Below are 53,344 nucleotides of genomic sequence, written 5' to 3'. Positions count from 1 at the left end.
ATAAAGGAGGTGAGACTGTTGTGGAAGGGGATGCTGTTGTAGATCATAAATAGATTAGAAGGAGAACATTCTGCTCTTTGCTTTCCTGAACACTGTGGTGTGATACAAGATAACTTTAGAGACATAAAACAACGGCGCCTGGATGACAGGCCGAGAGCTGGGAGTTATTGTATACAGTATTTTTAGAGAGCGATAAAACCCATCAACTTTTTTTATCACCGCTGCTCTAATTAAGTGCCTTGAAAACATCAACAGTGCAATAGCTGTTTTCATTGTCCTGTCATCCAGGTACATAATGAAGTTCTCACTTAACTACGCTGTCGGAGAGTATTTGCTGAGCTGATACAATTCAATCTTGTTTCACGTTTACGTTATGTAACACCTGTGAGTCGCTGTTCGCCAATCTGAATCAGAGAAAATGGGATTCTTGAATAAAAGGTACCCGGTGGAGTTTTTCATTACATTGTGTTGTTTTGTTTCCACACCGTTCTCATCAAAATTCATTTTGTGCCTCATTGAGACCTAACAATGAATCCTCCATCGCCACACTGGCCTTCACTTGTTCTGTAAACAGCAACTGCAGCTCTGATGAAGTCTACAGAAACAATAAGATATTAAACATTTAAACACAATCATGTTTTAGACTTCTAACCACCAGAGCCAATGTGAAACCTTGATTTAGTTTAGGTTTTAAAGTCAGAGGAAATAGGTTGTTGTTTTTAAAGCATATTATTCTTCCTGATGTTTTAGCTGCAGCTTAAACAGAATTTGTATTATGGGTTGGGTTTGCATGGGTTCTGACGCCACACTTAGAGAAAGATTTAAAGCCGTGCACAAGCCCTGAACCTGTCGTTACATACCAAACTGTGCAATGTACTATACAAAAATATACAAAACAATACTAAATAATATGTTACTATACTGTACCAAACGATTGATAAGTTCTGGCCTTAGACCCCGTTTACACGAGAACAAAACGGGTTGGATCCGCATAGTTTCTCTTGCGTATAGCCCTTTCGTTTACACAAGGCCGTAACAAAACGAGAGAAACGGACCCCACAAACGATAACGGGTCTCAAGGTGGATAGAGCTGCAAACGAAACGCTCTGGGGGGTCCAACGGCTCCGTGTAATCGCCTCTATACGATCATTTCCTGAAAAAATAACGATAGCCCCGCCAGCCCCCACCTCTCCCCACCTCTTATACTCGCTGCTTTTGGTGCAGGGCCGTGGGAAGTAGGGGTGCTGAGGGTGCTGCAGCACCCCCTGGTGGAGGACAGGGGATCTGCACTTCCACAAGATATAATACCAAAAAAAACGAATTTTCAGCCTTGATGTAACAACATTCATAATTAAGTAAAGATAACACCCTTTTTTCAACCCGGTTACATTTTCCATTTGCCCTGTACGATGGGCGCTGTAGTGATGAAAGTGAGGGATGTTGGCTTAGCAGGCGCCCGCAACTCACAGCCAAAGTGAGAGAGAAAGAGAGAGGGGATACTGCGGGGATACGTTATCTCAGTGAGTCTATCTCAGTGAGTCTCAAACGTTTTGATCACAATTTATGTAAACAAATATTTCCAAGGCACACCTTTATAATTATTAGGATAAATCAAAACAGGTTTGAAATCATTTCAATGTATAATATAGGACAGTAAACCAAAAATATCGTTTAAAACTGGAGAGATTTAAAAATATGCCTAAATAAATAAATGTTAACTGGTAAAATAAGATATGAATGAACAATACAAATAAAATAAGTTACATTTATTTGTTATTGGCTATGGTAGGTTATTGGAAATGTTCACATAATTGGATTAATAAAATGCAAACCGATCTGTTGTACCCTCTAGATCAGTCTAGTAATTGGGCGCTCAAAGTGCACCAGATTGAAGCATTTGACTTTAAAATGTTAAAAAAATCTTCCCGGGGGGGCACCACCGGACCCCCCTAGAGGATGTGAAGTCCACCCCTCCAATTAAAACATGTTATAACACTAAATAAATGTGAAGCCTTGTTATATAAGCTGTCCACCATGTCAATATGTTTCTCTTTTTGTAGTGTATTGGTATTTTGTAGAGGTTTTTCATTGCCAGCTAAAATCTTGCCTATATGGCAGCACATTGGTCAGAACCAGCCCTGGTGTCATCCCCACAGCACCCCCCATTTGAAACATGTTCCCACGGCTATGTTTTGGTGTATTTTGTGGCGGAAGTTACAGCGCCACTTACAGTCCCGGCATATGTACTACAGCGTTTCCAGCATTCTCGTGTGAACAGACACGTCAAAAGAAACGAATACGTGTGAACGGAAGACTTTTTTGAAAACGCATACTGTGCATAAACGCAAACGTTCCCGTGTGAGCAGCACCTTAAAGACAATCAAATGAACGTGTGTGTCCTTGGAGTTTTAGCTGCCTAATACTTAATAGTGAGATAATGAAGACAGAAAGTGAGCTTGGAAGAGAATACATTTGACTTTTGTTGACAAGATTGCCAGAGAACTTGTTAAAAATGTACGATATTGCAATCTCTTCTGGATGTCTTTTTAGTCTCATGATATACATTTGGATTCAAGGTGCACCTGTATTTCGAAACCTGTATTTGTGAAGTTGTTCTTTCCATACCCTACATCAAAATGCAGTGTTATTTTGTTGAGGTATGACAAGGACTAGCGATAAAAAGAGCTGTGCAAAATCCAAGGTAATTACTTCAAATCAGACCAGAGAGAAATATAATTGATTGTTCCATGTTTTTGCTGAATCACAGTTCCTTTTAAAATTAAATGAGCTGAAGTTCGGATACAGAACACAGCATACATCACTACAGTCAAGGTGACCCCTTAATCAGATGAAACCATTCAAATAAATAAAGTTTGGGTGGTTTTACAGCTTACCTGTTACTGAAATAAATCAAACTGAGTACTGAAGCAATGGAGTTAAATGGATTATGCAACACCTAAAGATCTGCTAATGTGGGGAACCAAACTGAAAATGGAGGCAACAACCTTTACACATTGATTTTGAGAAATACAGTGACCCCTCCGATGACCTTTTGACCTGAATTAGAGCAAAAATAAACATACAACCTCGACTCTAAGCAGGAAGCGCATGCTCTCCCTCTTTATTAAAATACTACTGCCTATCAGAAACAATTGACCTATCGCCTTATTATATTTAGTAACTATATATATCCCCCGTGGTTAATACCGCTGTTCTATATTTGTTTGATTTTGATCCCTTTATCAGCACGGAGGTTGTTCCACGGCATCCATTAGTCCCGTGAATGTCATCATCGTATCATCTATTCTGAGCGGGAGCGGCAGCTTAAAAAGAAATGAGAGGAATGGGGAATCTAAATCTGATGGTATCCACACAGCTGCGGATAAAATATTAAACAGAGACCTCCTGGGCACCGAGGCTATCTGATTGGCAATAAAACCCACTTGAAGAATTTGAAACGGCGCTAATTGGGATGTGAAAGACAACGAGGCATGGCAGGGACACGGCGATGAAGTCAAGAAAGGGGCCGATACAACGTGATCATGTCTCAGTGTTCATTACATTGCTTTCATTACCTCTGGTTTCATTTTGATCAGAACAACTATATTTCACGTCGTCCCTCTTTCTCCGGACCCCTCGCCATCTGTTGTTTTTCTGACTGAATTCCTCTCCTGTTGCTTTCACAAGATTGTCCATCACTGTTCAATCAATTTCTGCAGAGATGAACCAATTAAATGAATAAAAGGTCCATTTCTACACTCACTACATGTTCTCTCTTGGCCTGGAATGGAATATATGTGGCCATCACATGGACAAAATGCAATCACACTTCAAAAAAAAAGAAAAAGAACGAAGCCAACTTTTGCTCCGGGTGATGTTGAACTCGGGATGAAGGCAGAAAGATAGAACTGCCTAAAAAAAAATATAAGCGCTGTCAGTCCTCGGCATCAACACAGTGCTTCCTCTCAGGCCTTTTATATGCTTTAATACATGTTAATAGAATACAGTGTGCCCAGGGTAGAGTTTAGGAATTACAAATTGCAGCGCTCTATTCGCGAGGGACTTCTTGGACGGCGACACCTTGACACATTCCCTCGAGGCTCTCAAAACGGGAAGGATTGAGAATATTTCAAGAATGAAAGTCGACTGCAGGGAGAAGGGGCTGCCAAGTGAATGCACAGATGGTTGTGTCGAGCTGGCAGAGGACGATGGGGAGGTCACGTGACTTTCTTTGGCAAGCATCTGGCATCTGGGGGAAAGACACGTGCATCCCCAAAACACCATCTCCCTCTTCATTGGGATTATCTCACCGCCCAGCATCCGGGAAGACAATAGGGCTGTGGAAATCAAGTGCTGTGTGTGTGTGTGTGTGTGTGTGTGTGTGTGTGTGTGTGTGTGTGTGTGTGTGTGTGTGTGTGTGTGTGTGTGTGTGTGTGTGTGTGTGTGTGTGTGTGTCCTCGCTGCTAGTCTGAATGTCTCAAGGTTTATGGAAATCTCCTGGGATGCAGGACTGGGTGGTCACAGGCGAGCGAAGCATAAAGGAGACTTGCAGCTGCAGTAAATGAGAGGTTTTGTTGAGGATGGAGCGTTGGCTTTTCTTCAATGAACTGATGAGGTTGTACACATGAGCTCCCCAGTGGATGCCTCTCACAAACTTAATGGCTCATTCTGGTCGTGCACGCCTAGCTGGGTGTAAAGGGTGTAATCAAAGAGCTGGTTTCTTAATGGTGACCTTTAAAAGATGGCTGTAATCTATTTATTGCCCCGTCTCCATTACACAAAAGGCAGGACAGAAATTAGCAGTTTTCACACCGTGTGGAAAAGCCCTGAACCTGTGATTATATAGCAATGCCACACAAAACGATATGATACCAAATGGTACGATACAAAATCATACAAAAAGATATATGAAGACGAAACTAAACAATATGGTACCAACGATTTGATACATTTAAATTAAACCAAATGATACATTTCCAAATATTACGATACAAAACGATCCGATACCAAACAATACTGTAGGATATGATACCAAAATATATGATTAAAGAGTAAATATGATGCTATACCAAAACTATAAAATACCAAACACGAAATAACGATTTAACATAGCATTGAAATCACTGAAGACGATATGTTCAAGACCACATCATTTGATTTGGGATTCAGAAAATAGTGCTTCGGTCTAACCCTATTCAATCTTAGGACCCTACATTTCCATTTCTCCAACAAATCATATTCTCTGTTCAGGACATCTCTATAAGAGTTTTTACAAAGTGTTGACGTACAATCTTTGAGCAGATTTGTAATTTGTGGAACCGTTTTGACTCTTAAGCTGTGGCCAACACTTACCATGTATTACAATACTGTAGAACGCACAGGGTTGAGAGGGTTACTTTGTAAATTCAATCAGTTACTGATTACTGAATACATGACTCTGAAAGTAATCCGAATACAGTTACAGTTACAGAACGTAATCAGATTACTTTTGGATTACTTTCTTTTTCCATCACAGATGGTATGTTTTGGTGAACAGGAGACACAAAACGCAAAAGGAAACTGAACGTGTTTTTACTGATTTAAAGGCTTATCAAGAGCACAACTGAAAACATAACATCTGAAACGATGCAACAACATAATAAACTTGTTGGGGATGCAGCTTGGGATGTGCGGAGTGAGGGACACGGCTTAGAACGGCCAGTGTTGGCAGGACATGAATTAAAATGTCAAACTCGGACTTCATTTTAAGGACATGTCGGCCAGGGGGGTAGTGATTCGGCTGTACCTTTAGTAATGAATATTAAATGTTGTGAGGAAATCTTTCCACCAATAATTCCAATAAGTAATCCAAAATGTATTCACTTCAGGTTTACGAAAGTAACTGTAATCAGATTACTCGTTTTTCAAATGTAACGCGAGCTGAATAAAGTTACTTGATTTTTGTATTCTGATTACGTAACGCCGTTACATGTATTCCGTTACAACCCAACCCTGAGAACGCATATAATCACAGCTGTGAAAAACAAAAGAAGAACAAAACATGTAAATATATTAAACTAAATCTCCATAATATCTTGTACCTTCAGTATGTTAATATATCATTTATCATCACCTCCTTTTAAATAGAGCCTGTAACTACAGACAAGCATCTTTGCACTTTGGCAGTCGTCTCATTGATGAGTTTAACACATGAGAGCAACAATCTGGTATCCATTTACCCCCTGCTGTGAGACGCCTGCTAAGACTCGATCACTTGGCAGCGACCTGACTCTCAGCATCCAAAAACAGCCGCTCAGCGATACATCCAACACAAGGGCAAAACACAAGGAAAACAGTCCACATATTACAAGGGCGAAATGTGTCTCAACAATGTAGGACAAGATTTCAAAAGTACACAAAAAAACGGGACACTGCGTTGGAAAAATCTCAATCGTCACCGGCTTGAGCTTCAATCTCAAGATCCATGTATCTGTGATGCTCTCCAGAATGGAAGTAGTCATCACATCCAGAGCATCAACTAGTTCCTGAACAGTGTCCTTCACATGCTGATATCCAAGAGAGGGAGTTCCACAGTCACAAGATGGAGGAATAGAAAGCAGTATTCAATGTTTACTTCAGATTAGCTCCACGTCAGAAATGATCATGCTTGTCACATGTCTCTCTCCATAGAGGCTGAAGCATCATGTTAATCACATAGCTATCATATGCCTCAAACAGTCCTGATGCTCTTCTAGGTAATCACACATCCTGCCATGTTCACAGCTACAGTTGGGATACCTCTGTTATCACGTGTACTCTCATGTTGGAAGAGGACATTCAGTATTTTCCAAACACACTGTATCCGTCTTTTCATAACTCAACTTGTGGAATCACAGTTTACAACTTGTAAAAATGAGCATATATGCAAAAAGTAAATGAATAATAATGGAGCCCTGCACAGACACACAGCATGGTTTGATGTCTCACCAATACCTCACACAGCTTTCCCCCAAAAAGTTCAAGGCAATTTAAATTCTGATGGATTGCAAGAAACCGTCGTTCACAGAAAATGTAATTTGTACAAACTGCTTCAAAAGCGTACAGCTCTACTTTGCAGAACTTTGATGTCAAAGTGCCATGTCAATAATTCAGTCCGGCTTTTATCCCGTAAAAACATGATGGAGGTAGTTTTAATCTCAGTTTCTGAAGCAGAGGAACATTTACTTTCCTGCAAAGATCTCAAGTGAAAGGAAACTGGAACTATTTCTTCAGCCCGATTCAAAGTTATTCACACAATAAACTTAAAATACATTACTTATGTTTAAACTAATGGCAGTGATCTAGAAATAAATCAAGTGGGCGGCAGTGGCATCAAAAGCAATACTGCTCTCCATAAAATGCATGTTGTTCAGACCTAATGCTATGGAGGTAGGTGTTTCAATTTGATTTGTGTGAACAGATTAATAATCTATGTGCAAAAGTGTAATCGGTCATTTAAAACACCTTCTACAAATACAGACACATATTTGTAAACTCACATTGTATTTGCAGATACAAAAAAAGATCTTCAAGCACACACAACATTCCACAAATAAAAATAAAATCGGTCAATAATATAATGAATTTACATAAATGAAAAGCAGTTGTGTGTATCTTTCTAAAATGTACAACTTTGTATCGTGTGAGTCTAGTACTAGGGGCAGTGGGCAGCTATTGCACAGCGCCCAGGGAGCAATGGGAGTGAGGGGGGAAGGGAGGTGTCCGGTGCCTTGCTCAAGGGCACCACGGCAGGGCAGGAGGTGAACTGGGACCTCTCCAAGTAGCAGTCCACAGTCCATATCTTAGGTCTGGTTGGGGACTTGAACCGGCGACCCTACAGCTCCCAGTCCAAGCCCCTACTGACTGAGCCACTGCCGGATGACGTGTCTTTCTTTGTTCAATGTATTTGTACTGTATACAATACAGAACCCCCTTATGGGAGTCATAAAGTATTCTTCTTCAAAGGTGTGTTTGTACCTTCCATTTTGATCCACTTTAGCACTGAAACATCAACCTCCTGAAACATCAGTGACGTTACTGCAGAGATGTGTTAGCAGCAGACGCTGATGCACACTGTCACGGATGATGAAAGGAAGTCCTGCTGCAGAGGGACACTTTCTGTATCATCTGCTCTCCAGAAGAGTCTTTAGAGAGACGCAGGATTATAGATCCGGTCCACACTCACACATCCCAGTCTCACAAAAAACATGGACGCCGGTCAATAGAAATGAATTGTGGAAAAGACGTATCAATCTCACAATTTCATGGGGTGCGCGCAGAGCAACCTCTTTCACTGGCGAGACCTCAAATCATCTTCGTATCTATCCACTGGACGTAGATCATAAAAGTACAATATGAACTTCTCGCTAGAAATCTAATCAAAAAGCATTTTAACGGCCAAACTATTCTACAATTTAGGATTTTCCACTAAAAATAAATCAGGTATCCGCCATGTTTTTTTTTTCTCAAGCTGAGATAGTTTGTGATCACGTGACATGGACACTGGTCATTAGAAATGAATAGGAAAAAATGGTGTCAATAGCCGCGTTCACACCGGAGTACTTTTCCCACTTTAGTTCCGATATAGTTCCGAAATGTCGCGTTCACACCAAAAAGAGCCGGAACTCAAATTAGTTCATGAGAACCTTTTTACCCCCTTTTCCGTCCCTGCTAGAGAGCGGGAACTCTCTTGTGAGAAAAGAGCTATATTTCTGATTGGCTGGGCGGATTGCAAACCACGCCCCGTAAAACAAAAAAAAAGTGTTGTGAAGCCACCATTTTATTAGCATTATTAGCATTAGCATTAGCCCAGCGCAGAAACGCCTCATGTCACGTTTTGAGAGGGGTTACTTGTGAATAAACTACGTCTTGCCCTGTCGACCAACGTAGCTATTTCAAGTTTTTTTGTGAGACTGGGTTGGTCTGCAGGGAGACTCGGACCATTTGAAGAGCTCTTAAACAGAAACAGTGCGCTGTGGATCCAGCAGGGGGCGTTTAACCAGCTCATGGCTGAACAGTGTCACAGGGTCATGCTGTTTTAAGGCATGTATTATGGGTCTCAGATATATATAATATTTTAAAAAACATGTCTATGATGTGTCCTTTACCAAACAGATCATGCATTTTAGACATCCCTCATTTCCCTCTATTCCAGCACTGTTAGAGAACTGCCGGTTTGGGGTCCTTATAAGCTTGAAAAAAAGAAAGGGGGAGGAGGAGGAGCTAATGCCTGCTCAGAATTCTACGAGATACTCAGCTAAATGCTGCCGTGATTAAATGCCATCATGTTCGAAACTACATCAAGGATTATTTCTGAAACAGTAGCTCAAATGCTTTTTCTCTTTTTTTTCTTTACCACAAGGTGAGTTCCTTTTTTAATTTCCTGCTTCTTTACACATACTCTCTCCGGTGCAGGTTAGCTCTGCTTAGCTATAGAGAGGCAAAGTCCCTCCCTTTCCGGGGGAGCTCCATGGGACCTTATTTCGGAAAAATCATGAATTGAAGTCAATGGAGAGAGAAAGGTTATCTTTTGATCCCGTTTGAATTGTGCCACAAATTACACATATGATGTTTGTCAATTTAAAAGATAATTTTGCAAGTTGAAAAAACACAAATGTGTCGTAAAACTGTGAAGTAACACATTTTTTTGTGTGAAGCGCTCAATGAACTACATCTCTGGTCTTGCACACGTCACCAACACCAAGATGGCCGTCACACTTCACCTCTTTCTTTCAGAACGAAGTGAAAAGTATTAAAAGAGGTGAAAATCACTCCAAGTCTGGCATGTTGAGAGCTGTACATACACACAAGGGGAGTTAGTCGGTTCCGTAAGAGCCAGCATGCAGGACCGGCTTTACAAGGTTTCGGTGAGTAACACGAGTGTAGTGTGTAACGTTAATGTACAGAACTCTGGGATTTGTAGTCTTTCTAGTTGCGTATTTTTCATAGTCTTATCTTTCAACAGTTTTAAGACAAATTGTGACTTTTTTGACATGGAAATGATTTGAAGATTGACAAACATCATATGTGTAATTCATGGCACAATTCAAACGGGATCGAAAGATAATCTTTCTCTCTCCAGTGACTTCAATACATACTTTTTCAAAGTAGATGGGCGGGACTTTGCCACTCTATGCTTGCTAATGTAAACAATTTAACACAGACCATATTACGTCCAAAACATGTCGCGCATTGTTTCTGATAGCGACGTTTCTGATAGCGCCGTGGGTTCCACAGAATGTTGTTGGTTTTTTAAGGTACTTTTAGCCACATATGTTATATTTTGTCGTAAAACATTCCACATTTAGTCAGTCTGCTTTATTTAAACTGGATAAACAGCTTTGCTTTAGCCAGAGAGGCTGCTGTCGATCTATCAAGGACAAGTATGCGATCTTCCCATCAGTAAAAACCTATACCATCTGTATAATTGTATGGACAGACAACAGTTAGGAGCATTATTTGTAACAAGAAATAACTGCTTAGGACTTCGTGAAGGTTTGTTTATCAATGGAGAAATATAACTGAGTTTTGAAGGATTCAGAGAAGTGCAACAAAAAACTAACAATCAAAGCACGCATGCTAAATTTTAAATACTTTGCTGATGGTATCTCGCAAATGATACAAATAATAACAGAGCAGCTCAAGGCCGAGCAGAGCCCCGTATTACCCACAATGCAGTTCATAACCTCATCGCCCTGGTTGTTGTATTTCTCAGGTTTCAGCCTCGGGTAAATGACAGTTTGTGACGAATGTGGATAAAACTGAAAGTGAAGTTCGCCCATTATTTCAGTGTAAAAATACAGCAATGATCTCCCAGGCTGGGACATTTAAAGGGTGTAAAGATTACTGTTACTGCCTCCATTGTGGATTACTAGCAGGATAACAGTTATTAAAAACCTAAAAAGAGCATATAGTGTTTGTTGAAAAGGATCAGATGTTCTCTCTTCTCTGTGAGCTGTTCTGTTCTGTATGATAATACTTTAAGTTTGAATATATACGTATACTGCCTGAATCCACTTCATGGTTTTCACTGTCTTTGCTTCATTTGTTCTGTTTTTAATTCAGCAGGTGAACCATATGTTCATAAAATAGTGTGTGTGAGATTAACTGTGTGTATTAAACTAAAACGGAGCATTTTCTGTCAACTCAGATTTTAATTCTGCTTTTGTAACTGCAGTCTGTGCTCATGTGTTTTCATCGTTAGGCGTTAAGCTTTTCCTATAAATAAAATCGATTTTGATCCGGAATATCTTGGTTTCTTCTTTCCTAAAGTCACTTTGTTCAGTTGTCTTACATAATACACTTAAGTGTACAGAAATAAATCTGCATTACTTTGATATTGTGATACTCAAATTAGGATACTGACTACATTTGCGCAGGTAACTAATGGTAAAGGAATACAGGTATAAAGCATACCCTCCCAGCCCTGGAAAAACCACACACACACACACACACACACACACACACACACACACACACACACACACACACACACACACACACACACACACACACACACACACACACACACACACACACACACACACACACACACACACACACACACACACACACACACACACACACACACACACACACACACACACTATGTTGGGCCTACTGCAGCGTAGCCACGACCCTGTTTTAAATTACCACTTTCTGATGCAATTACCTCCCTTGCTGCGGGTGATGTTGGCTCTTTGTTTCACCGCCGTGTGTTTTCTCTCATCTCTCTGCGGAGCATCCCGACAGAGACTCTGTGACCTTGGCGTCCATTCAGACATCGCCAACAGTCCGTGCAAAAGAACTGAAAACGCACTACTCTAAGAGAAAAGAGTACAAAAAATCACAATTGAAAAACAATTCCCAGCAGGCACTCTGGGAATAAGAGGAGGAAATGGGATGCTCACTCATGTGCTGAAGAGTGTGTGTGTGTGTGTGTGTGTGTGTGTGTGTGTGTGTGTGTGTGTGTGTGTGTGTGTGTGTGTGTGTGTGAGCATGCGTGTGTGTGCGTGCGCGTGCGTGTGTAAGAGTCGTGGGAGAACAATCCGATCAGCGTCTTTTTGTTCTCGTCTTTTCCGCTTCCTGAGTTGTGTGGACACTGTAGAGCCACGCGTTGGGAGGAGAACTGCTTCCTTCAGCACTTGCTCAGGTTACGAAAATAAAATGTAAAAGTTTGCTTCACTTCACAGAGACTCTCAGTACATACACACACTCTTTGCCACATCACAGGAGCAGAAACTCAACTAGTTCTGCTGAGCCTACACGACGTGAATAGATATGAATCACCCCATATGCCAAATGGGTGTCATTTATGAAATGACAGGTGTAGTTGCGTTCGGATTTACAGCATAAAATCAAAACAGAGTTGTTGCCAGCGTCGCTAACAATGGGTCTCAATTATCTGCTATTTGGTTTCATCAGTCCAGAGCGAGCTGTTTGGCCCGAATAAATCAGCGTGGGCAGATGGCAGATCAGTAAATTGCACATAAAAGCCGAAACACGCAGACAGAAAGAAGATAAAAGGAATAAAGTACTGATAGTCATTATTACAATTCATTTATCACATATGCAACCGCCTTCGGAGTCCTCACTTCACCTGGAGATGTGATGTCCGCTGCGTGATTATAACACAACGGAGGTGTGAAATCTACACCGAGCCGCAGCATCTGTTTGAGCCTCCAGTCACTCTGCTCATAAAAGCAACTCATTAATGCCCTGGTTGTGAGGAAACACTTTGAAATTCTTCACTTTATAAATGCAATGCCATGAAACTCATAATTCATTGTCTAATTTCCACTAAAAACCCTGTTAAAGGCTCAATATATCATTTTACGATCATATTATCCATGAAACGGAGGCGTGTGGCGCAGTGGGTTGTGCGATGGTGTTCGGATCAGGTGGTCACAGGTTCAAACCCCACTGCATTCAGCATGTCGTTGTGTCCCTGAAACACTTCACCCCAAATTGCTCCTGTGGAGATTATCCACAGTAGCCTATTAAGTCGCTTTGGATAAAAACGTCTAACAGGTAATGAAAAGAACAGGTATATGTACAATTACAAAGAAATGTGTCATTTGTCACCACAAGTATGTTGGTAATTGCAGAAGTGAAAAAGGCATTTCCAAACAGTATTATATTAAAAAGGAAAGTATCATTCTGTTTTTATCTCTAACAATTACATTTAGGAGCATTTTCATCTTCAATCTTCAATTTGAAAGGCTATTAAAAGTACTTTGACTAGGACTGCATCGTGTCATATAATAAGCATATCATGTGTTTTATTTGTAAAAAGTAGATTGTAAATATGAGTATGTAAAATAAGCAATACGTTGAATGTTTCCCTCTGAAATGTACATGTAGTGGAGTAGAAGTGAACAGTAGCCAAAGTATGTCAAAATAGCAATCACAAGTATATCATTTCCTTCGAGTAAATGTAATTGCTGCCAATGTAACATGACTCAAATGTTAAGAATGGTTTGATCTGCTTCCACCAAGTTATAGTTATGTGTTGGTTAGGTTCAGCGACACAAAATAAACAAACATTATGGCGCAGGTTAACAAAGAACAACGATGGCTGTTGGTAGGAAACAGGAAATGATCAGCAGTCTCAACAAGTCTCTCGCTTCATTGACTAATCCATCCACTCAGACTTCCCCCCCGACAAGGCTTAGCTGCTTTAACAACGTCCCGCTACTTACGCCTTTGTCACTGACTAACAGGAGTTAGAAATGGTCCCAGTACGTCCCGTTGAACACAGGTCAGGGTCTGAAAACACGACATATTGCATGTTAGTGACTAAAGATTTCACTGTACATGAAAAGTAAGCCTTTCTGTGTTTGGCGGTGGATTGGGGGAAAGATTTCAACTCACGTTGAATCTGATTTGGTCTTTGTACTTCTAAAGAACAATATCTAGTGTTATCCTCAATTTATGGACTTCTTGTTGTTGTTTGTTTTGTATTTTCCCTCGATTACAGCCACCGTAATATCAATTTCCAAGACTTCAATGGCAAATGTCCGACTTTGGTGTCCGTCACTCAGAATCAAAGAACCACCGGTTTACTTTTTAATCTCACAAATCTGCAATAATCAAACTGAGAGGAATCCATCACAGAGACTTATTCTTCCACAGACAGCGGCCCCATGAGACTGAGCAATACATCCACATGTTGTTGGGAGTGAAAGGACACACTCATACTGTAAGTGGTCTTATTACCACTTATACAGTTCTCTTCACCATTGCATACAACAGAAAAGGCTTAATGACCGCTTAAAAATAATCTGTAGATTCCCTCGTGGAGTCTGATCATCTGATTAAAGGTTAACATAATACTTCCAACTCATCGTATTTTGACGTTTGGTCAGGATCCCTTGGCGTAACTTTCAAACGCACTGGGAAGCCCTTAAGCGTTGATTTGCAACTTGCAGGGTATTCCCATAGACTGTTATCAACCAATACCATGCCTTAGAAAGACAACAACATTAAGGATCTCTAACTTAAGTATTCTCAAAGGTTTCATCTGTATGTAAACTTCATTGTAGGCTTGTTTTACCCAAAGAATGCCTGCTTTTCCTTTTTACCCAAGAAATAAGGTTCCAGTTTTATTTACCAAGGTCACAAGACAGAAAGTTTCAGCATGAAGTTTTTGGATTTAATTTAGGAAGTGAGTCACTGTTTTCACCGCACAGTCTGAGTGGTGGAGATATCTGAACATGAGCCAAGAAAATCCAAAAGTGTACGCTTATGGAGTGGAGCAAGAAGTACTCAAATATAGACTAAATTAACAGTAGCAATACTTCCTATTAACAATACATAGTGAGTATAGCAATATTACGGTAGAAGCGAAAGTCCTGCATTGAAAGTGCAAAAGTATTAGCATCAAAATATACTTAAAGTACCAAAAGTAAAAGTCCTGATTATGCAAAACGGCCCATTTCAGAATCCTATACATTATCTAATTGGATTATAATTAACAGTTTATTAATGTATATCTCTTTACGGTGTTACTCCTGGTATGAGTGGAGTTTATTTATATGACTTGTATTCATATTCTGCTCTATCTAGTCTTGACAACTCTTCAAAGTCTTTAAAATACAAGTTATTCACCCACATATACACATACAGATTCAGGGGCTGCTATGCAAGGGGCCACCTGCCCAAGGATGCTAATATTGATACTCGCACACCGTTGACCATCTGGAGTGACTTGTGGTCAACTATCTTGCCCAAATATACATGTTGGGCAGCGATTTAAACCCCAACGTCCAGATTGTTAACATCAAAATGCATTATTTGATTACTATTAATAATCTAATTCGGCAAAAATAACTGGCAGCTTAAGCCCTCAAATGAATGTAGTGGAGTAAAATGTGCAATGGTTGACCCAGAAATGGAGTTATATAAAACAGCATACATTGAAAATACTCATCATTACTCACTACATTTCACCACTCGGCTCGGACAGATATTTTTACGACGTGTGATTTTGCAGCTTATTTCGTGGCTCAACTGACCTTTCAGATGCTGCACTCCCTCCTAGACTAATAGGTCTGTGTATTTTTGCAACCATGAATGGATAGGTCTCATACAAGTGTGTGTACTGTATGATACATTCTGCATCGGCTGGATACTGTAGGTGACCTTTTAGAGTATGCATGTTTGTGTGTGTGAGTGCACATAGGGGGTGGAATCGGTACACAAAACCGCGTTAGAGCTGTCACGAGCAGAGCTGAAATTGGATTAGTGTCACCCGTGATAAGGCGAAAGGGGCGAAAGAAGGAAAAGGAGAAAATTGGAAGAAAGGAAACGGCTATTTCACCGCCGCCGCTACATCCCTCCACACCTCCCACAATAATTTCATTTCAAATTCCAGGTGCTGAATGCAGAGCCGCGCTGCTGCCGTTATGGAGCCGGCTGAAGTTAATGGAATATTTATATGCAGACTGTGGAACCCTGAGTTTCCTTTCTTTTCTGAACAACGCGTAACTCTCCCCCCACACCCCCTCCCACCCTCTCCCTTTCTGCTTTCTCTCGTTCTAGATTCGCCTTTGTTAGGATTTGACACTATTTTTACACCTGCAGGAGCGCTGTGTTTCCATCGGGTGCAGTTTTGTAAGGGGAGAGAGAGAGAGAGTGAATGCGAGCAGATTTCAGTCAGGTGCTATTAGCTTCACCACAGAGAAATCAATGCAAAGGGAGTAACAAGCCACGACTTAACATCACGTAGTTTTTTAAACACTAGTGGAAGATTCAATTAAGCTAATGCGAAGACAACGAGAGGGGGGGATACAGATGTACGAGCATGTGACAAACAATAACAAAATAAGACCTCAAAGGGGGCAACTGCCCTTTGAGAATGTACTTTTTCAATTTAGAAATTCATGAAATTGTCTGACATAAAGTAAAGTAAAACAGCCCTAAACCTCTGTCTATTACACAAAAACCTTATGTGTTGCTTTTGTAATTTTCTGCTTAATTATGAGAAGATAATGTGAATTACGTTTACAAAATGTGTAGGCACATAGTATCTTAACCGTATAAAATCAGCATCTTCTTACTGCCCGTTTTTGTATCCGAAAGCCTTGATTGATAAGGTGGTACATTACATTTCTTCATTAATTATCATTATAGCCTACGTATGTTGACACTATGTTCAAAAATGGCTTGGCCTATTTTGGAGTGATTTGAGTGATTTGGGGGGGTATTGAGAATGCTGAGTCCATTGCTGACATCTGTAGGATCAAGAATGGCAGTTTTAACCCGGAAATGCCAATATGTGTACTCTTTGTGGGCTGATTTTGATAAATGTTGGGTCCATTTGGAAGATTTAGGGGACTCTGGATCATTTGGATTAACCAGATTGAATATTTATTTGAAAAATAATTGTCTACAGCAGAGGTAATAATGTTCATCTTGTGCCCTCTATATCCAATGCTCGTAACATACTCATGGTATTCATAATGAGTACAAATATGGCCACTCTCTGGTTAAAACTGCAATTGTTTTATTCTGAAACTGTCAGATATGGATTCAGTATCCTCTATAACCTCCATTGCCCAACATATGCAAGTTAGCAACCGGCAGTTTATATGTGCTGGGGTCCCGTACTTTACATTTAAAACGTTGGGGTCCTCAACATTTCCGGGTTCACTATGCTAGCAACTAGAATAATATCCCTTAAAACTGTCACAAAGGTAGCTATTCAGGGGTTATGTCAAAGTAACAACAATCTTGTGCTCTCCATATCATTACATTATTAATAACAAGTAAAAATCAGTCCACTGAGAGTACAAATATGGCCACTCTGGTTAAAACTGCCATTTTTTTATTCTGAAAATGTCGGATATGGATTCAAAAATCCTCAATAACCTCCAAAAACACTCAAAAAGGGTTCAAATTGGTGAAGCCATTTTGTAACTATTGTTTACATAGGCTAAAATGCCATTCATTTGAATGTATGCAAGTTATGCTAATTTTGTAAATTGCCCAACATATGCAGGTTATCGTCCGGCAGTTTCTATCTGCTGGGGAACCGTACATTACATTTCTAACATAACAATTTGGGGAACTCTGGGTAATAATATCCCTTAAAACTGCCACAAAAGTAGATTTTCAGAGATTTATGAAAAAAGCCACAAAAATGTACAGGGTTCCCTTTTTTGAATGTGGGCCCCTGCCCCTCTAACATCCTGTGCACGTGCCTGCTGTGGAGTGATATCCTCAAAACGCTGCAATAAATAAAGATGGACTGCTGCAGAGAGCAGGCGTTACAGGAGAGTGAGAGCGTGGGGGAAGTGAAAGGAGAAAAGTAGCAGGTGGAGTAAAGGATATAGGGAGAGATGGAGATGCTGACAGGTGAAACTGAAAAGAAACAGACCAGGGAGGAGAGAGGGAAGAACTAGCAGAGGAGCTATAAATACAGGAGAGAGGGTGATGCACAAAGACACAATAACATGCCTCAACATTGTTGGCATTCAGCTAGCGTAGCAGTATAGTCGAGCTCTTGCTGCGTTTATAACGAAAAACCAATAAGAGGGAGGTATCATGGGATTGAGCTGGAGAAATATGTGGTGCATTATTTGGCTGTCAAAGGGGGGTAAGCTTAGGGGATTGAGAGCTAGGAATGGGATACGGGTAGACTCCCATTAAGTATCCAACCACGGGGTCACAACTGTTTCAGCTCCTCAGCAGAGGAACACATTTCCATTTTGCCACACGCTAGGAATCATCCCTGCAGCTTTTGTGCAGTCACAGCCCCCGCTGCACCGAGGGGATTTACAATTTTATCTGGAGGGCCTTCTGCTTGTAAACAATAAGCAGGAGTTTATGCCGGGAGTTTGTCACCCAATAACTTTGCGGGGTATGACTCAGCCGCAATGCTCCAATAACTTGTTTGTGCTGATGCTTTAATCAATGTCCAATGTTTGAATGGTGAGCTCTTTCCCTGCACTGTAAAAACGATATCAGCTACTCTTCTTTTTTTTCTTTGCCAGAGCTGAATATATCCGACTCGGCATGGTTTCCTTCAGTGACCCAAATACTCCCCAGAGATTTGATCATCCTTCCCTTAGTGTGGCCGAGCCTGATAACTCCTTCGACAGATAACGAGCAGCGACACACGGGGAATATAATATAACCAGAGGTGGGAAGTAGTAAATGTAAGTAAATGTTTCTGGTATCAGTAGGCTACTTTACTCCACTTCTTATTTTTCTGGCGAATTTGACTTCTTACATTTTGAACACAAATACCTGTACTTTCTACTTCTTACATGTTGAACACAAATACCTGTACTTTCTACTTCTTACATTTTGAACTCAAATACCTGTACTTTCTACTTCTTACATGTTGAACACAAATACCTGAACTTTCTACTTCTTACATTTTGAACTCAAATACCTGTACTTTCTACTTCTTACATGTTGAACACAAATACCTGAACTTTCTACTTCTTACATGTTGAACCCAAATACCTGTACTTTCTACTTCTTACATGTTGAACACAAATACCTGTACTTTCTACTTCTTACATGTTGAACACAAATACCTGTACTTTCTACTTCTTACATTTTCCAAACAGGCTGGTTCCTTTAGTCTGAATGTGTGTTTGGTGGCGTGATCATTATTATTTAGAGTCATTGCGTGCTTATTGATTTGAACACGATCCGTGTATCCATCATTTCCTGGTCTTCTCTAAAGAAGAGGGACCAATGGAAACGTTGTCATGTTGCCGTTGGTCACCATGGAAACATTCATTAGCTAACAATGACATTATTGTTCTATTCATATAAAGGGAGGTCAGGTACTCTTTAAAACAGCTGCTAGTTATGGGTACTTTTTACTGAAGTACATTTCAAAGCCTCTTTACTTTGACTTGAGTAAAGAAGTTTAGTCAGTACTTCTACTTTTACCAGAGTATTATAAACACGAGTATCTGTACTTCTACTTGATTAAAGGATGTGTGTTGTTTTGCCGTCTCTGTATATGAGTGAAACAGACACCACCTGTACTGTGTTTCCATTTAAGTTTGTATCTGTGCTGTTCACGTCAAACAATGGGAGGGAGAAGTTCCTTGGCTCCCTGTTAGGAGTTGAAAAATGACACGACCGGACACCTTTTTGAGAAAGCGACACCTCTCTCTTGTCGGGGAGGAAAGGAAGTTCAGGGTGTGATATTGGCGGAGAGGAAAAATATGAGTCATGTCGTCTTGAAATGAAAAGTATCTGCGGTGTCTTCTGTGGAGTTGTGGTTGGCACCATCAGCACATCGTTATCTCCCTCTGTTCCCCGGCTAAGAGGCAGAGAAGACCACCCAGAATGCAATGGGGCAGAGTCGCACTACAGGCCATTAAAGACAGACAGCAGCACCTGGCGAACAGGGGACGAGGGGGGAGGAAGTGAAGGGGGAAGGTAGCAGGAACGCCAAGAAATGGATCTGAGAGGCGCTCATTATCACGCACAACAGGTACTACTGGCCACACATCTTCCCTGTTAGAATCAGAGGGATGAAGTACAATTATAGATGAATAAAAACAACAAATATTTATAATGAACTGCTATGAACATGCAAAGTTAAAGTGAAAACGTGCAATACATCCGTAAATGTATTGATGGAGGTTTTAAGTGTCCCTCCTGTGATCTTCGGGTCAAATCTGACCGGTTTACTATTTTCATCAATCATAACTTTTTTGTTTTACATTCGATTGCATTAAGGCTTTATGATATCCTTCACAGTAGACATTTGAACATATACAATGGCAGATCACATACAGTATACTCTAGAATGTGTTCCCCCCCCCCTTATGTGCCCAATCCCCCCATGTGAATCATACCTGGCACACAGACACACACACACACACACACACACACACACACACACACACACACACACACACACACACACACACACACACACACACACACACACACACACACACACACACACACACACACACACACACACACACACACACACACACACACACACACACACACACACACACACACACACACACAGAACAATTTGACACATTTCCCGCTCTTTATGTGCCCAATCCCCCCATGTGAATCACACCTGGCACACGGACACACACACACACACACACACACACACACACACACACACACACACACACACACACACACACACACACACACACACACACACACACACACACACACACACACACACACACACACACACACACACACACACACACACACACACACACACACACACACACACACACACACACACACACACACACACACACACACACACACACACACACACACACACACATACACAGAACAATTTGACACATTTCCCGCTCTTTATGTGCCCATCCCCCCACATGGATCACACCTGGCACACGCAACACATGTTCAGTGTCTGTTCTTTGTATATTTACTGCAGTGTTTCATGTATACCAGTAGTCTGTTACAATATGTACAGTTTGAAAGGGTGTTAAATGACATTTGTTGATGATTAATGGTTTTTGTGTTAATGTAATAGCAGTTAAAACAGGACCGATCAAATTTGACCGCGAACACCAAAGTAAGGGGGGGAACGAAGACAATAGGAGGGTTAAATAGCAAAAAACAATGGATTTTTGGGCCAAAAATGCATGAGAAAGTGTTAAAAAACTGTCTTATATAATAAAAACGTGCCATAAAAAAGATCTAAAGGTGGCTAATGTATTTATTATAATTGTATTCTTGATTATTCATTTTAATTATTGCATTTTTTTTTTTAATTCACTGCTGTGTTTATTGATTTTTCTATTGGTTTTATCAATCAAGTATGAAGTTATGTGTGGTATTTTTATAATGTGGATAGTATTGTTTTTATGTATGTTTTTGTGTAGCATTTTGTCTTACCTTGTGTGTCTGATAAATGCTATATAAATAATTATGGATTGAGTAATTGATAGTAATGTGCACATTGTACTTCAATTATATAACTATTAAGATTGAAAGGCCAAGAGTTTTGATGCTGATGGTGAACAAAAAGTGTGAAGAAGAAAATGTCTGACATTGTTTTTGGTCTTAGACCTCTACATGGTGTTAGAAATCTAAAAATGAAAAAGAGTCATTTCTGCGGATTAAAATGACGTTTTGAATCAGCTCTGTATATTTTGCAACATGACAGATATAAAAGGCCACCAGTGTCGTAAAATAACAGTCTGATCTTCCCTGTCTGGACTCCCTAAAAGGCCACATTTATAATCATTTTTCAGCTCATGTTCCCCCTAGCAGTAGAATTGAATAAACCAGTATTGAATTAAGGTGTTGTAACAGTGCCCCCTAGTGGATGAGGTTGTGTGCTTTAACCTTGAGTCTGCAGTTACTCACAGGCAGACACACTTGTTGACAGTTTAGTTTAACACTTCCTCTCTTGTTTTAGCAAATATACCTGCTTTTATGATGGCAATATTCGTTTCCAAGCTGTAAATTAGAGTCTAGAGGTCATAACAGACATCATTATCCGAGTGAAAACACATGCTAATCACATTTTAATCTTTTCTGATCAGCGTCAGACAACGGCAGTCTTAACAAAAGGCCTCAATGTTTGCAATTATTTCTCCAGCTTCACTAGACGAAACCGTTCAAATGCCAACCCCCCGCACAATGCCTGTCATTTAAACGAGCACCTGACTGTAATTATGCAAATGTGGAGTAATTAGCCAAGAAACCTGGAAGCCCTAACGAGTTGTTGCGAAAGACTACAGGGTAATTTCAGATAATGAGCCTCCCATTGTGCGCCTCGGTTTACATAACACATTTTTTTTTAAGGGATTCCCATGTATAGCCACACATTTCATCGCCATGCTAATGTCTTACAAATTAGACTCGTTGTCAGTTAAGGGTGTGAAAAAAACATGTTTAGCTCTACCTGCCACAAACATGCCTTGCTGCTATTTTGGCCCCCGTCACCTATTGACCTGACAGGCAAGTGTCGGGGGGGAATAGACATGTCAGCTGCAGGTGGAAACTCTCAACTAGGAGCGATGCTTTGGAGATGTTCGGCTCATTGGGAGATCAGGATTTCACAGACCTGAGGGACTGCAGGTAAGGGGACTTCTCTTTTTACTTTTGCATGCTTTTTTTTTACCTGTTTTTAACGGGTTAAACTGTAATTAAAAGATAGGATGGACTCAGGATTTAAGCTTCTTCCTTTGTGCCGGAGGTTAGTTGAACGAAGCGGTATAGAAACAGTTTTATCCCAGCAGCTATTGCACAAATGAACAAATCATAGGAGCGTCACGCAGATGCCTAATTATCTATTTAATTATGAATTTTGAATGTCCATGTTTGTACTAGTGTTTTTCTTTTTTAAATGTTTTTTAATATTTTGAGATTTGACGGAGCAGGTCGTACTTTTATTAGAGATGTGACCTGTTGTCTGTGTTTGTTTTTAGAGTGTGTCAGGATGGATCCCTTGTCTTTTGATCTGCAAACTAAATCTACCTACGGGTACAAATAAAGAACCTGAACCTGAGCATCAAAGGCTTCTGGATTTCCCTTTTTTTGTTTGTTTAGTGGTTTGTGTTTGCCACGTTGGTGACATTGTATAGAAAGCAGCTGCATCAAACACAGCACAGTCACAGCTAATTTACTTTTTGATAATCTCGCTCTCTTTTTACATGTTGCTGGTGTCTGAGAAGGTGACCTGAAGTGTCACACAGGTATAGCATATTTCCATCTTTACTTCCGTATGCTACTGGATAGAAAGAGTTTTACTTTCTTTGGCATTGAAAGAAAGTCTTTACACGCCAAGCAAAATGTCTCCCTTTAATCTCCTAAGGAGACGGTGCCAAAGGTCTGTCCTCTTGAGGAAAACTGGATTCTAATAGATTTTTTCTTTAGCTGTGATATTTAAAATAGCTGACCCTAACAAAGATGTGTCCAGCCAGTATTCGGGATGTGTAATTTCTTCCCCAGCTGAGCAGTTAACCAAGGCATCGATATGGAGGTTTCCAACCCTCTGAAGATGTACGGCCTGTACCTGGAAGCCGTCAACGATTATATTAATGAATCCTACGGAGAGGACGTGTGGAGGCTCATCGAGAACCGAGCAGAGATACCCCACCTCAAGTTCGTCCGACATCAGATGTACAAGTACGTAAATCATGTTTCCCCGTCATACTGTGGTGCTTGAATTGAGGTTTTAAGTGCTTGAATAGCAAAAACTGCGGATTTTGAGGCCAAATATTCACAAGGGAATCTTATATAATAGCCTACCACAGCAACCGGACTTTTGCACTATTCAAGTGAAGCATTTTAAGACTTGAATAAATGCTAAAACTCGGCTGCCAGTCACAATAATGACATTTATTCTTTGGTTAGATATTCTGTATTTAGGGGCCTAAGCTTATGTGCAGCTCAAATGCTAACAAATGTCGAGGGGGAAATATGAACTACTGCCTTTTTAATCAAATCAAATAACTCTTCATATCTTCTTCATTTTGAGAGTAAACTGAAATGTTGTATTACATTTTTTAAAGAACAACTGTCAAACATTACACACTACTCACATACATTACACACCCATCAAAAATGCACAATAAACACACAAAAAAGACAGTAGCTGGAAGTCAAGGACAATAGAGAGAAGAGAGTAACCTCTCTACTCGTATTTACATCGGTCTTATGCTATTTAACTTTGTTTTAATTGTATTTTCTTCCTTTTTAATGACTGTCTTCCCATTTATTTAAACGTTATCTTAATGCACTTTGAATTGCCTTGTGTTGAAATGTGCTTTACAAGAAAACTACCCTTGCCTATGACGATACCCTTCAACATGTTGGACACCATGTCAGAAACAGCTGTAGTGTCATGCAGTTTAGCACAGTAATACAGCAAGTATTCATTAGTAAATGTTGTATTACTTTGACTATTCGTACTCTCATTTTGAATGTGCTCACTCCTGCACTTGTCTTTGTTTGATGAAACGTTGCTTACTTTACTTTGTCAGAGCTCTACCAGAAAACTGATTTTAAATCTCGTAGCATTAGCAGCTAACTTAGCATATGTTAAAAGCCACATGTATTACATTACATGTTAGACGCTTTCATCCAAAGCAATTTACATACTCACTACTGTGGACAATCCCCACAGGAGCAATTTGGGCTGAAGTGTGTTGCCCAGGGACACAACGACATGCTGACTGCAGTGGGGTTTGAACCTGTGAACCCCTGATCCAAACACCAAGGCTCTATCCACTGCGCCACATGCCTCCTTTAACATTAATAGCTTTCTCTCTACCACGCAGTGACAACCTGATCCTGCGGCTGGCCAAGGCGGCAGGTGAGGTTCTGGGAAAGACCCACGACGAGCTGATGTACGCCTTCGGGGTCTATATGGTCAAGAGGATCGGAAACTACGGATACGAGCGGATCCTAAAGGTGATGTAGTGAACCCTCCCTTCAGATTATCTTTAGCTAACAGCAGCATTAAGTGCATGTCCTCATGTCTACACTACATCACTGACTGATGATGCATTAGTCACTAAATCGAAGCTCATATGGCCTCATGGAATACGGTTATGTTTAATATTTCTGAGTAAATGGTTAAGTCATGTGCGAGCCGCCACATCATGAAGCTTGGATCTGGACAAGAACTGTTCAGATGTGTTGAGCAGTACAAAAAGCACGTCTACTTGCAATTGAATGTTTGTAATGGGCAACGAAGGTCTCGTTCATTCATTAAAAAATAAATCAATGATAGAAAATCCAGAGGAAATGCATTGAATCAGAATCAGGTTTATTAACAGGTAGGTTCACACGTACGAGGAATTTGACTTGGTGTCGTGGTGCATACATATAAGTAGAACAAACATTAAAAAAACACAGATAGAGAACTATTTTAAGAAACCTATAATACAATTAAAAAGTATTTTAAATAATAAAAAATATAGTGAAATATAGCAGTGTTTACATAGAAATAAAATATGGAATAAAACTCGGCAGTAACACAAAAAGAAAACAGATATTGTGTACATTGTGTGTTAAAACATTACTGTACCGTTTGTTGGTGTAAAAGGCGATCATTGGGAGGTGTAGAAACAAAAACAATGACTACTTAGCATCAGAAAGACGTTAAAATAGATCCTCGATACCCAGTATTCTGACAACATGAAAAACTACTTTAACAAGGAACATAATTCACAACAAACAAACCGCACAGTTTACAATTTAAATATCATCATCATCCATCTTTTTTAGGTCTTGGGGCGAAATGTGCGCGACTTCATCAACGAGCTGGACAACCTGCACGAGTACTTTCGCTTCTCCTTCCCCAAAGTGCAGCCGCCCAGCTTCTGCGTGGAGGAGGAGTGCGAGACGAGCCTCACGCTGCACTATCGTAGCACCCGCAAAGGTTTCACCCAGTTCGTCAAAGGTAACGAGGCCCAGAGCTACGGTTTACCCAGACTGTATATTTAAGCAATAACTCACGACAGGCCGTGGTATATGCTCATTATATCACAGCTAAGGGGCGTGGTTCGGCCCGACGGTATACTGTTTTTCTCAGACGCGGAGGGATACTGACTTGTTGTGAAAAGTAACTTACAATTCTACCCGTGGTATACGCTCAGTATATCACGGCTAAGAACAAATCAGATTGCTTGATTTGACTTGTCCGTTTTATAAATAAAGGGTTTACCACACTTTACCAGTCACAGGAAACCGGGTTTGACCCCCAACCCAAAGAACAAGAGCAGAGCAAAGAGTTGTGGGTAGAAATCAAACAAATCAAGGCCTGTGTTTTCAAAACCACTGTTTCTTGACCTCGATTAAAAAAAACCGTCCACATGTTAAGGAAAGATGTGGGGGATAAATGTTGCACTTACACCCGGCCATTTAATTACGACATGACGATAGTTGTTCTTTTCCTTTTGTAAAGGATAGTCCAGTGAGTCCTATATGTTTAAGGAGATTATAAAGGAAGCATTGAAGCTCCTTTCAAAGACGACTGCGGTGCCAAGAGAATCACACTGGTTGATATTCCTTTCCTTTCATAAAGGATTTTCGGGTGTAACCTAGGTTAAGGGAGATAATAAAAGAAGAATTAAAGCTCCTCTCCTATAATCTTTCAACAGTAACCTGGGCGCCACTTAAGGACTCTAAGTTAATTTCACTAAAAAGACTAATCGCCAAAACCTAGGGCTAGGGTTAAACAAGTGAAGGTCCTATCTTTCCATAAGCACTCTTCCTTAACCTCCGGGAAAAACGTAATGGGATTCAGGAACAATGTAGAAAAAGACAACTGCTAATCAAAATCCAACTGCTATAATATAGTAATGCTCTTATTGAAGCAGCCACGTACTGTAGGTCGAGTTGGGAACCTTTCTAAGGGAAATTGACTAATCAATCGCAGCCTAAATCTTCAAAGTGTGTTTAAGTAGGTATCTACCCATTGCATGCTGGGATACGCTCGAATCCCATTAACCTAAATGTGCTTAAAGGGGACCTATCACGCAAAATGCACTTGTGATGTATTTTATACAAACATATGTGTCCCCGGTGCGTCGGGAACTCACGCAGCGTCAGAAAATAAAACCCTATCTCTTTTCCTCCGTACACAAATCTTTTAAAAACGGGTGCACAACGAGCGGATACAGATTCCATCCGAACTGACGTCAAATCGGCAGCGGACCCACAGAAAATGGCTATCAGAAACAATGCCTGATGTGTTTTGGACGTAATCTTGTCTTTGTTTACATTAGCAAGCCTCGCTAACACTCAGAGCTAACCTGTACTGAAGAGCACATGTGTTTTTAAAAAGCAGGAAATAAAAAAAGGAACTCACCTTTTGATAAACCCGCAAGAGAAAAAGCATTTGAGCTCCATACTGTTTCAGAAATAATCCTTGATGTGGTTTAGAACAGGATGGCGTTTTATCACAGCAGAATTTAACTTTATCTCCGGTAGAATTCTGATCAGGCATTAGCTCCGCCTCCTCTTCTTTCTATTTTTTCAAGCTAAGGACCCAAGATCCGCGTTTCTCTAACAGGGCTTCAAAAGAGGAGTATGAGCAGTATGAGGCATGGCTACAATGGGTGATCTGTTTGGTATTTTTGAAAAAAAAACTTCACAGACATGTTTTGTATAGGTATGGCCCTACAATATATGTTTCAAATATAGCATGATAAGTCCACTTTAAGTATTTAAAAAAAAACTACAGACAATTACTCCAAAGTGTTATTTGGTTTGTCCAATGAATATGATACGACACATTATAAATTATTTAATGCCCTTTTTTTGCATATTTAAAAACGGCCTATACTTTTTTGAAAAACAAAACATGGTATTTTAGGTGTTTAACACAATATCTTTCCGTGGATGCCAAAAGGAATATATCCATTTTAGTACAAAAGTCAAAACAGTGTACACCATGTCTTCTTTTTAGTTGAAAGGCATTGTGGAGAAGCCAACCTTCACTTTCAGCTGTGATGCTACATATAGATAACCTCGATCACATTAAAGCAACATTGAGTTCACCGTGTGTGGACAATATGTTAAGTCTATGCACATTAATTTTCATAATGCAAAGAACTGAACTGAAACCAGTGAGAAGGTTAGAAAAGACATTGAGAGCACTGGAGTGTACTCTTTGAAATAGCCTTATGAGATGATCATATTTGTTTTAATTAAAGTTATCAAACAGTATTGGACCAAGAGAACCAATGACACAACAGTTAATAGGTTTATGTAGCTAACAGTTTGACCTTTAAAACTGAAAGTGATGAGCCTAATTATATTATATTAGATATCACTTTATCGTCATTATAGAAATACCGGGACAACGAAATGCAACCAAAAGTGCAAGAGAAGCATATAAATATATATATATTATACACACACACACCCACCCACACACACTTCACTACAATGTGGCTGCATACACACAATAAGTGACGTCTCTTTCTAAACATTTGTACACATTTTCAAACTTACATTCAAAAGTCTGCCTAAAATTAACACACTAACAGACCCTCTCTTTATCACACATACATAACTCACTAGTCCATATTAGCTAGCAGGTGATGCACGGTTTAACTGTCTGTATTTTGAGCAAAACACATCATATGTTTTTATATATCTGAGACCCATAATATATGCCTAACAATAGCATGCTAGGTGCACTTTAAACAAATAATTTTTGTACAAAACAACCAAAAATATATATATAACATATTAACAGTGTGAATAGGATTAGACACAGACCAGTATTTATGCTTTTAGTTCATAGATTATGGTATACTGTGTTAGAAAGTAAAATAAATGATCTGTCCCAATGTTAGCAGGCAAGGTCAATCCATTCAGGCCACGGATACAAAAACACCTAACAGGGCCTTTCGATTACTCTCAAGTGTTATTGCGATGAAGCCTGAATGTCCTACAAGTTGACCTCCACTCATCTATGACCTGTGTGTGTTTGATTGTCTCCTGCAGGACAGCTGTCTCAAGTGGGACGGCAATTCTACAGCACAGACATCGAAGTGGAAATCCTGTCTAAAGAGGAGACGGAGAAAATGACGTATGTGGTATGTACTGAGGTCAAGTATGAGGTCATCAGCATGGAAATATCTCAATCAACTTCAACGGGACGCTAGGCGGAAAGCTTGTTTACACTCAGACAGCAAGTGCTTATTGGATGGAGATGAGTGTTTATTGGGCTGGGGAAATAATTTACAGGAGAACAAAAGTCAAATGTGCAAGCACGTGTTCCTGTTGTCTTACTGTCTGGCTTCAGCTATCATCAATATTAACATTTAAGAGCTTTGAGCACCAGGAAAAGCGCTATTTAAATCAAAAGTATTATTATTAAGTTCAAGCCTGTTTGTGATGTTGGCCGTAGCTATTTAATTATCGCAAATGCATGAAGGAGAGGATTGAGACTAACAAACATAAAATAAGAACAGCTCTTTTAATCTCTTAATAAGTCAATATGTACAGTTTGTAAAACGTCATCCAGAAAATCAATGATTTTATTTGATCCGCTGCAAGAAAATGAGCTCAAACTGTATTTTGTGTTTTTAAATACTGTCTAGAATAACATTGCTGTCACCCCTGCTGTTTTTCCCATAAGCAGAAATAAATCACTGTTGGAAATAACAAGCGAGCGCTTCCCAAACCGAAGGTCACATTTGTATTCATAAGTAACTCATAAGGTCCCATTTACAGGCATTTTTAATTGTATAAGAGATATATTTTTAATAAAACAAAGGTTATAAGATGTAACCAAAAACTTAATTCATGTTGATAACCATTTAATAATTATTTATAGTCAGAAATAAGCTATTTGTAACATTTAGACTGATGTCTATATCTCACATGATGTTTTTAACTGAAGACTTCCTAAGTTATAGCATTAGTGAAAGAAGGCCAGAGGTTTTCCTTTCTAATAGAGAGGTGCAGTGGCGCGTCCTAAAACCCGGAAGTAATCTGCGCATGGGTACCTTCCGGTTCCCTCGACAAAAACGCAATGCAATTTCTCCATAGGATTTTGGAAAATAGCTGGAAATAAGGTCTGTTGACACACATTTAAGAGACGGATCACGTTTTGTTCAGCCGGATCATTTCCACATGTCTACCCTACTTTTATAATTTTCTAATCATAAATCTAGTCGCCAGAAGCAAAATGCTATCGTTATGCTATAAAGGAACTACAGCAGGGTCGCTCTTTCAACGTAACGCCAACTTAAGATCCATATTCAAACATACAGATTCTAAATGGTACGAGTTGAAGCGTTTGTTTGAACAGTCTGAAGGAAGCAGGGACTTGCTTTCAAGCAGAACAGGGCAAACAAACTGAGAGGAGTGTTTACGTGTTCTCCGTAATGACGTACAACGTCCAACATAACTTCTGTAGTCCTATTCAGCCACTTGGTAACAACCATCGTTTTTCAGACACGTAAACTCTTCAAAGATCACCATTGCTGATGTATTTAATGTCAAAAACGTGATCCGTCTCTTAAATGTGTCTCAACCTCAGACCTTATTTCCAGCTATTTTCCAAAATCCTATGGAGAAATCCCATTGGCTCTGAGACGAGGGAACAGGAAGTGGTGAAATGCTGACTCACTTCCGGGTTTGTAGGACGCGTCACTGCACCACTCTATAGTCTATTAGTTAAATATTTACCATAAAAATGCCTCCAGTTGTAACTTGAAACCAGTTTTGAACAACATATAACATAAATTAATCTAAAGGTTTGCAGTTTAATGCAACTGCCAATAATCCTATTTTCTTCAAGATAATGTTCTTTTTTTGTTTCCAAAACTGTATTTTTTTTAATTCAAATGACCAGAAACTAACTTGTAATTCAAACATTGAATAAACATCACACCGTCCAGGTTTATAAGATGAACTTCGACAACGCAGCCTTCAAACAACGCACGACTAAAAGTTATAACTCATCAGTTTTTTATATTAAGTTTTGACGCAAATGTTCTGAAGCTCTTTGTCAGAGAGACATGAGGGTTTCCTTGCTAATAGTCCATTAGTTATTTATTTACCATCAATTCAAAGCCTCCAGGTACAAATTGAAACACGTTTTCAGAAAAAAGACAACATATAAATTAAGCTAAAAGTTTGCAGTTTAAAGCAACTGCCAATAATCCAATTTTAATCAAAAATAATATTCTTTTTTTGTATCCCAAACTGTATTTTTTGTTGTTCAAACCATTAAGAATACATGTTAAGTGAGTGACTTGACGTCTCACTGCTCATCCGTCCAGGTCTACAAGATGAACTTCGACAACGCAGCCTTCAAACACCGCACGCCGCAGCAGAAGACGGCGCCGGGCTACGAGAAGCTGCCGATGAAGCGAGGCCTCTTTTTCGACATGTTCCCCTTCAGCGTGATCTTCCGCCGCGACATGACCATGTACCGCATCGGAGACGGCCTCAAAGAGGTCTTCTCCGACCTGCAGGGCAAGAAGGTCAACGAGGAGTTCACTCTGATCAGACCCATGCTGGAGTTCACCTGGGATAACGTGAGTCCGGATTTGTTTCTCATAAATTGAAATTGGATTTCAATAGAGTGGTGCAGGGATGATGTATTTGTATAGGCCGACCCGGAAGTAAGCTGCGCATGGGTTCCCTCGACAAAAAAGCAATAGGATTTCTCCATAGGATTTTGGAATATTGTAAAAAATAAGATCTTTGGTGTTTCCCCTACCATTGTCTTGGCGGGGCGCTACGCCCTGCCAAAGGAGCCCCGCGCCCTGCCTGAAATTCAAGGTGTTTTTATTTTTGTTTTTTATTTAAAACAAATATATATATATAGCACCACATTTCAACTGAATTAATCTATCTACGGTCACTTTTCACATTGAACATGTGCTCTTTTATTAAATAAACTAAACGCCATGTTATTTATCCAATGTGTTCATGTTTTGAGTGTCCCATGCTTTGCGTATTCACATTCTCCCTCCGCTCTGTTTCGGAAGGGCGGGGCTCACACACACACACACGAATGCACACACTCACGCTCACAATCAGACACAAGAGCGGAGGAAAGGAGGAGAACAACAAAGTGTAAAAAAGTCAAACAAATCTGCTTTATTGCCCCGAGCTCTGCTGTCTGCCCGTTTGTGTCCCCCCCCAAGTTTCAAATGTGTTTATTATTATTTTTTAACCGCAAGCCGTTATCGTCACGGGAGAAGGCCACACACAGCCTGCCCAGGTGAACGCGCGCGAACGCGACAACGAAGGTAGCGTGCGCATTCTAAAAATAGCTCACAGATGGAGCAGCTACCGCGGTTTTGAACTACAGTATTGAGATGTGAGTTGGTTTATTCAATAAATTAGCTCAGGATATTTGGATGTTCTGTCTAAACCTGTTGATGTGAAGCTAATGCAGGACTTGCTAGCTTGATGCTACCGGCATTTAGCGGCAGTGACTCAACAAATTGCCTCTAAAAATGTATCGTCAGCAATGTATGACAAGCAGACTGCTCGTTTAATGTTAGACTCACACCAATAGCTCAATATGATCATAACACGATTGCTTTCATATCAGAGATCAGATGAGATGGAGCGGCCTCCAGTGTAACACTGTACTGTATTACTTTTTAATGTACAAATACTTTGTTACTGTACGATATCAATAACAATAATCCACAGCTCCTCTCTGCTCCAGAGGATAACAAAAATGTGGGCGCGCCGACATTTTTTTTCGAGCAGCACCCTGCCAAGGCAGTAAACCCAGGGGAAACACGTTTGATAAATGCACGTTTTGTTCAGCCGGATAATCTCCACATGTCTACCCTACTTTTATAATTTTCATATCATAAATCTAATTGCCAGAAGCAAAATGCTAACGTTATGCTATAAAGGAACTACAGCCGAGTACAGCAGGGTCTCACGACTTCGACGTCACGCCAACTTAAGATCCATTCAAACATACAGATTCTAAATGGTTCAAGTTGAAGCGTTTGTTTTAACAGTTTGCAGGAGGCACTTGCTTTCAAGCAGAACAGAAACAAACTTAGAGGAGTGTTTACGTGTTCGGCGTAGTGACGTACAACGGCCTCCACAAATTCCGTAGTCCTATTCAGCCACTTATTTTATTTATTCATTTATTTAACAGGGACAGTGCACATTAATGAACATTTCTGTAAATGTGCCAGAGTTAGCCAAGAGGCTATTTTTCATCTGTAGTCCCTGGACAGATTTTAAAAGTCAACCTAAGACACATTTCATTTTAAACAAGTAAATACAACACATTTAAAACATGCAACAGACATTACTGGGATACTTAAATAAAACAATTTAAAATACAGAACATTAAAACAAAACAAATCAAACAAAACAAAAGAACATGTTAAAACACAGGCAGTGGGTTGTAACAGTGACAACACAGTTACACACAGTTACAACAGTGGGTTGTAACTTGTTAACAACCATTGTTTCTCAGACACGTCAACTCTTCAGAAATCACCAGTGGGGTCACTGCTGATGTATTTAATACCGTAGAACAAAACGTGATCCGTTTCTTAAATGTGTCTCAACCACAAACCTTATTTCCAGCTATTTTCCAAATTCCTATGGAGAGATCCCATTGGCTCTGAGACGAGGGAACAGGAAGTGGAGTAATGCTAACTCACTTCTGGGTTTTAGGACTCGTTCCTGCACCACTCTATAGCTGACAAACTAAGAAACACAAATCCTTCCTCTCATTAGATCTACACCCATCTGAACAATGTGTTTGAGCTGCTGTCTGTAGCGGTGGTGGAGAGCAAGCAGAAGGTCAACATTCCCAAACTGAGCAAGGAGGATTCGGAGGAGAGTCGAGAGAAGGAGGAGAATGAGAAAGCAAAGAGAGAAGAAGAAAGAGGTAACGGGTCGCTCCATTTCAATCATTCCCCACTGCATTATGTATATAAAAGGGTTCATTTCAAATGGATGGGATCACAAAATGTCCATAAAGTCACTCCATCATTTTAAAGGTCATCCGATCTGGCAGAGCTAAATGAAATATTTATTATATAGTCAAGAGGAAATGATTATCAAACTGATTCAAGAGACAAATCACTTTTATAACATAAAGTTACTCAACCTTCAAAGCACATATATTAATATACATATATATATATTCTGTAAATGGAGCACATCAAATAAGTGCAGTCTGGTGAATGTCAGTATAAATAGTGAATAAAATGGGAAAAAGGGGAATTTGATGCATAATAAAGTAAGAAAGATATCACCAAACATTGTTGGTGTAATTTAACTAAATATATTTACTCAAGTATTACACAAGAAAGTACACATTTGAGGTACATCTACTTAACCTCCACATCCATTTAATACAATGTTATACTTCCACTTCCAAGGTACAAATTATAAAATGTTGTACCTTTTACTACATGTATCTGACATTATTACATGGTTTAGTTGAATACTCGATTCTGATTGGTCAATTCAGAACACGTTGTTAATCCACTAGCACAGACCGCTGTCAAGGATTTATTGACCGTTGCTAAGGACGCTCACATCTGCAGAAAGAAGTCTGGTCGATTTAACTGTATACACTTTGCTTTTCAAACTGTTTGCTCGTCTTTAGTTTTCCGTTGTCTGAGGATTTGAATATTAATTTTTATACATTTGGAGAGCACAGTAATTTGGATGAATGGTTAGTGGCTGATGAGTCTCCAGCGAAGAAAGGAAAAAGAAAACAGCGGAGAAGTAACGGGGCAGAAACCCTCAACACGGAGCTGCGGTCCTTTTTACGCTACGGTCCAGACATAGTCATCAAACGGCAAAACATATTCAGTTGCCAGTTACTTTGGCATTAGGGCAGGGATATCTAGATACTTTCCAAGGTTTGACATCATGAATTGTGCTACTTTTAAAGCAAGCAACGATGTTTTCAAATCTGTAATCGAAAACGGTTGGCGTTGCTACGTAGTTCAAACGGTAACAACGGACTATTTTTCTTAGCGAATGCATGTCATTTTAAATCAATAACACATTTTTTTAAATCAATAATACTATTTTTTAAATCAATAAAAACATTTTCTAATAATTTGTACTATACTGAAATGCACTATTAGCTTTTGTACTTTAAGTTAATTTTAAAGAAAATATGTTTGTACTGTTATTGCTATACGTATTTCAAGAGTAAAATATACCACTAATCATTATTTGTGCAATTTAAAGGTGGGGTAGGTAAGTTTGAGAAACCGGCTCGAGATACACTTGTTATTTTCCATGGAATTCTCTTAACATCCCGATAGCAATGAATATCTGAAGTGCTTTGACAAAAAATCCATAAAAGAATTTCATCTGTGGAAGGTGTAGTACTGTAAAAAGCACGACCAATCATCTGAGCCGGCCCGGCTAAAGTAACTGGATGGCCTACCTGCCTGTCAGCCTTCCATCTGTGCACAAACTTATCTCGTGCCCTCATTGGTCATGTGCGCGTTCGTGTGTGTTGGAGGAGGGGCTCTGTGAGGAAGTGGCAGATTTGTTCTGGCTGTGTATTTTCAAATTCTAGCGCACTCGAGCTGGTTTCTCCAAAATTACCTACCCCACCTTTAACTCAATAGATGTACTCAAGTATTGTAAAAAAGTTTTTTTTTTTAAATGTGATTGTTTGATCTACTTTACTTGCATATTTTTCATTTTTCCAATAGCCGCTTTCACACCAAGTACTTTGCCGTACTTAGTTCCCAGCACTTAGTTCCCCCATGGAACTAAGTACAGATCGCGTTCAGACCGGAATAAGTTCCCTGAGGGAAGATTACGCAAATGAAGCCGCTGACGTCACTTCTTCTTCTTCTGCTTTGGGTTTACTGGCAGGCCGCAAACCACTTCACGGCGTATACTGCCACCCGAAGTCCCCGGCGTTGGGGAATGGCTTCAATAGAAGCTGCTGGGACACCCAGCCTTCCGAGTAAATCACCAGAACGCTGACACCTCCTCATCTCCACCGCCTCCATGTTTTTTTTTTTGTGTTGCCATAAGTTATTCTCTCTCCGTTGGTGCGCGGGGCTAATGCTAATAATGCTAATGCCAGCAAATACAATGGCGGCTTCAAAAATCTTTTCAGAATTTTACGGGGCGTGGTTTGCAATTCGCCCCGCCAATCAAAAATGTGTACTTTTTCTCCCCAGTATAGTCCCACCTCTCTAGCAGGCACTAAAAATGGGGGTAAAAGTTTTGCTGTGAACACAAAATTCCAGGCACTATCGGAACTAAACGGGAAAAATACGGGTAAAAGTACTCCGGTGTGAAAGCGCCTAATGTTATGTCCAAATCCAAGGTACAAATTATAAAATGTTGTACCTTTTCCTGCACTACATTTATCGGACATTAGTAACTAAATACGGATTAAATAAATCTAACCCCATTTTTACCACCGGCAACATTAGAGTTATGTTTTTACACCAATAATTATTATACAGTTATATCCTTTGTACTATTCTGAAATGCACTATTACCTTTTGTACTTTCGGTTTATTACTAAGCCAAGTTTTCCTCAAGAATCATTTTGAATGCTTCTACTTGTAAGTGTATTTTCCACTGTATCATCAGTACTTTAACTTAATACTTCTTCAACCAATTATTATTTTAATGTTTTGTGCAAGAATGAAACATAATGGACATAAAACCCGAACATAACCATCAAGAGCGGGCAAGAAACAGAATTTATAACAAGGCGATGAATTAGTAATATACTCTCATGTTGAACATTACCATTCTGCTACAGCCTGGCTGTGATTAGTATTCAACACACAGCCTTCACACAGTTATAGCCCTTTTTAACTCTCCTTCTTAAAGGTCACCTATTTAGCTAAATCTACTTTTTCACATATTTTATACATAAACATGTGTAATCTGTGTAAAGAGCCTCAGGAAAAAAGATTCTCTCTCTTTAACTTAAAACCTGGTTCATTCAGTCCTGTCTCCTCTCACTGTTTCTGCTCCTCTTCCTCAGATGAAGGGAGGTCTAAGGACATGGAGGAGATGAAGGGTTCGGACCAGGAGTACAGCGGCACCGTCACGCAGTACAACAGCTCAGCTAACTCTGGAGGAGAGGACATTGAACTTCTGGCTTTCCAAACCGTCACCGGTCAGAGCCGCTTCACTTCTAACAAGCTAGTTTTTTTAATTTGCAGAGGTGGGAAGTAGTGGAGTACGAATACTTCGTTACTGTACTTAAGTACATTTTTCTGGTATCAGTACTTTACTCCATTACTTATTATTTACTTTTACTTCTTACATTTTAAAAACAGGCTGGTTACTTTAGTTTTAATCTGTGTTTGGTGGACGTTAGTCATCTAGGTCAGGGGTTCCGAACCTTTTTTCACAAGAGGGGGGGCGCAACAGCGGTAATTAAAGTTTCAAAGTCTCAAAAATGCTACAACTGCTGTCACAAACTGGTTGAATGTGAAGTATTTAGTTAAAGGAGGATGAAAGCGTAACTAAGGAGCACTATTGGAGTGACTTTGATGGTTATTGGACTCAGGATTAATTCAATTGGATTCCTGCTGTATGAACAAATTAAAGGACGGCGCAAGTGGAATCAATTCACAAAGGGATTAAACTGTTTAAAACACATGCTCAAAGTAAGCCGGATTTTGCCGATGTGTTTATGTGGATTCAAAAGTCGTAAATAATCTACGAAATGGAGGAGACCGATCTGATCGGAGCAACTGTGACAAATAATCCAACTGAAACCGGCATGGACAATGACTATGTTTTAAAAATGCGCTTACCCAGAAAAGACCGGTTTGGACACTTAACGCGCAGAAGAAACATTTCTATTAAAGAAAGAATTATACATTTCTGTCTTTTTATGCTTTTAATAGCTACTAACTTGAATTTGTATTCAAATTAATTAATCAATTATTTTTTGTATTTGATTGTAATGTAGAGACAAGGCTTTTAGTGACAATCATGTATTGCGTTACAATTATATGTAAAAAAAAAAATGCGTTGGGAACCACTGATCTATGTCATGTAATGGCGCATTTACACTGCAGTTACTATAGTAACGCAGTGCAGGCGGAGCCGTGACGTCATCTTCAATGAGCGCCCCAGAAAAACAACACAGCCGTTAGCTCTTAGCACTCAGAGCTCACAGCTCCTCATATCTGTTCAGAAACTAGACACAAGTTAAACAAGTACAAACCACAGACTGTCTGTGTCATGGAGAATACAGTCGCTGGTTTATTTGTGTCTGTAGGCCGTTGTTGGGAGTGTGGACGGTCGGAGCATATATAACGTTAGCTTAGCCAAGCTCCATTTAGAAAACACTCATTTTAAAAGGTGTTTCGCCTGCTGTCTGTCTGCAGACTTGTCAAAGCATTAATTCATGGTTGTTACTAACCGGTATCAGTATGTTGTTGCTTCGGCATCATTTTGAAACGTGTATTACAATTAAATCTCGGTCAAATATGTTCATCTTGTTGTAGTTGTAGCCCCCTTGACAGCAATTCTCTCTCTAGTTTAGCAAACTCAGCCCGACTCAGCCCTGTTTGTTGGCCTCGATAGAACCACGATTTAGTCGGGCCAGAAAAAAGGTGAAAAAGTACCCCCGGGCCGGAACTAGGCCAAGTGGAAGCGCAACCAAAAACAGGCCCCGCACGGCTCGGCACGCTTAAAGCGAACATTTATCCTCCAGATCTTCCTTTAACATTTGGACGTCTCCTTTCCTTATCATGTGGAAGTTTTTTTTTAATCGATGACAAGAAAGAGTGGTTGTGAAAACACACAGGCCCTGATTTGTTTGACTTCTATCCACAGCTCTTTGCTCTGCCCTACAGTTATTTGGGTTGGAGTTCAAACCCAGTTTCATGTCCTACTGGTACACCATCAGAGTTGGGAAGCAGTGGAGTACAAATACTTCATTACTGTAGTAAATGCTTCTGGTGTCAGTACTTTACTCCACGACTAATTTTTCTGATGACTTTTTACTTTGACTTCTTACATTTTGAACACAAATACCTGTACTTTCTACTTCTTACATGTTGAACACAAATACCTGTACTTTCTACTTCTTACATGTTGAACACAAATACCTGTACTTTCTACTTCTTACATGTTGAACACAAATACCTGTACTTTCTACTTCTTACATGTTGAACTCAAATACCTGTACTTTCTACTTCTTACATGTTGAACACAAATACCTGTACTTTCTACTTCTTACATGTTGAAACCAAATACCTGTACTTTCTACTTCTTACATGTTGAACACAAATACCTGTACTTTCTACTTCTTACATGTTGAACTCAAATACCTGTACTTTCTACTTCTCTCATTTTCCAAACAGGCGGGTTCCTTTAGTTTGAATGTGTGTTTGGTGGCGTGATCATTATTATTTAGAGTCATTGCGTGCCTATTGATTTGAACACGATCCGTGTATCCATCATTTCCTGGTCTTCTCTAAAGAAGAGGGACCAATGAAAACGTTGTCATGTTGCCGTTGTTCAGCATGGAAACATTCATTAGCTAACAATGACATTATTGTTCTATTAATATAAAGGGAGGTCAGGTACTCTTTAAAACAGCTACTCGTTATGGGTACTTTTTACTGAAGTACAGTATCTGTACTTCTACTTGAGGAAAGGATGTGTGTACTACACACCACAGTCCTGTTTACCTTTCCCTCCTGATTCCTCTCAGGAAAGCGCAGCGAGACGATATTTGAGGACACGCGGGAGCCTCCGAAGAAACCTCTCCACCTGAAGGGCCAGATGAAGTACGTCCCCCCGTGGGACTCCCTCATCTTCCTGGGGACCCCCATGTAAGACCACCACCTACACACTGACTATGTTTAATGTTTCTGACACAGAATAGAGCAGTGCAGTGATGACATATTTTAGTAGGCAGACCTAGAAGTAAGCAAAGCAAAGGGTCGCTGAAAATCCCATTGGATTTCTTTATATTGCAGTAATTTAAAGGGGACCTATCGTGCAAAAAGCACTTTTGTACGTATTTTATACATGAATATGTGTCCCCGGTGTGTCAGGGAACTCACCAAGTGTCAGAAAACACAACCCTCTCTTTTCCTCCATACCAAAATCTCTAAAAACGGAGCTGATACAGATTTGAATTTTCCTGATGTCAGAAAAGGGGTGCTCCGCCTACATGGGCAACTCTCCACCTATCAGGGGAATGGGGGGTGGGGCCACGAACGTGTCCGTTCACACGAGATCTGTAGTACATATGCCAGGCCTGTAAGTGGCGCTGTAGTCACAGAATCAGCCCTTGCAAAAACAGGGCTGCAAATAGAGCGAAATGAGGCATGGCTAAAATGTATGATCTGTTTGGTATTTAAAAAAAAACACTTCACAGACATGTTTTATATACAATACATTTTTCAAATATAGCATGATAGGTCCACTTTAAGTATGTGGCAAACACACATTTGTCTTAACGTAACATCCTGTTTTATATAGACATGCTTTTATTTGAAGGCGACTTTGCGCTATAAGCAGGAAGTTACTGTTCCCAAAGCAAAAACTTGATGGAGAAAAATAACTGAAATAAAGTACAGATATTAAGGAGATATTTAAATATCGCGATATCAAAAGATAAAGTTTACATTTAAGTATTAGCAAGCGGCACATGGTTAGTGTTAACTGTAATATCAAAATGTGGTTTGTGATATATGATGTTCGTTTATATAGGCTACTGTATTATAACTTTGCTAATTATTTGAAGTTCGCTTGTTGAATGGTATTCTAAAGTAATGCTCCAACCCAGTCTCACGGCATTTCGTGTTACAATCACGAAATAATTGAATCTATTGATTTGTGTTCACCAACTCGATTTTCCCCTTTTTTTCGTGTCACACAGAACGATTTTAAAAGCAATGTATTTCTATTGGTAGTATGTTTCGTGCCTTTTTTTGTCATCTTTTTTTCCTTCTAATTTGTTATTATTTGGTGCAGGCACGAAAAATACTACCAATAAAAATACATTGCTTCTAAAAATCGTTCTGTGTCAGAATACTGAAATCTGTTTTTCCTAATTTATTATTATTTACATTGCTTCTAAAATCGTTCTGTGTGACACGAAAAAATTGGGAAATCGTGTTGGTGAACACGAATCAATAGATTAATTTCGTGACTATAACACGAAATGCCGTGAGACTGTGTTGAATGCTCATATGGATGTAGATGTATTTGTTGTCTTGTGTCTTTGTGTAGCTCTTACGTTGGTTTTTGGAGTTTTCAATAAATTAGAAATCATCAGTCAAGTGTACGACCATCTTTCTGAGGGATATGCTACAGATTATATCATAAAATATCGATAATTGGCGTCCGTGTATCGATACAATATCGGCACTATGCTGTATCGATTATTTCCACCACCCCTAATACATGTATTCTTGTTTGCTCTCCTTACTTCTGCAGCATAGAGACAGTGGAGGACATGATAAAGATGGGAGTGTACGTGAACGATCTGAACCTGCATGACTCCAGCAGAGAGCTGATTCTGGCCGGGACGCAACAATCGGCCGAGCTACAGCTGGCCCTGGATCAGGTGAGGAGAAAAATCCCTTTTCTGCAGGGATTGAGCATTGCACACAAAGCACACTTTGCACCAAATCCCAGAGCAGTTTGAGGTGGTTCACAGGGCTTTATAAATTGTACTGAAATATGGTTCCAAGAAGAAACTGAATGATATGATACGCTGAGTGCACAACATGTAAGAAGTGCCAGTTTCCTGCATTAAAGCGCCCGGCCAGGTGAAAGCTCTGCTCCAGTATCGTTTACCTTAGTCATGCAGGAGAGATGTGGATTAAGAGGATTAGAGAAGGCAGAGAGGGATTTTTGAGCTTTAAAAAGAGGTGAGACTGTAACTGTAGACTCTTTTGTCCAATTTCCCCATCCTCTAGGAGCAACAGAAATACGCTCAGCTGATGGAAGTCATCAAGACGCTGGACGAGGAGAAGAAGAGAGGAGATTCTTTGCTGTACGCCATGATCCCTAAAGCTGTGGCCGACCGCCTCAGGAAGGGGATCACTGCGCTGGAGACGTGCCAGGTACACAATAATACTCAAAAACACTGCGAGTGCGCACTGTATAACTGCCAAACTGAGGCCATAGACATACATGGCAAAAGTAAACACTGTCCCGAAATTGACACCAGATGGACACACGAATATGGAATTGTGAATTTCGCACGAAGATGGCCCCGAACTTGGTCAACGGCCAAGCAACAGCCGAAGCAAGTACGATGCCTACAGAGGGCCACACGATAGCACCCGAACCACACACTCCGTCATGTTGTTTCCATAGCAACAACAACTTCCTGTCAACAGCGTAAACTTGCCTTCAAAATAAAAGCATCTAAATAAAACAGGAAGTTAACCTAAATTACATTTAAGACATACAACTGCAACGAGAGTAACAAAAACAATGTAATATCCTCTTCAGTTTCACAGAACACAAATTCTACTATAATACGATGGCTACACAATGGCATTGCGAGGGCTTCACGTAGTCGTGTGATCTTCCTAACGGCCTGTCCACACAGCGGCGTTGGAAGCTTCTTCCAATTCACTTTGAATGGGGTGACGTCACTTTTCGCCGAACTGCATTGTGGGAAGCAGAGCGGAGCTTTCCTGGCATTTCAGGCTGCAAAAGTTGAGCAATGTTCAACTTTTGAAGCTTCTGAAGCTTTCGGTGGAAGCGTAAGCCAATCAAATCATATGCCAGTACATGCTCTAGCCAATCAAACCGCTGCTTGTGTGTCAGGGGCGGGAGATTCATGTGATTGGTTGTTGGTCGAGCTTCAGACACGCCCGCTGGTGTGTGTGGACGGGCCGTAAGACAATCGGGCAGGTCCTTGATTCCTTCGTATTGTCTTCGTGAGGCGATAAATGCCCGATGGCACCGATGATCACACGAAGTAAAGACGAAGATGACACGATTTGACAAGATGCACTCATGATGGCCTTTACTAAGGGTAAAATGGACACACGAATTCAACACAAAAATGAAACTTCGCAAGGTCTTTCGGCAATTTTTTGGCATGTCAAAGATTTTGCCACCGCTCACGAAGTTGCTGCCGGAGCCTGAGAAACTCCACCGGCGGTCATACGATGGCTTAAGATGCCCTCATGAATGGCCCGATGTTGTTACGATCAGAGCCGAAGCTGGTGTCAATTCTGGGACAGTGTGACGCGGGCTTTACTCAAGTAGAAGTACAGATAATCGTGTTTAAAAAGACTCTGGTGAAAGTAGAAGCACTGACTAAACTTCTTTACTCAAGTAAAAGTAAAAGGGCTTTGAAATGTACTTAAGTAAAAAGTACCCATAACTAGCAGCTTTTTTAAAGAGTACCTGACCTCCCTTTATATTAATAGAACAATAATGTCATTGTTAGCTAATGAATGTTTCCATGCTGACCAACGGCAACATGACAACGTTTTCATTGGTCCCTCTTCTTTAGAGAAGACCAGGAAATGATGGATACACGGATCGTGTTCAAATCAATAGGCACGCAATGAGTCTAAATAATACTGATCACGCCACCAAACACACATTCAGACTAAAGGAACCAGCCTGTTTGGAAAATGTACGAAGTAGAAAGTACAGGTACTTGTGTTCAAAATGTAAGAAGTAGAAAGTACAGGTATTTGTGTTAAAAATGTAAGAAGTAGAAAGTTCAGGTATTTGTGTTCAAAATGTAAGATGTAGAAAGTACAGGTATTTGTGTTCAACATGTAAGAAGTAGAAAGTACAGGTATTTCTGTTCAAAATGGAAAAAATAAAAGTAAAAAGTCTTCAGAAAAATAAGTAGTGGAGTAAAGTACTGACACCAGATAAATGTACTTAAGTACGGTAATAAAGTATTTGTACTCCCCTACTTCCCACCTCTGATCCTAACACATCATTTACTCAAAGGAAGCACGAGTCTAGCATTTCAAGTTTGTATTTTTCTGTCAACCCAATGCACACGGATGTCAGAGGTCAGCCATGCAACATTGCTTTTAGATTAGCAGTGACCTCCACAGGAAATGGAACTGCCATTTTTACACAAGCAACATTTTACACCAAAAAATTAACTTCACTCGCAGCAGCTGTGCAAAAGGAGTGAGGAGAAGTGAGAAGGGTTTTTTTGCCAACAGGGTCCAAAGATGTCTGAAGGCGGACATGAAGGTAAAGGTCAATGTTATTGACATTCAAGACCAAACACATGAGGGGTACAGAGCAGAAAGAAATGGAGTGTACCGTTTAACATTATCACAATGTGCTAAATGCATCATTGTGGTATCCACCATATAAAATGACTAACTTAAAAACAAATGAAATAACATTAACAATAAAGGATTCACTTAAAGACAACAATAAAATCATATTCCATTTACTTGTATATAGACTCTTCTTGCACTATTTCTATTTTATTTGTATTTACATCTCAAAACATTCTCTTGCACTATTTGATCTGTTTTATTCGTTCTATGTCCTATATATATATATTCATGTTGCACTGTAGGAGGAGCCTGTGACTTAAAGGGGACCTATCATGCAAAATGCACTTTTGTACGTCTTTTATACATGAATATGTGTCCCCGGTGTTCCAGGGAACTCACCAAGTGTCAGAAAACACAACCCTCTCTATTTTCCTCCATACCCAAATCTCTTAAAAAGGGGCTGCAACGGATCTGATACAGACTGATCCAGATTTGAACACTTCTATGACGTCACAGAAGTGTCGCTACGGCTATTGGGCCAACTCCACCAATCAGGAGGAGACAGCCACGGACATTGCCGTTCGAAAGCGCTGGAGACGCTGTAGTACATATTTCAGGCCACCAGATGGTGCTGTTCTCACAGAATCAGCCCATGCAAAGACAGTTAAATTGAGCGAAATGAGGAATGGCTAAAATGCATGATCTGTTTGGTATTTTGAAAAATAAAACGTATAAATATACCTTATATAGGTATGGCCCTACAATATATTATTCAAATACAGCATGATAGGTCCACTTTAAGTGTTTCATTGCCATATCTACACTGTAGCTAATGTACACATGACAATAAAGCCTTGAATCTTGAAAAACAGACATCTTATTGAAAACTGATTTATGTATATAGCACATTTAAAAACAACAGTTGATCAAAGTGCTGTACATCAATACAATATATAAAAAAAGCAGCATAAAAACATTTAGACAAAACCGATAGGACAAAAATAAACGAATGTAAAAGCACGAGACAATAAAAACCATACTTATAGCCACAGACTGAAAACCCTCATTCATGATGTAAACACATTTTAAACACAGACTGACACGTCTTATACGTGGTCTGCAAAAGCACGGGAGAACAAGTAGGTCTTTAAACGAGATTTAAAAACAGGCAAATCATCATAATCATAACATATATTATTTGTTTTTTATCCCAGGTCTTCCCCGATGTGACCATCCTGTTCAGCGACGTGGTGAAGTTCAACGAGATCTGCATCCACATCACACCCATGCAGGTGGTGGACATGCTGAACGAGATCTACATCGTGTTCGACACGCTCAGCGAGAAGCACAACGTCTACAAGGTCAGTGGAAAACCGCCTGATGCAGGACTGCAACTCAAGATCCTTTTCATTATCGACATTAAATATTTTCTAGATTATTGTTTTTGTCAGGGAATAATTCTGTATACATGTTTACCTTTTGCCCTCTGACGCAGATGCCCAACCTTGATCAGCCGCTATCTCCCTTAAAACCTGTTAAGCCCCAAAGACCCCTTCGGCGGGTCTTTGGGGCTTTTTTTTACGACACTGTGTCTCAGGACATCTTAATATTTAAAAACCTATTAATGTGTTATACCAGATTAACGGGAAGAATCTCATCTAACTGACGAAACAAACAATTTTTACCAAAACAAAACACAAGTCTCATAACAAGCGTCTAAATGAGCCCTGAGCGAAAGAATGCCACTTAGCACAGGACTCAAGGTAAAAGTACCCTTATTACTGATCGTAGCTGCACATACAAGATATCCGATTAAAGCTGAGAGTCCACAGATTATATAGGTATATATATTATCACTGAGCGATCAGAACTCGCGACAGGGGAAGCAAACACAGACATCAAAACACTTAGCATTACGGAGCAAAAACGGGACATCGTCTCACCTTAGCTGTTATTCTGATCAAAAGTCGTGTTCAATGGCATTAAAACGAGAAAAAACACTGCTGAGGGTTAATCCATAGGTTAATTGAATGTGTCTGTCACTTTGAAAATATTATTTATAATCCATAATTCCATTTTTATGTAAAGATCGGAGAGTAACAGTTAGCTGCTAATGGTAGCCACCAGAGTTATCGCAGCTTCCGGTTTTGGCTATGCTTCACTCTCACTCCTTATTTGGTAATGTGTGTGTGTGTGTATGAGGGAGTTCCCCTCGATTCAATTGGCTTTAGTGGTTAAAAAGAGATGTCAATCATCAAAATCGACGAGGGGGGCCAGAGATATGGAAAATCCACCCAAATGACCCCAGAAGTGTTTTATTTTGCTAAATCTCTCTACAAAGGTCACATTTCACTTGTTTTGCATCAATCTTGATACAGGGTACTTATTATATGTTGTAGTTTGGATTCCTAAAGCTTTTAGTCTACCATCCCATCATTCAAGGGTGGTTTTCACTATAAGTAATTTTTTCTTTTGAACGGACTCTATAATTTACATTTTTTTACTGTTTTCAATCTGAATTTACTTAAATAAAAACATCTGTATTGATTCCGACACTTCTACATCCAACTCACAGATGTAACCCTGCTTTGAGAAAAAATATTATTAATTTTCCCCTTTTAGAAGTGAAGATATGGTCATTTGTTCTGGGAATGTCATTTTCGAGCCTGAGACCTGAAAAACAGGCTCGGGGCTTAACAGGTAAGGAGGGGCTGCCCAAGCATTTTGATGATGTTGCCAGTTTATGACCGGGCAACTCAGTCTGTCAGAGATAGTTATTGTTGTGGGACACCTGGAACACATCCTTCTCAGGGTGTAGATGACCCCGAGCCATAAGCAACAAATGTGATTCAGTGTCCTCAGCTGTTTCGTCTATCTATTGAAGAATTTCGATTATTACACTCTGAACTAGTTAAAACCTAGAGCTACAGGAAGGGTCTTCAGAATTGATTGAGGCATCTCCACCGTGTGGTCAGACCGTGGCCCGTGACATGTCTTGTGAATTCTCCGGCCGAAGCTTCAAATAAACCGTCAGTGTTTGCCATCAAAGCTCCAGCTCTCCTCGTGTCTCTCTGAGTCCTGACTCCAGGTGCTTCAGAAGTTTCCCCCACAGTTTTGATCTTTAACAATGTCAGAAATTATTGGCAACAAGTCCATCCCAAAGTCCAAGGGGAATTCCTTAGATGTGTCGTGAGTCCTTTTCGACATTAAAAAGAGTAACTGAGGAAATCTGCATATTATTAAAGCGTGAAAAACGCTCAGCGAGAAGCACAACGTCTATAAGGTCTGTGAAAAACAGCCTGGTGCAGGACTGCAACTCACGATCCTTCTCATTATCGATTCATCTGCCAAATATTTTCAAGATGAATTGTTTGATCTTAGAAAAAGTCCAAGGGGGATTCTTTGGATTTTTTTTTTAAGTCCAATTCGATATAAAACAGTAACTGACGAAAACTCTATATTATTAAAAGCGTGAAAACAGCCTTTTCTGACATTTTTGCAGGGGAAATTTATTAAGCAATTATTCGACAATCAAAAATAGTTAGCAGCTATTTTCCTGTCACATTGAAAAATGTACTAATCGTGCAGCTCTTGCCTGATGTGCATATTTACACTTTACTTTCAACTCTCGTTTATTTTGAGATGTACTTTTGACAAATGTTTATGATCAGTTTTTGTTGCCTAATATTTCTCTATTTCCTGAATATAAAATTAAGCTCACACTTTTTTTTTTTTACATTTTGCTTCTACCTATATAATTGAATCAGAATATATATACTTAAATGTGATTATTTTGAGTTTAACTTCTATGTTTACATCAATATGTATATGTTTTTGTGTTTTATTTTTCTATTGGACATTTTACCTTACCACCTTATTTTATTATGCATATTCAATCTTTGACTTAATTTTATTCTGACATTGAGCAACTGTCACGAAACCCAATATCCCTCCGGTATAAATAAATAGTCAGATCCTGATTTCTGACAAATGTAATCAATGAGAGAAGTGTGTTAGTCTGTCTGTAGTTACTGTCTCCCTCCTTTCTACACACATCAAAGATATTGAAGTGACTGCTATTTTGTATATATTGATTATCTCTTAAGGTGTGCATATGTATAAATGTGTGTGTTGATTGTGTGTATATAGGTATATCTTTTTTAAGTTTAAATATAGGCAATAAAGTTGACTTTCTGTGCAGGTGGAGACGATCCGCGACGCCTACATGGTGGTGGCCGGCGTTCCCAATAAAACCACCTTTCACGCGCACCATATCTGCGACATGGCGCTGGACATGCTGAGCTCCATCGACCACCTGAAGGACCCGTCCACCGGGGACAACATCCAGATCAGAGTCGGTGAGCAGCAGCTTCAGACGATCACTTCCAATTCAATACAACTTAATTTATATAGCACATTTAAAAAACAACAGAGTTAACCAAAGTGCTTGTTAGGAAAAATATCCCTCGTCCCCGGCTTGAGCTTCAATCTCAGGATCCATGTATCTGTGATCCTCTCCAGAATGGAAGTAGTCATCACATACAGAGCATCAACTAGTTCCTGAACAGTGTCCTTCACATGCTGATATCCGAGAGAGGGAGTTACACAGTCACAAGATGGAGGAATAGAAAGCAGTACATCCTGTCATGTACAACATTCTTAACATTCTGACTTTTTAATCCAAATCCAGACTTTTCAAAAAAATGTGGCCTTTTCTCAAAATTCTGTCTTTTTCTCAAATTTCTCTAAGAATTCTGACTTTTTCTCCAAATCCCCAAAAATTCTTACTTTGTTAAAATCTCAAAATTCTGACTTTTTCAAAAAAAACTGACTTTTTCAAAAAAATCAAAAAAAATTAAGATCTCAAAGATAAAAAAAATATGACTTTTTCTAAAAAATCTAAAAAATATGACTTTTTCTAAAAAATATGACTTTTTCCGAATACTTCAAAATGTTAAATCTCACTGGTCCCCGGCTTGAGCTTCAATCTCAGGATCCATGTGTTTCTGATCCTCTCCAGAATGGAAGTAGTCATCACATACAGAGCATCAAGTAGTTCCTGAACAGTGTCCTTCACATGCTGATATCCAAGAGAGGGAGTTCCACAGTCACAAGATGGAGGAATAGAAAGCAGTATTCAATGTTTACTTCAGATTAGCTCCACGTCAGAAATAATCATGCTTGTCATATGTCTCTCTCCATAGAGGCTGAATCATCATGTTAATCACATAGCTATCATATGCCTCAAACAGTCCTGATGCTCTTCTAGGTAATCACACATCCTGTCATGTTCACAGCTACAGTTGGGATACCTTTGTTATCATGTTACTCTCAGATTGGAAGAGGACATTCAGTATTTTCCCAACAGTGCTGTACATCAATAAATATATAAAAAACCACCATAAATACATTTAGATGAAACCGATAGGACAAAAAGAAACTAATGTAAAAGCACGAGACAATAAAACCATACTGATAGCCACAGACTGAAAACCCTCATACACGATGTAAACACATTTGAAAACACAACAAAATGGAGAACCCCAATTTAGAAAACACACACTGATACGTCTCAAACGTGGTCTGCAAAAGCACGGGAGAACAAGTAGGTTTTTAAACGAGATTTAAAGACAGGCAAAGAGACAGATTTATTTTCCATTGGGAGGTCAGAGAGAGCTCAGGGTCAGACCTCGATCACAGAGTGTTTTGATCCTTAGACTTTAGACATGGCAAGGTAGGGCTTTTTAAATCCTCTGAATCACCTTGAAGAGACATCTTGAGATCTTGGAGCACAATAGAAAGCTTTAGTTTGAAATAGAAGACCAAGGTAACGTACAAAGTTGGACAAAGACAGTGTCTCCTTACCGTCACAAGGGGTCGCTGTACTGGAGTTAACACTAAACACGGACATGTTGGCAGAAAGAGACATTTCCCTCAATATGGATCATATTATTGTTAGTTTGTTTTAATTTATTCAACCTTTAACACGATAGGGTCTCATTGAGATAACAAAAATCTGTTTTTTAAGAGAGTCCTGGCCCAAGATGGGTAGCAGAACAGTTAGAGACAATTTAAAACACCCAATCTCAACACAATCATACAACAAGTATCAGCCAAAGCATTTACAGTGGCCTGCTTCAAAGTCAGAGTCGCTTTGAGTCTGTTTGAAAGAAACCAGATCTCGGAGTTTCAGCTCGTTGTGAAGCGTCGCTAAACGCCCTCTTCCCCAATTCAGTGCAGACTTTTGATTCAGATTTTCAAGGCTTTTATTTTCATTTGCAAATTACAGGGTTCTTACGGTCATTAAAAACCTGGAAAAGTCATGGAAATTCAAAATGCTAATTCCAGGCCCTGGGAAAGTTATGGAAAACAATATTGTTCCCAAATTTTTGAAAAGTCATGGAAATGTAACTAAAGTTGCATCAAATATAATTTATATTTTATCTAATCGCCAAAATAATAATACTATAATAATAATAATAAATACTGTATCGTAATGAAACGTAAAATGGCATTTAACTGTCGAGGTATTTTGCTGGTGAGATTTGAGTTGCTTTAGCGTGTAGAAGCTAGTAAGCCTATTTGATTTGACAACATGTTTCAGACCTTATTTTCCTGTTCCATGTTCAAATAAACCATTTTCAGTGGTTCTGCTGAGAAAGAGTTATTTTTTTGGTCATGGAAACTTAGGTAAAGGTCGTTGAGAAGTCATGGAGAAGTCATTGAAATCATTGGTGAAAAAGTGTATGAACCCTGACATTAGCTACAGTGTGGATATGGCAATGAAAAACTAAAGTCACCGGCTCCACCCACAATGCAACATGAATATATAGGACATAAAACAAATACAAACAGTGGAAGAGAATGTTTTGAGATGTGCAAGTAAATACAAATGAAATTGTGTAAGAAGAGTCTCTATACAATAGTTATGATATATAGATCAATATTTTGCAAGATGCAAATAGATTAATGTTTCTGGATGTTCTTTACGGCCCGTCCACACAGCGGCGTGCGTTGAAGCTTACCGGCGGGCGTGTCTGAAACTTGACCAACAACCAATCACATGAATCTCCCGGCCATACTTGCCAACCTTGAGACCTCAGAAATCGGGAGCATTTCAAAATGCAAAATGGGGGGGGGGGGGTGCTAGTTTATCGCCGGAGCTGTTAGATTAACATTAACATGCTTATTGTAGTTCTAAGTGGAGCCTGTGGCACCATCCTTGATGGTCATGATGATATGTGTGGGCAGGAAAGGATGTGAGCAGAGAGTAGAGTAGTTGTCGATTCTTGTTCTGTTTTCTGTGACTATCTGCCTCACCCTGTCAGACTTTCAGTTGCGCACGGGGCGCTACTAAAGAGACGTGTTACCATGGAAACCAAACAATGGTGTAGCTGTATTAAAGTCCGAGTGGAAACAGTCCTGAGCTATCTGATTTTGTCAGAAATCGGGAGAAATATGACCCCCGGAGGAAACCGGAGAGGGCAATGAAATCGGGAGTCTCCCGCGAAAATCGGGAGGTTTGACAAGTATGCTCCCGCCCCTGACACACAAGCAGCGGTTTGATTGGCTAGAGCTTTTACTGGCATATGATTCGATTGGCTGACGCTTCTGCCGAGGCGTCAAAAGTTGAACATTGTTCAACTTTTGCAGCGAGCAATGCCAGCAACGCTCCACGTCGCTACCCAGGATGCAGTTCGGCGAAAAGTGACATCACCCCATTCAAAGTGAATGGTGAAGCGTCAACGCATGCCGCTGTGTGGACGGGCCGTTACAGTTGATTACAGATGTTTGGTACAGTTAGTTACAATTAGTGGTGTCAATTGGTAAAAAACGATTTAATTGAGTTGATCACAATAATAATCATTAATTACAAGTTTAAAACACAGTCAGACACATGTTGATGTAGAAGAGACATGAGGAACAGGGGACACATGTTGATGTAGAAGAGACATGAAGAAGAGGGGACACATGTTGATGTAGAAGAGACATGAGGAAGAGGGGACACATGTTGATGTAGAAGAGACATGAAGAAGAGGGGACACATGTTGATGTAGAAGAGACATGAAGAAGAGGGGACACATGTTGATGTAGAAGAGACATGAGGAACAGGGGACACATGTTGATGTAGAAGAGACATGAAGAAGAGGGGACACATGTTGATGTAGAAGAGACATGAAGAAGAGGGGACACATGTTGATGTAGAAGAGACATGAAGAAGAGGGGACACATGTTGATGTAGAAGAGACATGAAGAAGAGGGGACACATGTTGATGTAGAAGAGACATGGAGAAGAGGGGACACATGTTGATGTAGAAGAGACATGAGGAACAGGGGACACATGTTGATGTAGAAGAGACATGAAGAAGAGGGGACACATGTTGATGTAGAAGAGACATGAGGAACAGGGGACACATGTTGATGTAGAAGAGCCATGAAGAAGAGGGGACACATGTTGATGTAGAAGAGACATGAACAAGAGGGGACACATGTTGATGTAGAAGAGACATGAAGAAGAGGGGACACATGTTGATGTAGAAGAGACATGAAGAAGAGGGGACACATGTTGATGTAGAAGAGACATGAAGAAGAGGGGACAAATGTTGATGTAGAAGAGACATGAAGAAGAGGGGACACATGGTGATGTAGAAGAGACATGGAGAAGAGGGGACACATGTTGATGTAGAAGAGACATGAAGAAGAGGGGACACATGTTGATGTAGAAGAGACACGAAGAAGAGGGGACACATGTTGATGTAGAAGAGACATGGAGAAGAGGGGACACATGTTGATGTAGAAGAGACATGAAGAAGAGGGGACACATGTTGATGTAGAAGAGACATGAAGAAGAGGGGACACATGTTGATGTAGAAGAGACATGGAGAAGAGGGGACACATGTTGATGTAGAAGAGACACGAAGAAGAGGGGACACATGTTGATGTAGAAGAGACATGGAGAAGAGGGGACACATGTTGATGTAGAAGAGACATGGAGAAGAGGGGACACATGTTGATGTAGAAGAGACATGAAGAAGAGGGGACACATGTTGATGTAGAAGAGACATGGAGAAGAGGGGACACATGTTGATGTAGAAGAGACACGAAGAAGAGGGGACACATGTTGATGTAGAAGAGACATGGAGAAGAGGGGACACATG

At 39.9% G+C, this 53,344-nt stretch overlaps 1 protein-coding gene across 1 annotated transcript; it reads left to right on the top strand.

The window, feature by feature from the left end:
• Positions 1-23,463: 23,463 nt before the first annotated feature.
• Positions 23,464-48,944, top strand: LOC307013507 (soluble guanylate cyclase 88E-like; the record flags this gene model as incomplete). The annotated part of the gene is made up of 13 exons (XM_079640908.1): positions 23,464-23,637; positions 24,792-24,924; positions 25,744-25,918; positions 28,975-29,066; positions 31,263-31,520; positions 33,712-33,865; positions 36,968-37,102; positions 39,662-39,782; positions 41,398-41,527; positions 41,883-42,029; positions 45,401-45,547; positions 48,388-48,544; positions 48,937-48,944. The coding sequence occupies exons 1-13, from the start codon at positions 23,486-23,488 to the stop codon at positions 48,942-48,944; spliced, it is 1,809 nt and encodes a 602-aa protein (XP_079497034.1). The 5' UTR covers positions 23,464-23,485.
• Between the last annotated feature and the right edge of the window lie 4,400 nt (positions 48,945-53,344).

The sequence above is a fragment of the Notothenia rossii genome (assembly GCF_949606895.1).
Source record: "Notothenia rossii genome assembly, chromosome: 7".
Taxonomy (NCBI): Eukaryota; Metazoa; Chordata; class Actinopteri; order Perciformes; family Nototheniidae; genus Notothenia; species Notothenia rossii.
This window is presented reverse-complemented; position numbering and strand designations above follow the sequence as displayed.